At 37.4% G+C, this 70,451-nt stretch overlaps 7 protein-coding genes across 13 annotated transcripts in view; 6 read left to right on the top strand and 1 right to left on the bottom strand.

Moving 5' to 3' along the window:
- prkar2aa (protein kinase, cAMP-dependent, regulatory, type II, alpha A) overlaps positions 1–2,064 on the top strand; it is a 20,325-nt gene extending 18,261 nt beyond the window's left edge. The window contains exons 9-10 of the mRNA XM_084390422.1: positions 658–796; positions 898–2,064. Coding sequence (XP_084246548.1) covers positions 658–796; positions 898–1,022 — 264 coding nt within the window. The 3' untranslated portion in view covers positions 1,023–2,064. The remainder of the gene's footprint in view (positions 1–657; positions 797–897) is intronic.
- Positions 2,065–14,027: 11,963 nt separating this feature from the next.
- On the top strand, positions 14,028–18,028 carry naa80 (N-alpha-acetyltransferase 80, NatH catalytic subunit). The gene is made up of 2 exons (XM_084390171.1): positions 14,028–14,120; positions 16,796–18,028. Coding segments are annotated over exons 1-2 (951 nt in total). The 5' UTR covers positions 14,028–14,118; the 3' UTR covers positions 17,745–18,028.
- Positions 14,866–21,742, top strand: hyal3 (hyaluronidase 3). Its single transcript, XM_084390169.1, has 4 exons — positions 14,866–14,986; positions 18,840–19,774; positions 20,848–20,937; positions 21,126–21,742. Exons 1-4 carry the CDS (start codon positions 14,932–14,934, stop codon positions 21,384–21,386), a joined length of 1,341 nt encoding a protein of 446 aa, XP_084246295.1. The 5' UTR covers positions 14,866–14,931; the 3' UTR covers positions 21,387–21,742.
- A 583-nt stretch (positions 21,743–22,325) lies between these two features.
- On the bottom strand, positions 22,326–28,346 carry LOC311278977 (uncharacterized protein). Of its 2 annotated transcripts, XM_084390172.1 has the most exons (5): positions 27,300–28,346; positions 27,138–27,200; positions 24,892–25,035; positions 24,603–24,806; positions 22,326–23,061 (listed from the first exon to the last, which is right to left on the bottom strand). In XM_084390172.1, the coding sequence occupies exons 3-5, from the start codon at positions 25,022–25,024 to the stop codon at positions 22,910–22,912; spliced, it is 489 nt and encodes a 162-aa protein (XP_084246298.1). In that variant the 5' UTR covers positions 25,025–25,035; positions 27,138–27,200; positions 27,300–28,346; the 3' UTR covers positions 22,326–22,909. The 2 variants fall into 2 exon arrangements, with proteins under 2 accessions (XP_084246298.1, XP_084246299.1); XM_084390173.1 differs by having other exon boundaries at positions 24,892–25,032; positions 27,138–27,814.
- amt (aminomethyltransferase) lies at positions 27,927–34,166 on the top strand. Its single transcript, XM_084390170.1, has 9 exons — positions 27,927–28,064; positions 29,199–29,366; positions 29,593–29,673; positions 30,748–30,879; positions 31,084–31,162; positions 31,314–31,459; positions 31,962–32,142; positions 32,212–32,367; positions 33,226–34,166. Exons 1-9 carry the CDS (start codon positions 27,954–27,956, stop codon positions 33,402–33,404), a joined length of 1,233 nt encoding a protein of 410 aa, XP_084246296.1. The 5' UTR covers positions 27,927–27,953; the 3' UTR covers positions 33,405–34,166.
- A 512-nt stretch (positions 34,167–34,678) lies between these two features.
- ifrd2 (interferon-related developmental regulator 2) lies at positions 34,679–46,366 on the top strand. Of its 2 annotated transcripts, XM_084389568.1 has the most exons (13): positions 34,702–35,113; positions 36,495–36,554; positions 38,319–38,432; positions 38,524–38,605; positions 38,707–38,831; positions 39,629–39,786; positions 39,885–39,938; positions 40,031–40,209; positions 43,316–43,424; positions 43,500–43,634; positions 43,806–43,934; positions 45,128–45,220; positions 45,428–46,366. In XM_084389568.1, the coding sequence occupies exons 1-13, from the start codon at positions 35,065–35,067 to the stop codon at positions 45,506–45,508; spliced, it is 1,368 nt and encodes a 455-aa protein (XP_084245694.1). In that variant the 5' UTR covers positions 34,702–35,064; the 3' UTR covers positions 45,509–46,366. The 2 variants fall into 2 exon arrangements, with proteins under 2 accessions (XP_084245695.1, XP_084245694.1); XM_084389569.1 differs by lacking the exon at positions 36,495–36,554 and having other exon boundaries at positions 34,679–35,113.
- A 219-nt stretch (positions 46,367–46,585) lies between these two features.
- LOC311279119 (acylamino-acid-releasing enzyme) lies at positions 46,586–63,376 on the top strand. Of its 5 annotated transcripts, none has more exons than XR_014625524.1 (26): positions 46,586–46,661; positions 47,185–47,356; positions 47,516–47,835; positions 48,202–48,268; positions 49,164–49,576; positions 53,745–53,877; positions 53,983–54,109; positions 54,273–54,348; positions 54,424–54,499; positions 55,217–55,356; positions 55,485–55,619; positions 55,776–55,867; positions 56,606–56,643; positions 56,736–56,857; positions 57,576–57,636; positions 57,730–57,824; positions 58,024–58,093; positions 58,211–58,296; positions 58,405–58,543; positions 58,637–58,720; positions 59,673–59,753; positions 59,843–59,931; positions 60,500–60,643; positions 61,469–61,571; positions 61,951–62,057; positions 62,534–63,154. XR_014625524.1 is itself a non-coding variant. In XM_084390394.1 (26 exons), exons 1-26 carry the CDS (start codon positions 46,632–46,634, stop codon positions 62,634–62,636), a joined length of 3,153 nt encoding a protein of 1,050 aa, XP_084246520.1. In that variant the 5' UTR covers positions 46,586–46,631; the 3' UTR covers positions 62,637–63,155. The 5 variants fall into 5 exon arrangements, 3 of the variants coding, with proteins under 3 accessions (XP_084246520.1, XP_084246522.1, XP_084246521.1); XM_084390394.1 differs by having other exon boundaries at positions 60,450–60,643; positions 62,534–63,155; XM_084390396.1 differs by having other exon boundaries at positions 46,591–46,772; positions 60,450–60,643; positions 62,534–63,155.
- Positions 63,377–70,451: the final 7,075 nt, after the last annotated feature.

Genomic DNA, 70,451 nt, shown 5'->3' with positions numbered 1-70,451 from the left:
ATGCCGCTTCTGTGTCACCTCTGCACTGCAAGGATGGATTTTAATTTGATTTAATTTGACATTGGTACTGTGTTATTTTAATATAATTTAATTTGAATGTTAGAATTTGACATAAAAGGTGATGCATACCTCTAAATACGTTTAGAAACAATGTCCATATATAGGTGAAAATGCCCCTGGAAATAAATTTAAGGTGGCAAATATTGCCCCTTAATAAAAATGTTAATTTCGGTCACTACTGTGAACTGACCACTGCATAGAATATAAAAAATATGAATATCTTCGTGAGTCTGCTGTCAACAACAGGCCTAAACCAGCCAGGGTACCAGTACAAAAACACAATCAGTAAAATATCATCTAATTATTATCAACAAAACTTTGAAAATATCGAGACATATTTTTGTCAGTATTGCGCACCCCTAATGTACGGTATTAATTTTGATTTCTTCAGGTCTTAAAAAGCCTTAAATTTGACATTAAAAATTGTGCAGCTACCCTGCTTAGGTTTGGGGCGGGACTATTTGTTTGGCTAACCAATCATTTTTGCAGTTCTACTTGGTGATTTGTAGCAATGTAAAAACATTCTTTAATTTTCCCTCAGTAATGCCAACATTTCATTTTTAAATGTCTCTTTCTGTGTGTTTCTGTGTCTCCCAGACGAAAGCAGACCGACAGGATAACACCGAGGTCGAGATCGCTCGCTGCAGTAGAGGGCAGTATTTCGGAGAACTCGCTCTCGTCACTAATAAACCACGTGCTGCCTCAGCCTATGCTACAGGGGACGTCAAATTATTGGGTAAGTGTCTCTGTGGGCATCCGACTTGTATTTATGTATTGAAGTAAAATGTGTGCCAAGTGCTCATACAACATCACATGACTGATGTTTATGTATTTCAGTGATTGATGTACAAGCCTTCGAGCGCTTGCTGGGACCCTGCAAGGAGATCATGAAGAGGAATATCGCCCATTATGAGGAGCAGCTGGTGGCTCTGTTTGGATCCAGCGTGGACCTGAGGGACTGAGACAGACTGGCCGTGCCTTACACACACACACACACACTATACAACACAACACATAGGTTATACACTCGCAAAACATTTTGTAGGCACACATTCCTTTTTATGTGCACACACACATACTCCATCAAACACGCTCACACTTTCAAATCATACCTCACAAACACACACACACACGCCTGTTATTGCGTCAGCTGTTCAGTACGAAATAAAAGCATTACCAGCTCAACTGCTGTGACCCTGAACTAACCACAGCCTGGAGAGGACATATGCGCACACACACATACATTCACTTTCACCAAAAATTCCCAGCCAAGGACCCATTCTTTCTCATGGTCACTTGCAGTCACAACAAAGAAAAAAGAAAAAGAGACCAGATAAAAGAATCTATGTTTAAACAAGAAAAAAAGTTGATATCTTTCAATAAAAAAATGCAAAAAAGCGCAAAAATTGAACGTTTTAGAGCATTTTATGACAATGCAAAGCTTTGATAAACTTGTTTAAATATGACCTGTTTCCTTCCCTGCTGTTGGTGCATAAAAGTTTTTTGCTGGTGGTATCCACAGTGACTCGTTCTCCTTACTTAAACTCCACATTGTATTGATTATTGTATTACTATTATTATTATTATTACATATTTTTGTTGAAGGGTTGACTCGCTGTTACACCGCCCCCTAATTGGAGGATGCGAGGCCGAATCTAGTGCGAATTTTTTCCCTTTAGTCTTTCTGAATGAGTCGTCCTGAAAAATAAATAAAGCAGACATTTTGGTAACCTGCTGGGACTCTTATGTTGCGAATGGCTGTGTGTGCGTGCGTGTGTGTGTGTGTTGGACGATGTGGTCTGTAATTACAGGAACAGTGCCATTTAAATGTCAGGAATCAGTTTTGTTTGTAATCTTTTGATTGGAGACACCATACAAGTGTTTTGGAATGGAGTGTTATTTTTTCTTTAGGGCGTTAGCTGGCTATTGTTAGTTTATCACCTTTGAGGGTTGGCTAGTTTCAGCATTTACAGATTGTACTTTTAATAAACTTTCGATAAATCAGGGTGTCTACTTTTATTTGGGGATTTTTTTCTTTTTCATGGGAAGGGTGTTCTGAAAAACAATACCTTATGGGCTACATTAAATGAGTTGATGGAAATGTGCCTTTATTGATTATCATTTACTTTTCCCTACAATTACCTGAGAGTAAAATATTAAATTGTTACTTTATTGTTTTAAACTTTCTAATGGGTTCTATTGAGCAACTGAGCCATTTTGTCTCTTGTTTCTCACAGGTTACTTGTGACTTGAAACAGTCTGGTTGCGTCCTACTGTGAGAGATTAAAACACTCTTCTCAAGAGATACTTTCTGGCGTTTTCCTGCTCTTTTCTTAGCACAATTCACTCATCACGAAATGAAGGCTTGAAGTGAATGGCTGGTTATTTCAAGGACTTTGTCACAAGTCCATTCTTTCTGAATTTCTATATTATTTTTTGCTATATGTTCACGCTTAAAAATGATTTGGTAATTCTCCTGTACCATTTTGTGCAAAGAAATGCTCTGACAAGTCTTACCCAATTGGTTCCATTGTCTTCAGCATTAGTCTGAGAATGATTCACTGGGCTATGTAACACTTTTAACTGTCAAGAAATTACACCTATTTAAATGTTTTGGTTGAAAATACTCACCTTTTGATAAGAAAATCTTATTTTCCTGATTAATATTGACTGACTTGCTAGAACATTATATATACAAGGAAGTTGAAGGAACCCTAAAATGTCTTTAGGTAAAGAGAAATTGCTTAATTTTGTTTAGATTCAGATGGTGTTCTCACTCATTTATACTGTGTACTGTATATCACATGTCCCACAACAAGGCAACTGTTAACTTGCAGCGTTTATATCACTTTTGCAACAAATGTAGTCTAGAGCTGCGGGGTCCCTGTCACAAGGTTTGTCCTCCAGCACCGTGTGTCCTGCTGTTTGGTTTCTGTGGAATCCACAGACCTCGTCAGGGTAGGGAGCATATAGTTTTAAATAGTTAAATGGCACTTACACAACGGCCTGTATCAGTATTTGCTGAGAAAATCCCCTAAAAAAAATAAAATGTAAACATAAAAAAAATGCTTCAGAAGTCAAAATAGTATTTGTTTTACTGTCATTGATCATAAAGCCTGTCACTGTTCTTAAGTTCCATTTTGCAATCCGGTCTGACTCTAGAGGAGTATTATTCTTGTATTCTGCGTGTATGTTTTATGTAAGACTGGATGTTACATAACATCTTACTTTTTTCCCATCTTAGGCCTAACAACAACGTTTTGTATACATTGTATCTTAATTTTAATCAATTTTTCATCAACCAATTGCCTGGATTGTATAAATAAGAAGCAAATATAGCAGACAATATAATCATGGAGGCGCCCACGTGGTCACTTGCATTGCACGTTAACTGGAGCGCATCTCATCCTAACTTAACGAAACTCAGTGTATGCCTCACACAGACATGAGAAATACATCAAATAGCCTACACAAAGCTTGAAATGTATTTAAACGAAGTAATTCAAAACGAAAAGAAATAGGCTACTCTCTGATTATGTAATCCATTATGTGCATTTCTCTCTATAGGCGCGTTCACTACGAATATGGCGATCTTCAACTTCATCTTTGCAGCCTACATCTTGCTTGTTGCACGCACACATATTATGTCGAAATAAGGAGATATTATGTTGAAATAACATTATTATTAATAATAAGCCTTTTAGAATATTTGATTGAATGCTGAATGTTGCGCTTAGTCAATTTAATAAAATTAAAACTTTAATTGTGATCATTAAAAGAATTGAATAATAAATATTTAGTGGCCAAGTTTTGCTCATTTATTAATAGTATAGAGCTGGTAAGTCCCGCCCCTTCCGCTAACCCCGCTGGACCTCAAAGTTGAAAAACCGTCAATGCAAGTGAATGGGAGAAAATAATTATTTTCTGATCCCGTTTGAATTGTGCCATGAATTGAACATATGTTGTCTGTGAATTTTTTATATAACTTTTCGTGTAAAGAATGCTAGAATTTAGCGGGTAGAAGTTTGATACGGTTAGACTTTGTGTGAGAGCACTTTATGGACTACAACTCTCGACGCGTTTGAAACATCAACACCACTAGCACACGGACTAGCTCACGGATCCCGCTAAACATGGCTGTGTCTTTGGTGCACTTCACCGCCTTCTTTCAGGGAGAGGACAAAATCGTTGAAGTTGGTGAAAACCACGGGTAAGTCAACTTTATGGGGTGACGTCACATAGGCGACATGTAGTCTTTCTCGTTATGTCTTTTCCACAACTGCTAGCCGAAGAATCATACCATATACTGTCAAACTCGTAACATGAAAAGTTATATAAAAAATTCACAGACAACATATGTTCAATTAATGGCACAATTCAAAGGGGATCAGAAAATAATTATTTTCTCCCATTCACTTGCATTGACGGTTTTTCAACTTTGAGGTCCAGCGGGGTTTTACGGAAGGGGCGGGACTTACCAGCTCTATATACCTCTCTCTCTCTCTCTCTCTCTCTCTCTCTCTCTCTCTCTCTCTCTCTCTCTCTCTCTCTCTCTCTCTCTCTCTATATATATATATATATATATATATATATATATATATATATATATATATATATATATATATATATATTGCCTATAATTGCGCAGCACCCCGTCAATGATCTAGCACCCCATCAGCACATGCATTAAAAATTCTCTGGCACCGCCCCTGATCCACAGAATGTAACGACTGTAACCATCTATACAGCCATTAATGGCAATGCCGTAGGGTTTTAATTTATCATAGCTCTCCATATGCCAGAGTGCATTTGGGCCGCGCAAGTGTAGGCCTACTGGCGTCTTCGTCGAAATTCCACACCTTGAGGATCAACAAGTTTAATAATGCGTCTTATCCTGGGGAAACCACGAAACCTCTATGAATTTCATGTTGGACAAAAGCGAGTAGGCTACTGAAAAATTGGACAGATTTTTTCTTCTAAAAAGACCTAGCCGACCTAGACCTCCCAGCGGGCACCTTGATGTCAAAATTAGGTCAAGAAATAGGTCAAAAATGAAAGTCATATTGACGTCAAAGTGTTGATGTCAATTTGACGTCAAGAATTTGACCTCTGCTGATATCATTTTGCCAAACAAAAAGGTGAAACGCATGGCCGTACACTTATTACCAGCTTCACTTAAAACTAACCAGATTTACTTTATATAATTTCCATTTTTATGAAATCATTCAAATTTTGTATTTTAAAGTCACCATGATGGTGGTTAGCGTTTGCTTTAGTTGTGCTCTTGACCAGGGCCGGCTCTAGCCCTTTGGTTGCCCTAGGCAAGATTGAGTTTTTTCACTCATTTTGCTACAAAGAATGTTCACTGATGAACAAACAAAAATGCTCTAATAGTCACTCCAACACTTCAACAAGCAAATTATGACTTGAAGATCAACTGTAAATTAATTCTACAAAGAATGTTCAAGGATATTTACCAAATTGGATTAATTTAAGCAAATTATGACCATTAAACTAGTTTAACTATACCTTCTACAAACAAATGTGCTATTATGGATAATGTATGTACCACTACAAAATTTAAATATTTAAGTTCTTTTAGTTCTATCTCAAATAATAAAATATTAACAGTTGTTTCTGCCATTTCTATTCACCTTCAAAGTAACTAGCTAGCAAACTATAGCTTAGTGACAGCAATTAAACGTTCAATATTAGGTAATGTAGGCTACAATACTAAGTAAATTTATCTCATTGGACACCTTAATAGCTAAGATGAGAAGACTTACTCTATACTGAGCTTTATTTTTTATCTTCTTCCTTTCTCCGTTTTCGTCCCTGTGCACCAGAGGTTTAGACCGCTTCATTTTCGATCAACGCGCCAGCAGCCAGTAGCAGTTTTAACATTAAGTGACATGGCATCTGACGCACAGAAGCCAATGGCACATGTCACTATGCGCATTGGCACATCCGGTGGCACATCCGGTCTTCATTGGCATGTGCCAGTGGATAGTGGCATGTGTCACTGACATTGCGACACTGACACTGACATGACACCTGACTGACACCGAGTCGCGGAACATGTCACCGTGTTGCGACACCTCCAGTAGTGACTGACAGTAGCCTACTGACGTAATTGTGCCACAAAATCCTAAATAAATAGCCTAATTTTGTGATATTTAAAATATCAATTAAACGAATTAAAGTGCATTAATATTTTAATAAACGTGTTATTTGTGTCACGTCTGTATTTGATTGGTATGTGCCACTGAATGTTTTGTAATACCAGTGCTACTTTATGTTGTTTATCTCGCAAAGTCACAAACTGCCCATTCTAGGAAAGACACGAAATAAATCTATCATGGGTCACTACGAATAACGTATTAACAGTCGCGTCCGTTACTGTAAACCTTTATTTTTGCGTGATGCTGCACAGACGCACGCCAGTAGGTGTCAGAATAAGTGAGTGTAACACTGGCCAGCGCAAGATTCTCATCTTTTTTGATAATGGGATAATGTCCAATTTAACGCACCCTATGAGGTTGCCGAGAAACAGCGCCGCGAATTGTGCAGAAAATGCAATAGGCGGATTATTATACATTGTGTAAAGTGCCAAGTTTAGAAATTCATACAAAAATAATTCTACAGTAAAAACTGCTTAAAATTTGCATATCGTTAGAGTAGTAGCTCTACTATAATGGGACAGTGTCCAATTTAACGCACCCTCTGAGGCGGCTGAGAAACAGCGCCGCGAAATGGGCAGAAAATACATTAGGCGGCTCATTGTGCACTGTGTAAAGTTCCAAGTTTAACGCTTCATAAAAAAATAATTCCACAGTAAAAACTGCTTAAAATTTGGATTTCGTTAGAGTATAGCTCTACTATAATGGGATAATGTCCAATTTAACGCACCCTATGAGGTTGCCGAGAAACAGCGCCGCGAATTGTGCAGAAAATGCAATAGGCGGATTATTATACATTGTGTAAAGTGCCAAGTTTAAAAATTCATACAAAAATAATTCTACAGTAAAAACTGCTTAAAATTTGCATATCGTTAGAGTAGTAGCTCTACTATAATAGGACAGTGTCCAATTTAACGCACCCTCTGAGGCGGCCGAGAAACAGCGCCGCGAAATGGGCAGAAAATACATTAGGCGGCTCATTGTGCACTGTGTAAAGTTCCAAGTTTAACACTTCATAAAAAAATAATTCCACAGTAAAAACTGCTTAAAATTTGGATTCCGTTAGAGTGATAGCTCTACTATAATGGGATCATGTCCAATTTAACGCACCCTCTGAGGCGGCTGAGAACCAGCGCCGCGAAATGGGCAGAAAATACATTAGGTCGGCTCATTGTGCACTGTGTAAAGTTCCAAGTTTAACACTTCATAAAAAAATAATTCCACAGTAAAAACTGCTTAAAATGTGGATTCTGTTAGAGTAGTAGCTCTACTATAATGGGATAATGTCCAATGTAACGCACCCTCTGAGGCGGCCGAGAAACAGCGCCGCGAAATGGGCAGAAAATACATTAGGCGGCTCATTGTGCACTGTGTAAAGTTCCAAGTTTAACACTTCATAAAAAAATAATTCCACAGTAAAAACTGCTTAAAATTTGGATTCCGTTAGAGTGATAGCTCTACAATAATGGGATAATGTCCAATTTAACGCACCCTCTGAGGTTGCCGAGAAACAGCGCCGCGAATTGTGCAGAAAATGCAATAGGCGGATTGTACATTGTGTAATGTATCAAGTTCAAGAATTCATACAAAAATTATTCTACAGTAAAAACTGCTTAAAATTTGGATATCGTTAGAGTAGTAGCTCTACTATAATGGGATAATGTCCAATTTAACGCACCCTATGAGGTTGCCGAGAAACAGCGCCGCGAATTGTGCAGAAAATGCAATAGGCGGATTGTACATTGTGTAATGTATCAAGTTCAAGAATTCATACAAAAATAATTCTACAGTAAAAACTGCTTAAAATTTGGATTTCGTTAGAGTAGTAGCTCTACTATAATGCGATAATGTCCAATTTAACGCACCCTGTGAGGTTGCCGAGAAACAGCGCCGCGAATTGTGCAGAGAATAAAATAGGCGGATTGTACATTGTGTAATGTATCAAGTTCAAGAATTCATACAAAAATAATTCTACAGTAAAAACTGCTTAAAATTTGGATTTCGTTAGAGTAGTAGCTCTACTATAATGGGACAGTGTCCAATTTAACGCACCCTCTGAGGTGGCTGAGAAACAGCGCCGCGAAATGGGCAGAAAATACATTAGGCGGCTCATTGTGCACTGTGTAAAGTTAAAAGTTTAACGCTTCATAAAAAAATAATTCCACAGTAAAAACTGCTTAAAATTTGGATTCCGTTAGAGTGATAGCTCTACTATAATGGGATCATGTCCAATTTAACGCACCCTCTGAGGCGGCTGAGAACCAGCGCCGCGAAATGGGCAGAAAATACATTAGGCGGCTCATTGTCCACTGTGTAAAGTTCCAAGTTTAACACTTCATAAAAAAATAATTCCACAGTCAAAACTGCTTAAAATGTGGATTCTGTTAGAGTAGTAGCTCTACTATAATGGGATAATGTCCAATTTAACGCACCCTCTGAGGCGGCCGAGAAACAGCGCCGCGAAATGGGCAGAAAATACATTAGGCGGCTCATTGTGCACTGTGTAAAGTTCCAAGTTTAACACTTCATAAAAAAATAATTCCACAGTAAAAACTGCTTAAAATTTGGATTCCGTTAGAGTGATAGCTCTACAATAATGGGATAATGTCCAATTTAACGCACCCTCTGAGGCGGCTGAGAACCAGCGCCGCGAAATGGGCAGAAAATACATTAGGCGGCTCATTGTGCACTGTAAAGTTCCAAGTTTAACACTTCATAAAAAAATAATTCCACAGTAAAAACTGCTTAAAATGTGGATTCTGTTAGAGTAGTAGCTCTACTATAATGGGATAATGTCCAATTTAACGCACCCTCTGAGGCGGCCGAGAAACAGCGCCGCGAAATGGGCAGAAAATACATTAGGCGGCTCATTGTGCACTGTGTAAAGTTCCAAGTTTAACACTTCATAAAAAAATAATTCCACAGTAAAAACTGCTTAAAATTTGGATTCCGTTAGAGTGATAGCTCTACAATAATGGGATAATGTCCAATTTAACGCACCCTCTGAGGTTGCCGAGAAACAGCGCCGCGAATTGTGCAGAAAATGCAATAGGCGGATTGTACATTGTGTAATGTATCAAGTTCAAGAATTCATACAAAAATAATTCTACAGTAAAAACTGCTTAAAATGTGGATATCATTAGAGTAGTAGCTCTACTATAATGGGACAGTGTCCAATTTAACGCACCCTCTGAGGTGGCTGAGAAACCGCGCCGCGAAATGGGCAGAAAATACATTAGGCGGCTCATTGTGCACTGTGTAAAGTTCCAAGTTTAACGCTTCATAAAAAAATAATTCCACAGTAAAAACTGCTTAAAATTTGGATTTCGTTAGAGTAGTAGCTCTACTATAATGGGATAATGTCCAATTTAACGCACCCTCTGAGGTTGCCGAGAAACAGCGCCGCGAATTGTGCAGAAAATGCAATAGGCGGATTATTTTCCATTGTGAAATGTCAAGTTCAGAAATTCATACAAAAATAATACTACAATAAAAAATGCTTAAAATTTGGATTTCGTTAGAGTAGTAGCTCTACTAACTTCACAATGCTACAGTAAAAATTTCTAAATTTGTTTATGGTGACAGTCAAGCACAATGGGTATAAGGCCCCAGTGCAACTTTTAATGCACCCTCAAAGGTAGCTGAGATATAGATCCCCCCAATGGGCAATGGGTAATTTTGGCCTTTTTCATGGGTCCATAATTTCAAAATTCTACAGTGTAAATATCTGAAATTGTGCATGATTATATTCAAGCACAGATGCAGGATAAAGCATCAGTGAAACACCCCCAAATAGGCCAACAATGTGATAACTCTTCTGTATTGTCAGATTGGGTCCATAACTTTAAAATGTACAGTAACAATGCAATGGCTCTTTCAAGTCAATTAAATTTAATTCATATATACATTCATTTGTATAACACTTTTCACAATACATATTTCAAAGCAGCTTTACAGAAAATGCAGATTTCTGTTACAAAACCACAGTAGGATTTTATGAGATATCAGAAAGTACAGTTATAAGATAGAACAAATTAGTTTATTTACAAACGCATGCATTTTAAGCAAAATTAATGTGCAGTTTAAAGCAATGATAAAATGATAATTTATATATATATTTATCATATAATCAGTCTTCATAAGGGGCTGGATCCAAGCTGGAGCATAATCTCTGGTTACCTTGTGAAATTTTAATTTGTAACAATAAAAAAAATAAAAAATAAAAAGTATTCAATATATTTATTTTTAAATACATTCAAATTATGTTATTTGCAATAATTAAAGATTGATGTATAGGCCTCATTATATTTTTTACAGTCATTTTATGTTATTATTATTTGTTATTTACCTTTCAGAATAATGTATTATTATTTTCTGAAAATAGATAGGCCTACAATATAAACAGGGTCCCTAAAAAGTGTAAATAAGAGAAAAACCACATGGTCCCTATTGAGCTGATGACATGTACAATTATTAAAGAATACTGTAGCCTAATTATGTGCCTTTATATTTTTACAGTCCATTTTCGCTGATATATCAGTGTTATTTGCATTTAAAAAAAAAAAATTCTTTTCTTCTGAAAATAGACACAAAAGTAACACAATTCCGTTAAAAAACGCGAAAAAGAGAAAAACCGCACGGTCCCTAAGTTGAGCGTCAATAAGAAACCAGCAAACGCGGAAGTTCGCGTCATTTAAGGTGGAACGGATAGCGTCAATAAGAAGCTGCGAATAAGAAGCTGGATTCAGCCTCGTTTTTAAATATCACAAAATTAGGCTATTTATTTAGGATTTTGTGGCACAATTACGTCAGTAGGCTACTGTCAGTCACTACTGGAGGTGTCGCAACACGGTGACATGTTCCGCGACTCGGTGTCAGTCAGGTGTCATGTCAGTGTCAGTGTCGCGATGTCAGTGGCACATGCCAATAATGTCAGTGAGTGACACATGCCACTATCCACTGGCACATGCCAATGAAGACCGGATGTGCCACCGGATGTGCCAATGCGCATAGTGACATGTGCCATTGGCTTCTGTGCGTCAGATGCCATGTCACTTAATGTTAATACCGCCTCTCCCAGCAGCTGAGCACTTCCCTAACGTAACGTAACGCAACCCTCCCGCCCCCCGCCAATCCAGAAATGGTCGACAAAAATCATAAATTCAATCTAATAAGTAATTAAACGTGTGGTTGAGGGGCGCCCTTTGATCATGTTTAATAAACATGTTTTATTTCGCGTTTCGTTCTAATTTTATGATTAATATGGGAAGTAGATAGGGCGACACTAGAGTGCGTGCGCGCCCCCAACACATTTGTCGCCCTAGGCAACCGCCTAGTTCGCCTATAGCAATCGCCGGCCCTGCTCTTGACCCTTCACTCTTTAATATAAAAGTTCTTTGGCTGCTATACTTGTTATGGGCAAAATAGTCATGAGAAGATAAGGTCAGGGGATGTTGGCTGTTTGATGATGACGACAATACCATCATGTAAATGCTTGATTCCCTAATCGTGTTCCGTGTCAAATGTTTTGATTATATAGAATTTATGGTTTTTATGCCATATTACAATAGAATCTATTTAATTTTACAGCATTAGATCAATTTTGTTTATCGAAGACTATAATGGATTTTAAAAACATTTAGTGCATTAAACATTTTCCTATACATTATTACTTAACCATCAAGAATCAGTGTATGACTCTCAACAATGGTGACAATCAATGAAATGCTTCATGCCGCAGTGCATGCTGGGTACCACCAATCAAAACTCACCAAAATCTTCCAGCATGCATTGCGGCTTTAATAAATTATGCACCTGGAGTTGATCTGATTATCTGGATATTTTGTTTGATTGTCACCATTGTTGAGATTCATACGCTATTTATTGATGTCTGTGTGCGTCTAAGTAATGCCATAGATGACAGGGTTTTGTGCACTAAATAGTTTTTAAAAACCAAGTACATTATTTGATAAACAAAACTGCTAGACATGCTGTAGAATCAAATGACTTCTGTTATGAATAAAACAGTTGTGAAACCGCAAGTCCTATATAATCAGACCATAAGACACTAAATAAGATCAGGGCTTCAGGCATTTACATGATGATATCATCGTCATCATCATCATCAATAAATAGCCAACATCACCTGATCTCATTTTCTCATGGCTTTTTTAGCTATACATTAGAGCTTTACAAACACACAATTAAAGCAGCCAGAGAAAATTTTATATTAAGAAGTCAAGGGTCAAGAGCACAACTAAAGCAAATGCTAACCACCATCATGGTGACTTTAAAATGCAAAATATGATTTCATTAAACCGGAAATTAAATAAAGTAAATCTGGTTAGTGTAAGTGAAGCTGGTAATAACGGCCATGCGTTTCACCTTTTTGTTTGGCAAAATGACTTATTATCAAACTCTTGACAGAGGTCAAACTCTTGACATCAAATTGACATCAACACTTTGACGTCAATATGACTTTCATTTTTGACCTATTTCGTGACCTAATTTTGACATCAATTTAATGTCATATGATGTTAAATTGACATCAAATGCCCACTGGGCTAAGAATGTTCTATTCTTTGTTACTGAAAGAAAGTAAAAAATATAGCTTGACTAAGTGATCCAACTCTGCCATGTCCTCTATCAGGCTATGCAAGGAACACTGATCGAATATTATGCATTATTCTCTACATTTCATTTCGACTTTTATTCTCGAAACACAGACTTTATTCTCGAAATTTAATGAGTTTATTCTCACGATGATTTCGACTTTTTTCTCGAAATTTAACGAGTTTTTTTCTCGAAACACAACGACTTTATTCTCGAAATTTAATGAGTTTATTCTCAAGATTGTGTTTCGAGTTTTTTTTCCTCGACATTTAACGAGTTTTTTCTCGAAACACAACTAGGCCTACTTTATTCTCGATATAATGAGTTTATTCTCAAGATTGTATTTCGACTTTTTTTCTCGAAATTTAACGAGTTTTTTTTTCTCGAAACACAACGACTTTATTCTCGAAATTTAATGAGTTTTTATTCTCAAGATTGTATTTCGAGTTTTTTTTCTCAACATTTAACGAGTTTTTTCTCGAAACACAACTAGGCCTACTTTATTCTCGATATTTAATGAGTTTATTCTCAAGATTGTATTTCGACTTTTTTTCTCGAAATTTAACGAGTTTAATCTCGCATTATAATGACTTTAATCTCGAGATGTTTTTTTTTTATTATTATTATTGCTTGGCCCTAATCCTCTTCCGTATTTTACAATTTTATTGCATAATTTTTAGGTAATTTATGTTCTTCATTATTTGGAAGAAGAACTCATGTTGTAAATAAGGTTTATAGCCGGGATTAACAAGCATTATGTGATCGGACAGGGTCGGGTGGGAGCTATAAAGCTCATTTAATTAGAGAGAATAACCACCCCGTCCAAAGGAGCGCAAACATGGAGTTTCCTACTAAGATACGCGTCATTTATCCCGCGAGAAGAACAGCTACATCATCTGCGGAGCCTCTACGTAGCCTACTCGTCGAAGAGAAAGTCGTTTAGAAGCTCTTCTAAAAGCTCATGGCGCCATTTCTGTCATAAAAATAAGCATTTTTCAGGTAGCCCAGTAATTTATAAATAAAGAGTGAAAAATTATTTCAGTATTTATTTTTGCATAATAGTAGGCTAGGCTACATATTACATTGTAACACTTTTGGAACACATATTGTAATTTTCAAGGTTATGTTGGCCTACTCATGTAGTGTAAGAGCTGGAGAGCTGGTCCAGTAGGTGGCAGTAAATCCACTCGTACTGTTTCATCTAACTCCACTAGAAGAAGAGGAAGATTTCTAAAGACAGCTGATGTGACACGATAAAGTTTTCAGCATGTAGGTATCACAGATTAGAACTTATATAAACTAAATTCAAAATAAATTGCATGTGTCTCTCACAAAGCAGTCGAACGGGAATCGTAACCGCTGTGTTTGTTTATCTGTTCACTTCTCTGACTTAAATCTGTCGTGTTGTGCTCTTGACTGTTCCGGCATGCTGTTAATGTTGTTTTAAAGAAGGAGCTTTTAGCAATTAATTTTATAAACGTAATAGGATAGCACATAAGCTCTTGTCATATTTAAAAATGTTAAATCAAACTCCCCTCAATTCTTGTCAGAGAGTCGCATTGCTTTTGACGATGAATGACTCCCACGTTGGAGATTAGGCTACAGGTAAATTTGGGACACCTATTTTTGCCATTGAGATGACCGAATTTTTTTCTCCAATTATCCTGAATACACCTCTATTTGAGAGAGAGGAACAAATAGATCAAGGTTCAGCTTAAAACCAGAGCTCAATTGATTTGAAAGTAAACCAGACAAAAATGGACATGAAATTCCATGGACATGTTAAATTACTTTAGATAGCTTTACTGCGTCTCTCACCATATTAGGGCCTGCAAACATTTATAGCACAACCCTTTCAAAAACCCACACACTTCCCATCAGCATTTCACACTTGGCAATGGTAAAGTTAAAATAGCTGTTGAAAGCTGTTTCCTTTCACTACTGATCTAGAACCAGTCTCTCCACACTAAAAGCACAGTAATTAATACCAGCTAAACTGACTCCAGGCCAGTGTTAAAGGAAGCTTACAGAGAAATGGATCGCTTAAGCCTCTTGTTTCCTGATTTTAACACTCGGTTGCATGAGAGACAGTTTTGAAACATTAACTGGCAGTTCTGTCTCTCTGAGCACCGCAGGTGAGGCTGGTTATTTTATTCTCAAACTTTTCTGTGTTCTCGTTTTGGTAGATTTGTGTTTTTTTATTTGGAGTGAAAATGGATTATAATTTATGTTGACATGCTGAATCTGAGGTTGCATCTTTTTTGTTAGTCCATTGATGGTTCTATCCTTGATTTTAGCAAAGAAACTATTACTATCATTCATTTACATTTTACATATACGTGTATGCATTTAGCAGTTGCTTTTATCCAAAGCGACTTACAAAAGAGGAACAAAAGCAATGAGTCAAAGAGACAGCAATATTCGTAATATGCAATGCCAGGCTTATTAGAAAACTAGATTAGAAAGCAAGCAAGAGAAGATGAGAAATGCATGTTATTTTTATACGTGTGGTCCTGTTCATAATTAAAATGTCCTAACTAGTGATGAATCATATTGGCCGATTATCAGACGACAACCTTGTCCCCTTGGTCAACACACCGTGCTTCCATTTGTGAACTAATCTATCTAAAATAGAAGTTTGTTTCATTTCAGCTGTTTTTTTTGTGCTTATCATGGAACATGAACATGATTGGTCATGAACTGCTATATTAGGCCTATATATCAGAATTATATCGACCACTGCCCACCCTGCTCTTTAGGTGCATTGAAAACATCATAATAGATGGTTAAGATATAAAGGGATAGTTCACCCAGAAATACAAATTCTGTCATTTACTCGCTCGTATGTTGTTCTTTCTCCTGTGGAAAAAAATATATTTTGAAAAATGTTTCAGAGTTTTTTCCCCCATGCAAAAAACAGGTTTGGAATAATTTGAAGGTGAATAATTGATGGCAGAATATTCCCTTTAAAAGGAAAAATCTGTAATTTACTCACTCTCATTTTTGGGTGATTCATTAACTTCCATTCATACATTCATACGAAGAAGTTTGTACCGAAGTTATTGAATTTGCTGAACTCTGACCAGCAAATTTGCATAGCTCAGAGACATACTTAAAATGTGTCTAAACTGAACTTGAACACAAATGTCAAAGCTAAAAAAAAATTATATCTGTCTACAGTTGTATTATTTTTCTAGACTATTAACATTAGCGTGAAGTCCATGCGGTGTAACAGGCATCACACATTCAGACTAACCCAATAGTCACACATCAAGACCACAGCTTCTTCTGCTATTGTAACTTCAGCAGAGAAAATGTGCTATGAGAAAAAAACTACTCAGGAAAGGTTGTTGCCATTGTTTCTGCTTGTGTTTATTGCTTCAGTGCTGAGAATTGCAATGGTTTTATTAATCTAGCATTTGTCTGCATGTGAAAATGACACGTGGAAGTGATGTGATAAACTGTTGAGCGCTGAAAACAACTGACTACTGTTGCAACAAGTTAAAGAAATAACTGTAGAAAATAAGTGATTTTCAAGAAATCAAGTGGATACTCCTCTGTTCTGCACACTGCATGGCTCATAACTGAGGAACATTTTTTTAATGTTTGGGTGTTAAATCTATGTCTGGAAATTTATGTCATTTACTCACTCTCACGTGATTCCAAACCTGTATTGAAGTTTCTTCTGTGGAACACAAAAGAAGATATTTTGAACTGAAAGCTGACTTTTTCTGTACAATGAAAGTCAATGGGGTCCAAACCAACATGTTTGAATTCAAAATATAGTCTTTCCACAGAAGAAAAAAGTAATCTAGGTTTGAAACAACACGGGGTTAGTAGTAAATTAACTTAAAAAAAAAGAAGAAAGCTTTAAACTCCTGGGCTGTTCAAAAGCGACACTCTCTGACCCCAGTGTTGACCCCGTGTCCTTGGCGTGTGTGCAGGTGCGATGGCGACGTGAGCTGCGCAGTAGTTCGAACCGAACCTCTTCATGAGCGCTGGGACTTAGTGGAGGCGTGTGCTGAATTACTCAATGCCCAATGGCAACGCAGCATGGGGGCGCGAATTCACTCGCTCCGCCAGTCGAGCCACAGCTATCCTGTGTGTCTCCTGCTGCTGAAGGGGGAGAGGCGGAGTCAAGACGAGAAGCTAATAGGCCACGCCCGCTTGTCCCGTGTCCTGGGGAGCCGTAGTTTGTTTGTGGAGTCGGTGGTGGTGTGCGACATGCTGCGAGGGAAGGGGTACGGCCGTATCCTGATGGAGGCTGTTGAACGGTATGCCAAAGGACGGGGCTGCACCCGATTGTGCCTAACCACCCATGATAAACAACACTTCTACGCCCATCTGGGGTTTGTGCTGTCCAAACCTGTCCAAAGTGTCGGGACGCTGGCCGCCTTCATGCCTATGGAGGTGTTGCACAAGTTCTGTAGAAGCACAGAGAACGAGGAGGAAGAGAGGAAGTGTGATGTTAAGTTGTTTAACAATCCTGCACCATCTACACTTTCTGTTTTACCACCTCCTCCTCCACCACCACCACCTCCTCCTCTACTCTCCTGTCCTCCTCCCCCTATTTCTGCTCCTCCACCTCCTCCACCACCCCCACCTCCTCCTCTACTCTCCTGTCCTCCTCCCCCTATTTCTGCTCCTCCACCTCCTCCACCACCACCACCTCCTCATCCTCTACTCTCCTGTCCTCCTCCCCCTATTTCTGCTCCTCCACCACCACCACCTCCTCCTTCTCTACTCTCCTGTCCTCCTCCCCCTATTTCTGTTCCTCCACCTCCTCCGTCTTGTCCTCCGTCATCCTGGGTTCCAGTAAGTCAGACTTTGGAGCAAACGCCATACACAGACAACAGAGGGTTGCCCATCTTCTGGATGCACAAGAACATCTGAAACTCCTTCAGTCTGTAATTATTCAGGGATACACAAAAACAGTGTTTACAGGTTCAAGGGAGATCCTTCTTTGAACTATTGACTAGAAATACTGTGACAATCTGAATGTGCCTTAATCAGAGTTTACTTTGTTTTAACTGTTATTTATTTTGTTTTTATATTTTAAAAATGATTGAAAGGTAAATTTTTTATCACAGCCCTCTTAAAGGAAATGTATTTGCTGAGATTTTGTTGCTTTCAAATGGTTATTTAAAGAATAAAAATAAAAACATTCTATAACTTCACATTTTGTGCTTGTCATTTAATAGGATCACGTTTAAGGATGGGTTGTTGATGCGTAATGTTTCTATGGGCATTTCCTTTTTATCAACATTGGGATTTTATGTTAAAATTCACACGACTGTTCAAAAGTTTGGGGTCAGGAAGATATTTAAATGTTTCTGAATGAAGTCTCCATGCTCGCTGCTCACTCCAGAATACAGTAAAACTGTAATATCGTGAAATATCATTACAATTTAAAATGACTATTTTTCTATTTGTTTTCTATTTGAATTTTTTTTTTTGATTTAGATAACCTTTATTGTCATTATAATGTATAACGAAATTAGGAAGTGCTTCCCTTTGTGCCGGATTATACAACAACACAAACAATGTTACATACGACACAAATATTAAACATACAGTATAATACAAAAATAATACGTTTTAAATATATCAGTAATAAGAAATATATTGCACTAAACCTGTGAATTGCAAAAGAAAGAATGAAAAAAGAAAAATAGCACCCTGAGACTGTATATGTATGTATGTAGCAGAGAGGGATCAGTGTATATTAGATACATTTATAAATATATTTTAAAATGGAATGATATTTTATGTTTCAAACTCAGATTGTGATTGAGAAGCTAGAATTTTGTAGTGCATCTGTACAGTACAAACCTTCCATGTAATATCTCATGAGCTCTCATTTCTTAATGATGTAGTTTATTTCTTTAACTAAGTACACAATTTGAATAGTTCCAGACTCATTTCTAGATTATTTGCTGTAAGGTATGTCACTTATAATGAATGACACTAATTGTGTGTATTTCATAGGCATGCATTTGAGATCTTCTATTCATCCCATCCTCACCTTAGCCCTGTCAGCCATTTTGTTTCCCAGCAACCCTGTTCAGAATATGGTTCAGGGGGCGGGGTCTGTCATCGGGAGGCGTGGCTTTTCAGTGATCTGGAATATGCCTACAGCTCGATGTCAGCGTCGGTACGGAGTCTCCCTGCCGCTGCGCCAGTACAACATTATACATAACTCACAGCAGAGATTTCAGGGTCAGAATATGAGCATATTTTATCAGCGCCGTCTGGGCCTCTACCCCTACATCAACCGTCAGGGGTCAAAAGTCAATGGTGGCCTGCCTCAACAAGGATTCCTAAAGGCTCATCTCTCATTGGCTGAGGCGCAGATCATTGAAGTGCTGGGACGGATGTTCAGCGGATTAGCTGTGCTAGATTGGGAGGCGTGGCAGCCCATATGGATGTGGAACTTCGGGGCCAGAATTGCATATCGGAAATTTTCGAAAAAGCTGGTTAGGTGGAAACATCCAGATATGTCAGAGGAGGAAGTGAAATCCAAGGCGAAGGCTGAGTTTGAATTAGCGGCAAGAGCGTTTATGGAAAAGACTCTGCGCCTTGGTGTTCGCCTCTGCCCAGAGGGATTATGGGGGTTTTATGGGTTTCCCGGTTGCTATAACAATCATGGCCAAGGACAAAGCGGCTACACGGGGCAGTGTCACAATGGCACACAGATTTTGAATGATAGACTGGCGTTTCTATGGCAACATTCCACCGCCCTGTATCCCAGCATTTATCTGTGGCGTAAGCTGGCAGGACATACACATGCTCAACTAATGGTGAGACATCGTGTACTTGAGGCCCTCCGAGTGGCATCCCAGCATTCACTTGGCACTGAAGCACTTCCTGTTTTTCCCTACAACAGAGTGGCGTTCTCACACACTTTGACGTTCCTGAATCAGGTACCTACACAAGAACACCCTGACCATTTCCACATAGTGTTTCGCATTCTCCGAGCTCCAGTCTTATCATGCATTAGTGGGCTCTTCACCTCCACCCAGAATAGACACTGAAAGAGGAGGGGGTTTAGTTCCGAGCTTTTGCACAGTAATAGTGATTCACTTCATCCTCATCTTCAAGTGGATGGTTCTCCTTTAGCCCAGATCCAAGCTCAAGTATGTGAATTCTTGGCCAATAAATTGTAAGCGCATAACAATGCATTACTCTACAAACTTGGCATGCATTTCTGTTACTGTAACTAACCTCCGTACTCAAGGGGGCGATAGATTCAATCAAAGGTAATCTTTAAAAAACATTATTTTAATGTATTTTTTAGAAAATTTCAAAATTAATATCCATGTAAAATGATTAATTTGAGCGTTTAGTGTTCTTTTATTTATACCAAATATTAAAGCATTTTTATATAAGACATTTATAGGTTATTGAGAATATGAACATAATTCAGAAACAGACACATTTGTGAATCCCTATAGTTCTGACCACTGTTATTGCAGTATTATTTATTATGGCTATTTTTATTAATATTTACAATTAGCTTTTATTTTATTTAAATTTCTACTTAATTTTAGTTTACATTCTACATTTAATTATTATTTTACATTTCTAAATAGTTTTAATTAATTTTTATTTCAGGGTTTACTGTACTAGTTTTTTCATCTAATATTTACATTTTATTTCATCTTATTTTAATTAACTTTTTTTGTTTGTTTCCTTTATTTCAGTTTATCATTTTAGTAGGCCTACTTAACTCTTAACATATTTCAGTTATTTGCAAAGCAAACATATCTCATTTTCATTTGGTTTAAGTTTTTAATTTAATTATATTAATATTTTATTGTATTTTAGCTTTATTTCATAAACAACATTTCAACAACACTTGCTCTGACCCATTCTAAAGCATTAACATTCCACATACTTTCGTTTCAAGCTTGGAGTGTCTTAATTTAGGCTGATCTGACTTTAAAAACTATATTATTGTGTGAAACTTTATCATAATATGTGTGTATCTTTTCAGACGGATTTGGAGCACACACTAGGTGAGAGTGCTGCTTTAGGTGCCGCTGGAGTTGTGTTATGGGGCGAGCTGAGTTTCGCCAAGTCCAAGGTTAGCAGGTTAACCTGTGTGTGAAAGTTTATGGTCTGGATTTACCACTGTGTGATAACCTAATGAAAAAAGTTCTGTCATATACAAACTGAAAATGTATAATATTCTATATTAGACTTAGCACATGCCTCATCATTAGTCATTGCTGGAGCTGTTATGATATATAATAAGTCTCTGTCTTTTTCCAGCGGCAGTGCGCCCTCTTGCGTGATTACCTAGGCTCAGTATTAGGAGAGTATGTCACCGCCCTGCAGGCCAGTGTGAGGAACTGCAGCGAAAGAATGTGTAACTCCCAGGGACGCTGTGCTCGTCAGGACCCTCACTCGGGTTACATGATCCCTCTACATGGTACCCATGAAGCTCTTCCTCTCAGCGACATGAGGTCAAAGTTCAAGTGTGTGTGTTATGAAGGATGGAGCGGAGAACAATGTGATCAAAATAATTTCTAAGAATGTGCAATCATTTCTGCAATGTGACATTTATGAGTTAAACAGGATATTCAATAAAAAAAAATAAAAAAATGTTGAGTGGGACCATCAGGAATTGGTTGGATGGTGAAAAATGGTTGTTATTTACCAGAATGGAGTCAGATTTGAATCTTTGCTAAACAGTGCCTAAATAGCTATTTAGCTGTTTATTAACATTATCCAATTGAGTGCAACAGTTCTGGAAGTTTTTTTTCCCATTATTTTTTTTACTGTAGGCACTTACAAGACTGTGTACTTAACAGCTTTATAATAAGAAGAACTACAATCTCATTGCAAATTATATTATTGAAATAAAAATAAATATTATGGCACTAGAATGTTTTTTTGCCCTGATTTGCTTGTTTCGATTCTCTGATTAGTGGAGATTTAATCGCAGAATCATGCATGTAGTTGTTCACCAGAAATCATGCTGTTAAAAATAAACCGCTGTTATAAAAAAATATATATTAGAAATAATGTGGAATGGCGGCTTCAACAAAAACATACCAAACTGTAAAAAAAAAAAAAAAGTGATCAGTAAGTCATGACAACAATGTTTTTACATTACTTTAACTTATAAAATAAGTTATAAAATTCAAATAATTTTTAAGCCAGTTTAATGTAATTTAAGTTGAAATGACTTATACATCTAAGTTGATTGCACTTAAAAATTTAAGGCAGCAATTTTTTTCCTTTTTTTACACAGAGCACATTAACAAACTCATAGCTCACAGTAGGCCTGTCTTTAAAGTTTTATAAGTTATCATTCTCTTATGGGGAAAACAAATGGGGTTTTTACTTCTGGAGCCTGACTGTTGTACTCTAACCCCATGGCCTGAGTGACATAAGCAGAGAAAGAAAGTCATTTTAAAAGCAGAAATAAATGATAAACAAAAAGACCAGGGACATAATTAATAGTAAAGTCAATTTTGATTTCATGTCAACTTTAAAGTGCTTCAAAAACTCAACAAAATGTAAGATCCATGTCATGTAGAATTTTTTTTTTAAACTCTTTAATTCTTTTAAAATTCTTTTTTTCTCATAAATAGACCATCATGGTCTATATAATTATTTACAGTCATTGTGCTCTCAAAAGCACCCACAAAAGCTCACCGTAGTGAATGTTCTTGCTCATTCAAAACATTATTGATCAAGCATGATTTATGTCACAATCTAATATGTTTGTTTACAGTGATATCACCTAATTAAAATATATTTGACATATTCTTTCCAAATTTCCTAGTGTGGTTTTGTATTATTTTCTGTAGTGAAACTAATGTAGCAAGTTGCCAACACGTGTACAAAACAATACTGGTAAAAAACAACGACACTTAAATCACTACATTGTCTGTTCACACTCCACAAACAGGGTAAGTGAATGTTTTTGAGCAAGATAATTGACTAATGGATTCCACACCAGAGTAACAGAAGACAGAGAAACACACATTGACGTAAAGTTCTGGATCATTAGCAGACTCATAAACAGTGCTCTTCCCTCAGCGTTGTCACATTGCAGAAGTGTTTCTGCTGTCGAGTGATATGTTCTTATGGTCTCTGCTCTGCTGCAGCTGTTGTAAGAGTTGGGAGATTTCTTCAGCTGTTTCCTGTTTCTGTTTCACCATCTCAAGAAGTGTGTGGAGAGCACTGCTCTGCAGGACTTGAGGGTTAGTAAAAGAAAACAGATGTTAATTGGTGAAATAACAATTTAGCAGGCCATCTAAATTAATGTTCCGGGTTCAATGTATTCAAAAAGCTCTGTCCACAGCATCCGTAGAATGAGGATTAGCACAGAAAGTAATTTTGAAAATTTAAAGGGCAAGTTCACCCAAAAATGAAAATTACCCCATGCGTAATTTACTCACCCTCAAGCCATCCTTAGATGTATATGACATTCTTCTTTCAGATGAATACAATGTCCTGGCTCTTCCAAGCTTTATAATGGCAATGAATAGTTGTTTCTGTTTTGAAGTCCATCAAAGTGCATCCATCCATGATAAAAGTGCTCCACGCATCTCTGGGGGGTTAATAAAGGCCTACTGAAGTGAAGCGATGCGTTCGTGTAAGAAAAATATCCATATTTAAAACTTTATCGACTAAAATAACTAGCTTCCGGCAGACGACCACATGCATACTACACAAGTCGACGTGCGCCACAAGAGTAACTCGTGACGCATGTATGACGTAGGATGTAGGAGTAGCGTAAGCTTTGATGCCTCTCGCGGTTCAAACAAACAGGGCTGGGCAACAAACTCAAACTCCTCCGACATTTCTCTTTAAAACTTGTCATTTTAGACTTCTAATTCGTGACTGGTGTTTTGTTTTGCTCTATCCTCTGCGCTTCAGCGTTCGTCATGCATCAGACCAAGGGTTACTCTTCCACCGTAAATCGATGCGTATGGCCATCTGCCGGAAGCTAGTTTAGTCGATATTTAGTAAATATGGATATTTTTCATACAAGAATGCATCGCTTCACTTCAGAAGGCTTTTATTAACCCCCCTGAGCTGTGTGGAGCACTTTTATCATGGATGGATGCACTTTGATGGACTTATAAAAATATATAGCCGATCACTGCCATTATAAAGTGTGGAAGAGCCAGGACATTTTTTTATATATCCGATTGTATTCGTCTGAAAGAAGAATGTCATGTACATCTAGGATGGCTTGAGGGTGAGTAAGTCATGGGGTAATTTTCATTTTTGGGTGAATTAACCCTTTAACAACAAGAAACTTTGTGTCGCTCCAAAAAATGTTGTGTTCCTCCAAGAAACTTTGCATTAGTTCGCAAACCTTTGCGTTCCTTCGCAAAACTTATGAACTCAAAGTTTATCGGGGGAACGCAAACATTTTGCGAGTGAATGCAATGTTCCTCGGGGGAATGCAAAACATTAGAGAGAGAACGCAAAAGCACTGACATCATTTTTTCTACCATCATATTTTTTTCCCCATCACCATGTCCCTTTAGCAGCTCAACAAAGTTTCTCGGGAGAACGCAAAAGCATTGAAATATAATTTTTCCTCCTATTTCATGTATTTTTTTTCCATCATTGTGTCCCCTTAGGGACTCTGTATAAGTCAACATTGTTCCACAAAAGCTGTAAATGGAGCTTATTTTGAAGCCAAAACTTTTCTTTTCTTTTTTTTTTTTACATTTTAGCCTTAAAACACATTAATTAGCTTAAACAAACAGATATTCTCACCTAAAAAACTGAAGATAAGAATGAGAATGAGGAGGAACGCAATGATGGCTGCACATGCTAAGAAATAGTGTCGTCTAGTGGAAGTGCAAACGTCATTCAGTCGGCTCATACAGGCTGGTTGACCAGTTTGATAGACAACTGCCCGATCTTGCATCTGGAGGTTCCCGTTGGAGGAAGGAGGTGGTGGACGGGGTGGCTGAACACCTGCCAGTGAGAGGTAGGTTTGAGTTGTATCGAAACCAACAAGGATTTTAAAGTCATACATACAGTCTCTTACACGATGAAATACCTTTGCTGTGCTGTTCAGAGTGTGTGCGGTGCAGGTCATTGATGGAATCGACCGAATGGAGCTCAATCTCTGTCAGGTCTCGCTCGCTGACACGAACAAATGCAGGAGGAGGAGAAGAAGTGGACTTCATCATCACTCCCACTACTGAGAAAGAGACAGAATGCAAACCTGATTTAAATATTCAAAAACATGAATTAAAAAAATATATATTCGGTCATCATTTACCCTGCCATTCCAAACCTTCATGACTTGCTTTCCTCCATTAAATATCGCCCGCAAATACATTTAATGGGGACTGGCTACAGACACAGTAGCACCATAGGTTTATATAGCTTTGTCATAGGCCTATGTGAACTTCATCATGTGAGAAATTGAAGTGTTCCAGTAAGCTGATAACAGTAATAGGAATTTCATGGGATAGAGCAAGGAAAACAGTCTTCAGATTTTCTCCTTTTGTGTTTCCATTAAAGGGATAGTTCACCCAAAAATTAGAGATGCACCGATTGATCGGCTGTTGACCGGAATTGGCCGATTTTCACGTGATCGGCCGTGACCGGCGACCGGCCGGTCAGTCTGACAAATGCCGATTTTATGCCGGTCAAATGCACTCGGGCGCCGCATTAACATCGCGCAAAATCAGCATCACACGTGCAGACGGAACACACATGTAGGAAATCTCGTGAATTACGTCCGTTCAGACCGCAAACGCGTATTTTTTTTCGCCATGCATGTTAATCAATGAGTGCATTCACAATGGGAGCAGGAGCAGCGCGTGAGCGTCAAGCAGGAGCGTCGCGAGCAGTGAAGCGCGTGTTTCGCCGCCGAGTCTATTTCTGCTCACGCTCAATTAAAGGGAAAGCACACTTTTGATGGACAAAATAGCCTAAATAGGGTTTCACAAAAAAAGAATTTGCGTGTTTTAACAAGAACTGGAGTAGGCTATGTCAGAAAAGGAAATGAAGACTAATATTTGTATAAAATGTACCCATTTAAACTTGTTTTATTATTCAGTTTATACAAATGATTGCAATAGGCCTGTGAGTGTGTGCTTTGAGAAATATCTTTATACTGCAAGGCTATATTTATTTAATTTTTTATTTATATATTATTTTATTGCCATTCCCTGTTTTCATAAAGATGTTTAGTTTGCTAAATACATATATCTAAAAATTATTGGATATTGAATGTGAAAAGGAAATGGTTCTTCCATAACACTGCACTTGTGTGTGAATTACCCACACCTGGAGTAATTTCTATAGTTCTATTTTATAGCGTTTATCTGTTCAAAAAAATATGTACTATGCAAATTGTAAAATGTTCTATTACAGAGAAGATATAAAATAAATATTTGTGTGTGCTGTAAAGTGGTTAGAAAAAATGAAATCGGAATCGGCTAAAATCGGTATCGGCAGGTCAAACTTAATGAAAAATTGGAAATCGGAATCGGCCCAGAAAATTGTAATCGGTGCATCTCTACCAAAAATGTTATACTCACCCTCAAGTTGTTCCAAAACTGTATGCGTTTCTTTCTTCTGATAAACACAAAAGAAGATTTTTTTTGAAGAATATTGGTAACCAGACAGTTGATGGTAGCCATGACTTCCATGGTATATTTTCCTACTATGGAAGTGGCTATGGCTATACCGTCAACTGCCTGGTTACCAACATTCGTCAATATATCTTATTTTGTCTTCAACAGAAGAAAGAAACACATACAGGCTTGGAACAACATGAGAGTGAATAAATGATGCCAGTATTGTAATGTTTGGGTGAACTATTCTTCCTAACAAATAAAGAGCAGGAGACATTTAGATGTGTTAATAACTCCAACCCCATGATGAATGAACACAAAATTAACTGTAATGCCATATAGTTTTACAGTTAAGTGCAGCTTTATTGATGTTAAATATGCCGCATTAACCTATGTGATGCAATAGTGCTGTTTCTTTTTAACAGCCTTATTTATCTCAAACATTTTGCCAACTTTGATGCATGACTAAAATCCTGTGTTACTTGTGTTGTACGTTTTCAAAGCCTGGAAACAGCAGTGAAATGCTCCTATTGAACAAACAGGGACATTTGTTTGTTTGATACTGTTCACACTGCCACTCAAAATCTCTAGTCTTTTCAACCCATATAGCCTACACCTCAGATAAAGACAGTAAACATATAGACAGTCTCTATATATACAAATTTCTCGATGCCTGTGCGTGTGTAAACCATAGACTGTAAAAAATAAAACTTACCCTCAGACTGGCTTCATCAAACGCCAGTGGACGCCTGTTGCGTGGTTGCGTTGTGGACAAACACTAAAGAAAAGAAAGGTAGAGAATGCCGCTGTGATTTGGATGGTCTTCTTCTCATACGGTCTGAACGTTCTGTGCCCGTCTCGACCGCCTGGCACCTACCCCTAAACACAGCTCAAAATCCCCAGACCAAAAATAGCTACAGTCTCATGGACGAGAAGAGAGGTTATTTATAGATTTGGGGCCAAATAATCATTCAGTAGCCTAACATGCAGACTGTGTACATTTTGTGATCCAGGCATTAAAACTTTGACATTATAGCGTTAGAGAGAGTTTTATATGCAGCTTAGGAATTCTTATATCCACTATATATTCTTCAATTAGTATCGGGGTAGAATAAAAACTACAACATATATAGGCTAAATGATTGTGTTTCACAAACTAGCGAATTGGTTTGCTATAGCTAGCAGAACGAGTTAAGATTCACATCGAGCGTCACAGATTCATAGATAAAATAATTGTATGTTGCCATATGTTTGTTTGTTTATAAGAGCCACCTCTTTGTCACCTCTAATATTATATTTCTTATGTTATGCGCCATATTCTTATGAGCTGTGGGAATTTCTCAACCGCACGTGCACATCAGGTATTCTAGCCTACATTTCCCAGGATTCTCTGAATGTATACGGCACGCTCCTTGTTTTGCAGTGAAAGCAGAATTACGAGAGTGATTCGAGTTCAAACGAGCTGACAGTGAGGTCGTGTTGCCTGCGCTGGGCTTTTGAAGAACTGGTGTGAAACTAAACAAAACACAACATGCTTGCTCGGGCTTTAGCAAACGGACTCTGTAACCGACTTTCAAGGGAAACCACGCGGACTGTCGGGTTGGGGGGAAAGGGGCGGCAGGACAGACAAGCTTCCACAGAGGTATGCACGGTACTTGGATCGTCAAAATCATCTGTTAACTACTTAAAATAAACCAAAGTCTTTGCAAAACCGTGAAAAAAGACTAAAGATGTATAATGGGGAAGTTTGCATGGGGCATTTCATTTCAGTGTAATTCTTATTTTGAATCTATTGCTTTAGTTTAGTCGTTCATGCGCGAGGAACACGCATCTGCTGCCAGTGTCCGCTCGAGCTGCTGCGCTAATTAAGAGCACGAGAGCGTCCATCCGTTCAGGGTCCTCGCGGCTTTCACTCTGAATCACTGAAACACACTGATGCACCCTTATTCAAATAGGGTCCCTGCGGAGTGTTCACTGCTCTCTCACTCACTCTCTCTGCTCTCTTTGTAGAAGTTCACTTCAGTTGGCAATATTTTATTTCGTACGGAACACCCTGTAACGTCATCAAACGCAGACAATGAGTAGCGCAGTTTGAGTTTTTTTTTGTATGACAGATATACATGAACTGTTTAAAGTAAAAAAAACCCAAAAAATTATATATTAGGTCATGCTCTGCTCTGCTATTCTTTCTGCCTTTGCTAGGTCATTTCCAATGATCCCATGGCGTGACAGATTAATTAAACCACATATTAGTATCTCTGTATACCCTTTAGTATCTCAAATAATATGATCTTATGAAAAGTACATGTACTAATTGCAATGATTAATATTAAAATATTTTAACTGGTAATAGTGTCCCGGGACACTGAATTCTCTTGAACTTCTTAACAGTGTGTGACACCTAAAGTAATAAAGATAAAGTCTCAAACACACACTCTCTCGGTAGATCAGATATAGTGTCCTAGTCTCGTTCAGACTTGTTAGTTGACTTTGGACTGGTTTCGTAAACTGTAAATAGCTAATGTGGCCTAATGTGTGGTGAGTGGCTGGACACATAGGCAGGAGCCAGTCCTTGAGGTCAAAGGTCACAGTACCACACCATAAGCTGATTTAGTATCACGCACATGATCTTATTCATTGTGGAATTTATTTATTAAACCCATGCTGGACAACATATAAGATTCCGTGGAAATTAAAGGTTGTTATTATTATTAAATAAATATTAACTGTCTTTATCCCACATGATTTATTTGTGCTGCTTTTTCTCTGTATCTAGGTGGCACCCAAGAAGACCCCGCTATATGATTTCCACAGGGCTCAGGGTGGTAAGATGGTGGAGTTTGCGGGATGGAGTATGCCTGTGCAATACAAAGACAGTCACATTAACTCACACATGCACACACGCCAGCACTGCTCCATCTTCGATGTCAGTCACATGCTGCAGGTCAGTGTGTAGACATTCAAAGTACTGCCTTTGTTGGTGTATGTAGGAATTTTTTTAAATTTTTTTTTTTTACCCAATGCTGATTTTAATAGAGTAAAAAATTGTGTGATATGAAAATACCATCAGTTTAAAGTGCCAATATTCCTGACAATATTGGATATTTTGTATTATGAGGTAGTAGTGTGAAGTGCGTCTGAATGTGTCTGATTTGTTGCTTTCTCCTCAGACTAAAGTCTATGGTAGAGACAGAGTGAAGTTTATAGAGTCTTTGATTGTTGGAGACATTGCTGAACTAAAAGACAACCAGGTATGATGCACACACAGAGTGGTAATAACCGCAAATTTAGTCACCATGGAATCAAAATGGATAATCCTTGTTTTTTTATGGAATATTATTGCAGTATATTATAAATGAATTATCTGTGCACATCATTATTTTTTCAGATGAACGTGCCATTGAAATCTTTAATCAAAATAACTTCCCCTCCTCCTCCTTCTTTCTGTGGGTCTCAAAAAGGTCTTAAAAAGTCTTAATTTTCCCTTACACAAATTAAGGCCTTAAAAAGGTCTAAAATCAGAACAGAAAGACTTAATGAAAAAAGTTATGGCATTACATTTTGCATGCATTGCAAAGAAATGTAATATCTTCATCAGTATTTTTGTCCTGTTTTCCAATACAAATATCTAAACATCTTATATACTTAAGATGCAAATGTAAAATGAAGAACAAAATGAAGTGCATTATGCTTTATTATAAAAACTTCCCTTTGAATTAAGTTGATTTTTCTAATTAAGTTTTAAGAATTAAGTTTTTGTTTTAAGCGTAAACTCACTTCATTTTGATCAGTTTCACAGAAAACAAGACTTTTTGTATCTCCAGTAATTGCATCTTAATTTAAGAATCTTTAGTCAATTGTACTGGAAAACAAGACAAAAACACTGTGGAAGAACATCACTTTTTTTTTTGCAGTGTGATCAGAAGATGTCCGTATTATGTCCGTATTCTAGTAGTTGAGAGCAGAGGTATTCAAGCTACTTTTTTTGTAAAATGAATTGAAAAGTAATGGATATCTGTTGGAAGTTGTATTTTCAAACTGAAAATATATGTATTCTCTCTAGACATCAACATATTGACGTATTGTATTCCCTTCAATATATTCCTTACTTCCTTATTTCCTACTTATCACTCACATGACATTGCATCAATAGCAAACCACAACCATGCAATCAATTCCCAACGGTCAAGTCAAGTCAAGTTCTGCCCTACATGTTCGAGAATCCGTTTCATTTAGATATACATCTTAATTGAGAAGAAAAGACGCCAGCTTTAAATAATAAAAAAATTGCTTAGTCATCCAAAAAATATATATTTTCTCCCTAGGGCACTCTCTCCCTCTTCACAAACACTAAAGGAGGAATCATGGATGATCTGATTGTGACCAAGACAGATCAGGAGTACCTGTATGTTGTCTCCAATGCTGGCTGTGCAGACAAAGACTCTGCTCATATGCAGGCCAGTAAAAGTTCATCATTTGATTGTGATTGGTTGATCATGGCATTTAAATATTTGTAATAATGACTGTGAAAAAATAATGAAATACTATTGTGTATGAATCTGATTCTTTAATGTAGTAATGTAGTTTAATGTTTATTTATGAGTAGTTATGTTTATTTGTGCGCATGTGTTTTTTGCTCGAAAGTTTGTGTTTGTTTGTAGGCCAGACTGCAGGAGTTTAAATCAGCAGGTTATGATGTAGATTTGGAGTTCATGGAAGAAAGTCTCATTGCTCTGCAGGGTAAGTTGTGGGTCTGTGATATACCTGCATGGTAATACTGTCCACATTCCTGCTTTATTCCTTTAGAATACATTGGTGTGTGTGTGTTTTAAATATATTATGTACATTTTCTGGCATTTGATTGATTGTATATTTATTCATGTGTACTCAGGCCCATCAATGGCCCAGGTTTTGCAGAAAGGTGTGGGTGATGACCTCAGGAAGCTGACCTTTATGACCAGTGTTTTGACCACAGTGTTTGGCATCCAGGGCTGCAGGGTCACACGCTGCGGATATACAGGGGAGGATGGAGTTGAGGTGTGTGTGATCTCCATCTGATTGTATGACAACTATCCTGATATTATTTACTATTAAGATTTATATATCACTGTTTCCACAAAAATATTAAGCAGCACAACTGTTTTCAACATTGATAATAATAAGAAATGTTACTTGAGCACCAAATCAGAATTTTCTACTCTTTTCTGGAGGATTGTGTTTTCTGAAGGATCATAGAAACAGTTCTTTTAAATTGTAATAACATTTTACAATATAACTGTTTTACTGTATTTTTGACCAAAGAAATGCAATCTTGGTGAGAGAGATACTTTTTTTTTTTTCAGAAACATGACTATTATAAGTAATTAGAGGCTCAAATCTCATATTTTGTTTTTCCAATATAGGAACTATTAGATCTGATAAAAAATATTATCTAATATAAATAAGTAGCTAGTTTTAAACACTTTTTGGCAGGGTTTGGTTTATCTTTGTTGCTTGCATGTAAAGTTTAATTTCTTGTCTGTTCACATGATTTATTCAGATATCAGTACCACCTGGAGACGTTGTCTCGCTGACTGAAAAGCTGTTAGCCAATAGTGAGGTGAAACTCGCTGGTCTCGGTGCCAGAGATAGTCTCAGGCTGGAGGCAGGACTTTGTCTCTATGGCAATGACATTGATGAGACCACCACACCTGTGGAAGCAAGTCTTGTCTGGACTATAGGTGCGTCAAGACTTTTATTTTCAGACTCATGAAAGTGTATTGGGTGTTAATCTATTGGTTTGTGTTAAGGTAAGCGCCGTCGACAGGAACTAGATTTCCCTGGTGCTGACATTATTGTTCCACAAATAAAGGCAAAGACTCAGAGAAAGAGAGTGGGACTGATCTCCACTGGACCACCTGTCAGACAACACACACCCATCCTGTCAACCGATGGGAGGGTTATAGGTAACAAATGCATTTGTGTTTAAAGTGCCACCACTATTATGCTTTTTCAGATATTACCTTTCATGCATTGTGTAATTTAGATGTTTGTGAATGTAAAAGGTCTGCAAAGTTTCAAAGATCAAAGTGCACGATAGTTATTGTCTCCCAAAAGAAAGAACTGATTCTGAATTGCCTGAAACAAGTTTAGAATTTAGTCATACTTTCTGCATGAAACTACGTAGGTTTGTAACAAATTTGCATAGTGCCAGGTCTTCATTAGCTGCCCGCAAACAATGTCTAATTCGACCCGCCATCATGCACTGTAGTTGTAGCTGAGGCTTGGAAGAGTTTGGTTCATGTTGTCGACATGTTGAGAAGATGCTCTTTTCTGTACTGCGAGAGTAAATTCACTTTGCACACACTTCCAAAGGATGAGGACTCGGGCTTGAATTAATATAGTATAGATGACACCATTATTACTGCGTTTGTATCACTATGTAAGTGCTGAATTCTGATATAGTAATGTTTTGTTTTTGTTTTTCGGCATTGGCTGTAAATGGTAGACCAATCATAACAGACTGGGCCATCATACCAATCAAAGCAGAGTAGGCTCACGGAAAGGAGGGGTTTAAAGAGACCGAATCCTTTATCAAACCGTTTCAGACACTGTGAGAAAAGAGGTGATGCTGCAATGTATATTATGAGAAAATGAAAGTGTTTTTTGACCTTTGCATGTAAACCTATTGTAGCAGACCTAAATTAGGAACCTTTAAAATAGCATAATGGGGTACTTTAAAAGAATACTTCAAAATCATTATTTACTCACCCTCATGTCTTTCCAAACCCATATGATGTTATTTCCCGCCCACTTTATTTTAGGTGAGGTCACCAGTGGATGCCCCTCCCCCTGCCTCAAGCAAAACGTTGCCATGGGCTATGTGGAAGCTGGCTTCAGTAAAGTGGGCACATCAATCCAGGTGGAAGTGAGGAAAAAAGCAGTGCCAGCAGTGGTCAGCAAGATGCCGTTCGTGCCCACCAAGTACTACATGGGCCAGTAGACCTACTGATCATAAACCCGTCTGCGTTTAAGAGAGGGTCTGTCGTAGATCTGTCTGGAAGTATTTAGCACTGGATTACCACTGGAATGGAAACCAACATTAGAGATTATGTAAAGCCTGAGACACACATCAACATTGAGCATTCCATGATGCAAACACTAATGCAAACTTTAAACACACAATTTACTTTTGTGCTATTTTAAGTAAATTGGATTCCAGAACATTTTGTAATAATTGCACAACATTATGGCCACTTCACTAGGAATTCAAATCAAATGGACTTTCTGGGTGTGGGATAGGACCACTTGCTGTTAGTGTGTGTGTCTAACATAGAGCACTTAAAATGTAAGAGAGTGGGAAGGTGATTTTTTTTTCTTTTTTAAAGAGAACTCTGTAAGATTCATTTAAAAAGTTTTCTACACATCTGGTTCATTTTATGCCAGTGTACTTCTTTAGTGTCATAGTTCTATGATAGACAGTAAGATTATTAATAATATTAGTCTGAATGAGATATATACTGTAATATTAGAAAAGTGCCTAATTTATCAGGTATAGTTTATTATGCTGTAGTAATAATTAATGTCATCATCTTTTAACTTCAGACCACATCACTGTGAAACCTTTATGTCTGAAAGAACATTTGTTTCTTTTTGGGATGTGATTAAATAATAAAATTTTATTTTATATAATTTTATAAACCTTTACCTGATTGGTAATATAGTAATACAGTGATAATACTGTTTGTACTGTGGGCTGTGATTTAAAATAAAATATATAAAAAATATAATAATATAATATAATATATTAGATTTGAGTTATTTGCAGACAATGACTTTGACTATTATAAAGTAACTGGGTGTAAAGTATGTAACGTTTTACGATGAGTAATTTTAGTTGGTTAGTAAGTAAATTAATAAACAGAAAAAAGTGGGTATTGATATTGTGAATAATTAACTTGTTAAAGAGTGAATGAATTTTAATGGCCGATGTTGTACACCGGTGACGTGTACCACCGTCTCATTCTATGAGAATTACTAGCGACATAAAACCATAAATGTCAGGGTATACTGACAGTTCTAAATAGCGTCCTTATTGTTTTCAAGCAGAAAAAGTTTATAAAGCTGTAACTTTTCAGCAGACTGTGCAAATCCAAACATTTCTAAATGGCTGATCATTATGGGAAATGTAGTTCTCAATTTTACCTCTGTCACAGAATTAAGTCAGTCGGAATTCCTACAGCGAACTACATTACCCATAATGCCCAGCTGCTGTGTGCTCCGTAGAGGAGGAGCGTGCCGGGTGTGCGAGCGTTACCGAAGGGAAGATGGTGGAATCTGAAGCAGCAACGTGCACGATACTCCGTCCCAAACATTTCCAAAAACATTTACCATCACAACCTGGTATTAGATATCGGTTACCCGGGGACAATCATAGATAATATATACTAAAACTAAGATAGAATTATTAGTATTATTTTGATTTGGGTGCGAGGCGCATCTTACATTGTGGTGCCTGAAACGTGGGGCCAAACTGCACAGATCACAGTATTTTGATACTCTGGACAGGATTTCTCGGCTGGGATTGTTTATATACAGATTACTGTGTACTGTGTGTTGTTCTCTATAATCTGTGTCATTTGGTGTTTGGAGCGGCTGTCAGTATGCCACGAAGCAAAAAGGGGAAACGCGGTGGGAACAGTTCGAGTAAGGGTGAGTTTATCTGTAACACTTTCTCCTGTCATAGGCAATATAAACACAATCACACGGCAAAATATCTCTAAGCAATATAATATTTATATATATTTTTTAATATCTTTAAAACATCATTGTACACTTGCATAAACTGTAAAGAGTCGTCTTCAATCTCTCTTGAATTAGCAGCTATTGTTCCTACACCATTGTTTTTTTGTTTGTTTTTAAATTGTGAACTCACTAAATTGTGATTTATGTTAAAACAAGAAAATAATGTAACATTTTAAAATAGGGTAAGATGTACTAGCCATGCTTGGTTTGGTGACATTGACCAGCTGGAAACTTATTTTTCTCTCTCTTTCCTTTCCGATTTTAAGCCAAACTATTGAAATAATGATGCATATTCATTTACATTTTCAGGCATTACGTTACGTTCCCCACATAGCTTTGATTTAGTCTTGCTGATGTGGCTGTAACCATTTCAGCACCTTTTACAGCTGAGCTTCATTTCAAGAACCAGCCTACTAAAAACTTGAATTAGGCCTATAAATAAACTAAATACAATTATTAAATGATAATCTAAATGTTTAACTATGACTGTTTGGAAAACTGTGTTTGCCCTTTATCTCAGCAGTAAGGATATAAGCAGAGTGATTGACTGTCAGGGTTATTCAGTCTGCAGCATGACAGGTGAAGCTCATGCCGGCTCGGGTATATTTAGCCCAAGTGTTAAGGAGCCACGAAAACCGGGCCTTCCAGGACCACTCACGCGAGGTGTATTACAGAAATGTTTGATTAAACATTGAACCGATCGTCTCGAACGACAGTTTTCTGTTAAGTTCACGCGCAGAGCAGCGTCACGTGCAGCGTCAGCACGACTCGTGCGTGTGTACCGCCTGCATTTTTCTCGTCACCCGGTAAATGCAGGCATGACAAAAACGGGTCTTACTCGTGACAGAATTCACTGCGGCGAATGCTGAGGGGTTTTGTTTGAAGGTTGTCAAATCACTTGATTAAATTTCTGTGTGACTGTAATCAAAACAGGTTAAACAAACAAATCTACGATGGTTTGCTGGTCTTCGCTGGTTTCAGGCGGATTTTACAGCTGCTTTAAGATTGTTGTTTGTAGATAGCTGGTGGAAAAAGTGAATTCCCATCCTAATCAGCTGAAAAATGAACCAAAACCATGACCAGATTGGGAGACAAGCACACCATTAGAGGTGCTTTTCAGCATGGCTGTAAATTTGAAAGATTAGGGAAGTCATTTGAGGCTACTGCAATAGTTACTTTTCTGTGTTGGCTGGCTTTGTCCTACAGTTAAAGTTGAAATGTCAAACTGATCTCAGATAAGATCTGTGAGTATTTTAATCTGTCTCTTCCTCCTGTTCACTGTGAGCAGGCTCACTTCGACAGGAAGTGCTTCAGCTGCAGTTGTCAAAAACTGTCCTGTCACGTCCAGGTAGCGTGACCTGATCTTGATTGTGACCTCATGCCTCTCACCCCATTAATGTTTGAGCAGCATGTCAGTGTCCATTCATTTGTATTTGTTTACATCTTCTCTCATTTCTCTAATGTCTTTCATGACTTGAGAACCGACATTCCCCACAAGCATATATCACTTCTGCTTCCTTGTGAAAGCATACCTATAGATCAGTGTTTCCCAACATTTTTTGGTCTATTGTACAGCCACATCAGTAAAGGTCAACTACTTTTTTATTGGTACCAAGCCAGAAATGTGTTCCTTTATCTCCTATTTTACTGGAAATCATTTATCTGGTTCAGGGGCTATTTTCTCACCAATTAGCTTCTTCTGTAATAAGCTAATATTTCATGCGATTCGACTGTTCTTCCAATCATAAAGAAACTGGGATGATTACCAAAAGTAGTCATTTGCACTTTTTCAGTGTGTACCAAAGGACCCCCAGGGCTACACAGCTCCACTACGTGATGAAGCTTCTGGAAAGTTCTGGAACTCAAGTCAAAATATTTGGACTAACTGTTTCTATCCACATTTTGATTTTGCAAAGTCTGAGACTGTTGTGGATTGTCTCAGATATGTTTTCCACCAATTCCCAACCATTCTGGACTGCTCCTCCACATGGCATCCATCCATCCTGAATTGCACTGCTGCTTCCCATCTCATTCCTGCTGATCTGATGTCTTGTTATGCTGATGCATGTATTAGTACAGCAGTTAGTATGCACTACCATTTCAAAGTCTATTCTGCTGTCACATTGATATTGATGAGAGATTTCTTTTACTGTGGCCAGACTAGAGACATAAGAGAGTCTTCATTAAAAAAAACATTAGGAAAATCTTACCGACCCCAAACTTTTGAACAGTATTATGTACATTAAGCAGACCAGCTTACAAATGAGGAATAGTTTCACTAAAATCCTCCCAAGGAAATCAGACTTGTCTAGATAAATCATGATTAAATCAATCTAACTATATCATTTTAGACAATATCTAGTGAAGTAGTATAAAAGGCAGATAAATAATAGTTTCAATATTGAATCTTTTCAAGAGTATGAACTGTATGGACCAGAGATTAGCCTGATTCAGTAGATTCTTGATGCAGAGTGGATCAGTGAAGAGACAGTGATTGCTTTAGTCTCCGAGGACTGGATTATTGATGCATGGTTTTCTTCACTCCATTTTAGGTCATTTTTAATCATGACATTGACACTTCCATGTTATGTACTAAAGGTCTGCTGCTGGTATCTCTGGGAAAAATAGTTAGGCCATTGTGTGTGACTTATATGTGTGTTTGAGAGATGCCACATTGAACTTTGGCCTCAGTCAGAGCTCTGTTTCTTGGATGTGGTTTAGGGTTGCTGAGGAGTGTATATGTGAGTGAAAAAGGTGGGTTTTTCTATTGGTTTCCTATATAGTCAGACTGTTCACACTTTGTCAAAAGTTCAATTCAAAGTCAATGGTACACTAGATTATTAAAACAAAAGGGCACGGATTGGTTTTGCGATCCTACATGCGTGTTTGTTTTATCTGAGCACTGAAGTGAATCATTGTACATAGGGTTGGGTACATGAACTTTGTGGACAGTTGAAACTTGAAACATGCATGATCACTCTGACTGACCCATCTAGGCCTATTCCCCTAACCTATGATCATTCCCTTCTGTGTTCCCGCTTTTATTTATTTAAACCACTAAACTAATGTTCAATGTGTATCTCTTTCTTATTCTTGTCTCTCTCTGTTTCAGGGAGGAATGGGGTGAGAGGCGAGTCTGGTGTGAGTGATGATGATTTAGCGTCTGATGTTCTCAGTCACTGCAGCAGCGCCAGTGAGAGCGCATCTGTTGTAGAAGAGGGCACAGGTACATGCACAATTACAGTTGCATAAATGCACAAACTTTATCGCAAATATGTATTGTCCCTAGCACATCCACACACTGACTCTCTGTGCAGGTGAGGCGGTAGATGAACAAACTGCTCAGGAAGAAACGGAAGACAAACTGAAGCAATGCATCGACAATCTGATGGACAAAAGGTATCAATACGCTAAAATACAACACATCTGCAATCACACAGTTACTGAAAAGCATGTAAGCTCTGCAGCTGTTTCACTCTGTTGTTTTATATGTTTCTCAGTGCCAAGACCCGTCTGGCTGGATTAGAAAGTCTGCGCTTGGCGTTTTCCTCCAGAGTCCTGTACGAATTCCTGTTAGAGAGACGTTTCACCATTAGTGACTGTCTGGAGAGGAGCTTGAGGAAAGGTTGGAATTAGGACTGATTTTCTTTCTTTTTTTTTTTTTTTTTTTTGATTTTATATATGTTTGTTAATGTATGTTTCATTAGATCAAAACTCATTGACTTTCATTGTTTTTAATTATTCATTTTATTGTTACATAAATACTTGTTTATCTTTTGTGAATTAATAAAACGTGATTGTAAGAATTTAAGTACAAGCACTGTAACTGTACATTATTTTTATGTATTTGTCCTGTTGACAGTGCTGCTTGTACTTATTCACCAAAAATAAACTATTTATATAATTAAAAACATAATTAAAAATAATCATTAAGATAGGCAAAAAACAACAAAACATGCGTTTTGATCTCTTTGATAAAACAAGAAAGATAAACCATTCTTCTTGCTCTTACACTCTAAAGATATCAGAAAGTTATAACCACTGTAATTTTAATATATACAAAGGGCCAAAAATCTAAATCGATTGAGGACAGTGTGCCAAAAGTATACCGTGTTACATTTTTTATATACTTTTTATTATTATTATTATTATTAATAATAATAATAATAACCCCCCCCCCCCCCCCCCCCCAACACTCACACACCCTATAGCGGGCCAAATCAAAGGCCATCACTGGCCAACTTTGGTCCGCAGTCCCTGGTTTAATCTCTGCTGTAGAAGCTTTTGTTGTACTGATGCCTGCAATGTGTGATTATTTATGTGGAGAGAAATCCCAAGCTGCACATGGACATGTATCTGTTGTTTCTCCTACTTGGAAAATGAACTGGGTTGACTTACTGAGTAAAGTCTCATTCCCTCTAGGTGGAGGAGAGGAGCAGGCGGCTGCTGCAACAGTGGGCGCTCTCTTGTGTGGGCAGCTCGGGGGTGGAGTCGAAGGTGAGGAGGGCTTTAAGATGCTCCGCCCCATCCTCAGCTCCATCCTGATCGACAGCTGTGCCAGCCTTTCAGCGCGACAGAGTGTGAGTGATGCCTCTAAATATGTCCATAAACTCTTATTAGATCTATTACATTGACTTTTAAAATGTGATTGTTTAACTATATATCTATCTTTTGTCAGTGCGCTCGAGCTCTAGGTATTTGCTGCTATGTGTCTGCCTCAGACGATCCAGAGGTACGGTCAGATCTTGTAAAAAGCATATTAATATTTATAGATTTGCATCTTTGTGGAAGTGTCATCTGTCTTTTTCCACCTGTGTTTTTCAGGACCTGATAAAATCTCTTGGACATTTGGAGAGCGTGTTTGTGGCTGCATATCCCCTGGGTGATGGCACTCTGCCCTCTGTCAAAGCTGGGACCCCTGCGCTCCACAGCGCCGCCCTACAGGCTTGGGCTCTGCTCTGCACCCTCTGCCCTGCATCACGCATCGACACCATTCTAAACCAGTGAGTTTGACATGCAAGACATACAATCTGTGTACAAACTCTACAAACTTAATACCGGGGGCAAAAATATCATATGATATGATTTTTTTTCAGGACAATCACTATTCATGATTTTATCATGATTTTTTCATTTTGGTTTTACTATTTTGCTAGTGACTGAGCAGAACATCCGACTAATTTCCCTGTTTTAAAAATATTGTCTTACAAGGTAACAAAATATAAAACCATTTAGGCCAAAGTAGGGGTGGGCGAAGATTAAAATCTATTTTCATTATTTTATCTTTGTTATTAAAAACAAGAACAAAGATGCACATTACAAATACAATATAATATACAAATGAAATAAACAGTGCTTTTTTTCACAGTAGGTGTATTTAACAGTAGGATACAAGAAATTGAATAAACAAATGTAAAAATAAAACGCTACATAGACTTCACTGTATAAATTACATAAACAGTGATTCTTATTAAAGCTACTGAAGTTATTTTGTAAAGTTGTTTTTTTTTTGTTTTTTTGTTTTTTATTATTTTAGTCTATTGTTGTTTGATTAACATTAATGACAAGCGGCAGCAGATTTATTAAGGCCCGATTTATTAATTTATTAAATAAACAAGAAAAGATTTCCACATGAAAGAAGGCGGAGCCTCCGTGCACACCTACCTATTATGTAATTGCCACTGCCCAATGATAGTATAAAGGTGTTTACCAGCTGTAGCGGACTTTTCCAGAAAGTTTGCTTTGGCAAGCTGTTTCGAACTACCAACATGAACTCCAAAAGAAGTTCGCTTTGGCCTGATTTTGTTCGAAATGACGTCACAGTAGTTTGTTCTTCGATTTCGCTTGAAGTACATCGGGTCCTTTAGGCTGCTGTCACTTTAAGATACACAATATTTAAGATACACTGTAATATATAGACATGCATCCCAACTATTTGTTCACTAAAGACATAATGGCTGTTTATGTAAACCTTGTGCGTATTTGACAGTTTAAGCGCAATAAGATGCGAAAGATAACTTAGTTTAGTACTCACATGCTGTTTGACAGGCTTTTAGTGTGTGCGCACTTCGGATGTAAAAAGCGCATGTCAGAACAGTGTGTGAATAAAAAATTTCACCAGCAAGGCAATGCAAATAAAAAACTTTTTTGATTGTGAATAACTGCAACGTCACGTGAGAGTAAGCCTACCTCTTTCTTAACGCTTCCGAAAAGAGTAGTGTGCTCTGATTGGCCAGCTGACCCAGTGCATTGTGATTGGCCGAACACCTCGAACGCTTTTCAGAAGTGTTACACCAACAAATGTTAAGCTTCAGCTTCCAAAGCAATTATAAAGACGGTTAATGTCGTCAGTTTTACCATATCGGTTTGAGGCCGAGTCGGATTCTGTAAATGCAGGTGACCAAGCCAATCGATCGTAACTTGACAAACGCCGCCAGTTTGAAAGCTTTGAAAGAGAACAGAGGATACTATGTTTGTAAACATAAATCTATCTCTGCACTTTTGATAGTAAGAGTATGTGTTACTCTACACTCCCTCTGTTGCTCTGGCTGAAAGGATAATAGTAATTGTGAGACGGGATAGTGTTTTTTTACAAAGCCACAATCCAAAGCAGGTCTAAAATCTAAGCTGAAGTAATATTAAACGCGTTATGATAATGTATCTGTAGAAGAACTGGAAGACAGGGCAACTCTCTGAGAAAACAAAGGAAATTAACATTTGAACTCTCTCTTGTGAAGTTAGCATCTCCATTTGAGACGCAAGTCTCACCTCAGAATACATCTCTTTCCCTCTTCCCCCACTCCTTCTCTTTCATGCTGAGATCACCAAAATTCACCCAAAAATCTATATGGTTTAATGTGAAAAATTATCATACAGTATTATACATGTTTGGTATCATTTGAAATGTCTCAGTGCGACTGGTACAAATGTCTCTTTCCCAAAGAATTAAACCAAAAGATAATCAGTTCTTAAGAGTTTAGAGATAACTTGCACACAGAGTAGGGTGTGTCTTCCAGGCAAATAGCATTCTGCTCCCAAAAGCTGTAAACTCTAAATGCAAATTCCCATTGTTAGCAAATGTTATAAAGAAATGCAACAAGAGGCTCTGGGTGATTTGTAACTCAAATTAGCCTGTGATTCGGAGTGTATGCCGGCATTCCGCATCATGTATTTTATAATATCAGGTTGCATCTTCTCTCTTTATTCCAGAGCATTTGATGTTTTGTATTTATTATCTTTACACTGATTATGAAATTGACATGATAGATTTACCTTACATAATAAATTGTTACATTTGATTTTATTCCGAATTACTCTGAAATAATTTTCTCAAGTAGATTTAGTGAAGTCTTATGTTTCTGCAAATCTGCGTTCAGGGTTAAGTACGTACTAGATCCCAGTTCAGATAGAGCGTGAGGCACATCTGATGGGATTCTAGATTCCTGACTAACTGCTTGACTTTAAGTTATTATGCAGTCGCAAATAGGGGACTAGTTAAAAATACTATTAAGGTAATAGCAAGCGTTAAAGCAGCATTATCTTAATGTACTAGTCATAACCTCTGGTTATTGTATGGGCTTTAACTAAGTTATATGGGTGACTGTAGGGGGCTGCATGGGTACTTTTTAACAATAGCAAGCGTGACTGGCGAGTTTGTGATCGTGAGATCCGCGTATAAATACGGCCGGCGCGAGACTCTCGGTGCGACATAGATTCCTAATGAACGAGTAAAATATAAATTAAAGAGTTAAACAGAACAATCAAATGTATTGCTAAACTATTATATAATTGACCAATAACCAATTGGCAATCTAACATAAATTCAAGATTGTGATAAAATGGAGTCAGATATAAAATGGAGTCGGATAAATGCTCAAAAGTGAATTAAATTACTTTGCCACGCGGAAAGACAGTAACACGCAGACACCTTCACCCATTCTATCGGATGCCGACATTGGGCCGAATCGGCCGATCTAGACGGGCTTAAATATCCAATGTTTATGTAATGCTTTATCTGGGTGTTGTCACATGGCTTTTTATTCACCCAGATAAGAGTACAGATAGTCCAATTTGTCTGTAATATAATCTTTCTCTTTGTCCGTATTTCAGCCACTTGCCACGTCTGCATGCGTGTTTAGAAAGCAGTGAGGTGAACTTCAGGATTGCTGTGGGAGAGACCATCGCTCTGCTGTATGAACTGGGCCGTGACATTGATCAGGTGTGTATTGTGTAGTGTTGAATAGGTTTGAGTGTCAGGATGATGGCAGCGTACATAATGTGTGTTGTGCCTCAGGAGTTCGAGTATGAGGACTGCGATGCATTGTGTGACAGTCTAAAGAGTCTAGCGACTGATGGAAACAAACATCGTGCTAAAAACGACCGCAGGAAACAGCGCTCAATCTTCAGAGAGGTGCTGCACTACATTGAGGTGAAACTGATGTTTTTTTTATTTTTAAATAACGTCAGTTAATTACATTCAGATATTTTATAGCTACATTGCATACTGTGCTAATTATCCGGGTTGATCCAGGACTGTCATAGATGATTATGGTTTAAAAATGTACATACACCAGACCAATCATACCCTTCCATTTTTTAGAATGAAGATTTCACAGAGGAGAAGATCCAGTTTGGGATTGAGGCCATCTACATTGATGGCTGGATGCGCCGCAGGATTTATGATGCCTTTAAGGAGGTGCTCGAGTCTGGAGTCAGACATCACCTACAAGTGAGGAGGAACAATTGCAACTCACTGTTGGCATACTTTTTTTTTTTTTTTTTTTTTTTTATAAATGCATTTGGCAGATGCTTTTATCCAAAGCGACTTACATTGCATTTCAAGTTACACATTTACATTCTTATCAGTTCTTGCTTTCCCTGGGAATCGAACCCATGACCTTGGCGTTGCAAGCGCCAACACCTTTACTGTTTGAGCTACAGGAAAGGCATACATAACACTATGTAGTACTGGAGAAAAATCTAGATTTTATTCCAATTCATATTTATTTAAATGATCTTAAATGGTTTCTTAAAATCCAAGTTTGATCTTTTAATCTATACACACAAAAAACATGAGAAAATCATTGTTTTATAGTGCTCTCTTACAGCAGTTCTTAACAGTTTTGACTCTAATGTCCCCCATTGTCTAGAATAATATTTGAAGGCCCCTGCAAAATAATTAAAATAATAATTAAAATTGGCAAGTTTAAGAATTCCAGAAAAGCAGAGATCCCCCTCTTTTTAACGATTGATTTTACATGACTTTTCCAGTTGTTTGTGTTTCACTGGACAAGGATTCTTAGGATTTAACATTTTAGAGCTTGGCTTAACTTACAAAATGTGAATTCTTTATAAAATACATATGGCTTTTTAAGATTTTATTAATTTACCTTTCATTTCCATACACAGTGTTGGGTGTAATTTACATTACTAAGTAATTAATTACATGTTAAAATGTATTTTGATGTAACATGATCCCCTAAAATGTTTTGGTCATTTCAAGAATAATTTATTCAATTTTCAATTTTTTATTTGAATAAATTAAAACAGCCGTTTCATGGCAATTCTTGTACGGTTCACCTGGTCGAGGTTTATAAGGGATTTAGAAAGTAATTAGTATATACAATACTTTTTAGAGGGAGTAATTAGTACAGTAATCTAATTAAGTAATCTAATTCATTGTTAATTCATTAGTTTTTTAGAGTAACTTGCCCAACACTGAGATGCATACATTGTGTATGTATGTATGTGTATATATATCTTATTTTAATGCTTGTTTTGTCTTGATTTAAAATTAATTTAAGTCATCTTGAGGCCCCCTTTAAAGTTTGCTGAGCTTCCGTAGTGTGCCCCAGGGCCTGTGGTAGAGGACCACTGATATAAAGTGTATATTATAAAGAATTTTTGTATCTGTTTGTATAGTTTAATCCTTTGCTGAGGGATATTTTTGGACTTGGACCTCCTCTCATCCTGGATGCATCTGTTAAAGCCAGCAGGATCTCCCGCACAGAGAGGGTAATCTCTCGTCTTTTCATTTATTAATGTAATAAATCACACATACTGTGACACTTGACATCATAAAAAGTCTTAGTTTGCAGTCAGATTGAGCTAATTTTGGGAACTGTCTGTCAAGACAATTCATGCAAATAAAAGCAGCACCCTTTATTTTAAATTACATTTTTTTATGCATATTCATGTAACTTTTGGCTTGTCTCCTCACAGCATCTGTTTAACTCTGCTGCGTTCAAAGCTCGGACTAAATTGAGGAACAAAGTGAGGGACAAACGTGCCGATGTGATGTGAGGATGAAGGCGACAAAGAGAGAGAAACACTACATCCTTAAAATCCCCTCGGCTCACTTGAATTATAGTTTGACATACTGCCAAGCCAGACACTTGACAAAATGTGCGTGCGACTGACTGCCTGTGTGCGAGTGCGAAAGGCCGGGTGTGTGTATGCGGTGTTGTTTTTATTTAACATCACAATGTGTGATTGCTAGGAATCCTGCAATTAAACAAAACATGAACTATTGTATCTTTGTAACAACATTTTGTGAGGCTGTATTAAGCTTTTCTGTTAACCTGTTTTACCACCTCAAGAGTTTTTGGGAAAAAAAATATTTTTATCATAAACACTTTTCACAAACTTTTTACAGTTCTGCAACAAAGAAAGAGGCCAAGAAAAATGAATTCTTTGTAGTTTTTCTGTATGCATTTTATAAACGGACTATGCTGATGCACCTATGATCTCATGATGCAAACAATTGAAAATACATCTTGGACTGCAGGTTTCCTGAGTTAGTGTAGACCGTTTTGTTAAACCTTTCTCACTGCCACTAAATCATCTGTATTACATCATACTCATCTGCTGAAAAAGTGTGATTTTTATTGGCTCCAAGTGTGACAGTAAATTAATATTCTTATCCCCAAGCTTATTTTTGCCTATATAGATCATGCTTCCAACAGTTGGTTGAATTTATTTCTAAATATAAAGCTACCTTTTCATGACTTTTTTTTAAGTGAAAGTACTGTATGCAACAGCCAGACTTTTGAAGAGAAATAAATTATGTAATTATCCTTCACAGAGTGGGAAGTATTTTTGACAGACAAATGTATTTGTTGTAGTAAGACATGGCTTTCATTAAACAAAAATACAGTAAAATTGCATCTCACTTAATTTCCTGGGTCTCCGATTACAAATGTATATCATTAAAATGTGCTTGACAGTCCAATTATATTATATATATATATATATATATATATATATATATATATAATTTGAGTGTGGTGGTTTTAAATAGTTTGGGGTGCGATGGTTCGGCACTCTTGTTTTGTAGCTCTTTATTTTGAAAAGATATTTACGGCGTCTCCGCTCATGGGAATCTCGCGAGATTTTAGATCAAACAAATCGGGCTCTTTTGACTAAAATGTTCAGCCATACAAGTCAACATGCAGAGGTAAATTATAAAGTTTCTGCATACTTAACTGTAAGGTCAGATCTATCATCTCACATTGTGTCATAAACGAATAAGCAAACGTACCAAAATACAGAGTTTAAAACGCTACAGGTGAGTAACAGTTTCATGCAGCGTCAGGAAGCGACCAACTGCAGACATGCTAATCGGCCCCTGGCTGGAGAAGTCCGTCAAAGGATCAGCTGTTATTATTTCAGAGAGTTTTTGTAATGGATTCATCGTCACGCCTAATACAGATACCAAGATACATTTAAACGTATTATTTTTGTGGCCTGTCAACATTTTGACATTAATTCTGCTTTAAATTACATTGTTAGATTTAAAAATTGAAATTCCCTTTCTTTTTTTATTTATAAAAATACAGATTCAGATTGATTTAGTGCAAGCAAACATATTTGCCATGGATTATTTATCTTTTTTAAATAAGGTTTTCATGTAGGCTACAAAGCCCATTATCAGGAGACACATTTAGGTGATGTTTTGTTCTTACATTTTCATTTCATAGCTACACAAAACTATTTTGCGAGGAGAGGAGCAGCCAACTCTGCAGAGATGTGAAGACTGTTGTTCCTTGTACCACTGCCCTTTCTGTGTGCCTGAGATGTTCAAACCCACCATCAAAAGCAAATGTTTGAAACATTTACAGGGTCACAGAAGAAGAGCAATACGACACAAAGGCTAGTACTAAAAAATATGTGTGAGAAATTACATGCATATTGAATATTGGTTACCTGAAAGTGTGTCAGGTAGTGAAGTCACAAGAATAAATTATTATTCTTTGTCTTACCATAATGGGTCTATAATAGAGGACCCCTTTCCTTTTTATTCCCTTCCAGAATTCTTCATTTTCAAATGTCATTTAAAGTGCCGAACTGGTCCACACTTTCACTGTGTCAGCTGCACATCCACTTTTATGAGGAAGGATGGTTTTCTAAAACACCTGGCAATGTGTGACAACAAAAAACCCAAGATAACAGTTGTGGAGTTGAAATCAGAGAAGAATTCACCTGCACCAGATCTTCATCTAACTGCATCTGAGTCTGGCAGCACTGCGGAGATGCCTGTCAGTGATGGACACAAGAGCCGAATCTCTGAGGATGCTCAGAAAATCAGACGAAGAAAAGCAAACTTTGAACAATACTTGTTCCCTAAAATGGTACGTTTCTTTTACTTTTGTTTAGTCACCATATTCACATATTAGCATTTTTGTTACACGGAGACGGTAACTGTATCGTTTTAAGAACTTGCAACTAGAAACCCGTTTTCAAAAGTTCGCTTTTTCAGGCCCCCAAAACTCTGTTGTCGTGTAAACGAATGGCCAAAATGCATAAAAGTTTTCCATTTTTAGTTGAAAACGTTGTCGTGTAAATGGTCCCTAAGACTAATGCACTGAAAATATTCATTTAGATGAATCATCATAAATAGATAGCAGAAAAATCATGGGCTTTGTTGTGTCAAAATTTATGAAGCTGTGGAATTTTATATAAACATACTAAACACTTTTCGTCCTGTGCGTTTGCAGGCTGTAAGTGAGGACACATCGGGCCCGGGGCCCACTGATTCAGAGATGGCAGACCAAGGGTCCACAGGTGATGAGTCTCATCAAACAGAAAACATTCTGCAGAATACAATGTGCTGGTCTTGACCTCCCATTTCCAGTGTGACAAAGGAACGAAGTGATATCAGGCACAGTTTTAAACATATTTGTTATTTGATCATAGTGCCAAAATAAAGACACAAAGCATTAAAAATGCTAAATAAGTAAGGCAAGGCTCCACTTGCTGAATTAAACAAGATGATAAGGGCATATGACAACAATATAGGACTGAAACATTTATCTTGCATGCTGTTTAACATACATTTTTAAAAACTATTCAGCGAACACTGCAGTATGTGATACAATGTGGAATGATAGTAGTCAGGAGTAAAAGCAGTGCAGTGCCATTCCTAGCTTCCTACTTCCGCTCAATTTCAGTTCGCTTCTGTACTCAGTCTGAGATAGCGACCTATCTCCCAGTTTTCCAATCAACGAACAGAGGGCGGGCTGAGAGCCGTGACGTAGACGCTGATTGTACCGTGGATGCGTAGATTTACTTCACATAATCTGCAAAAGTCGTTCACAGCCATGTTCACTCCGGTATTTCGCTTGATGGTTTTGTTTTCGCATCATACATGTGTTTACAGTGGAAGTTCGATGCGGCTGAGCCTGCGCATAACACACGTCATAACCAAATGTTACGGGTAACCAATGATTTTAAACTTCAGACAAGCGATTATGAAGGCACAAAAAGTTAAGAATAAAAAAATGTGCACGGAATAAATACTGCAATGTTCCATAAATTGACCATTTTGATTGCATGGTGATCTTTGTCAGTGTGGCTAGCCAAAAAACAAAATTATGAAATCCAGTGTGTAATGTATGAGTCTCATATATTAACATGCTCTGATCAGAGACCTTCATATTTTTACTCTCTTTAATCTCAGGTGAAGGCAGGATTATGGAGGAGCAAGTGAGAACAGATGAGCCATCTAAATCCCCAGTGGATGAAGGAGATCCTTTAGTGCTAAATCTCTCTGTAGTGGATCACAATGGCCCAGAAACCACTGTCTCAAATTCTGCTGCCAATCCTCATCCTTTAGAGGCTGATCTCGCCATAAAGACTTTGGTAAATGAGATGTTCACTGGGCACACACCTGTGGAAAGCACCATCCCACAAAGATCCAAATCCGACGCACAAGATCTGTGTCCTTTCTGCGGTTTAATGCTGCACAGGAAGAATCTGCAGGTGCATTTAAGAAGGAAGCACCCAGATCAGGTTTTAAACCAGGAGAAACCTGCCTCTGCTCAGGTGAAAAACCCAAAACAGCAGAGACTCCCTTTGCGAAAACAACAGAAGGTGAGAGGAGAAATTCATCCTTTGCAATTGCCATTGTGCTTCTTTTTTTCTTTCTTTTTTTACTCTTTAGAGCAGAGTTTCCCAAACTGGGGTTTATGAATTCCTTGGGGATTTGTGATGAAAAGCTAATAATTAATGGTCAATTCAAATAAATAATTTAAAAATAAAAAAACACTTACTTAAAGTAAATATTTGATTTGTTTAACTGCATGTCATGTGACCGTTTACTGACATCAGAGAACTGTGAATATGCACAGGCCTAAGGGGTTCTTCTGAACAAAAAAGTTGGGGAATCCCTGCTTTAGAGTAAAGGGACAGGTCACCTAATTATTCTCCCTCATTTTTGTCAAAATTTCTCCTTTTGTGTTTTCCAAATGAAAGTTATACAAGTTTTCAATGACATAACAGTGATAACAGATTTTCATTTCTGGGTGAACTATCCTACAGTGGCCCAGTAGTGCACAACACAACGAAATGTTAACACAACGAACCACCACAACACAACAGAAATGCTCCCACGTGCGTGCGTATATTTTTATGAACAATATTTTTGTTATGGGACAACTATACAAAACAACTATGGACCAGTACATAGGAGGGTCTGTCTGCATCCTGCAAGACAACGCCAGATACGTCCATTACTAGAAACACCTACTATCACCCATGCAAGTTATACAGTAGGTGGCGGTAATACTCCTAAGGAGTGAACGGCCATTAAACATGAAGAAGACGAAGAAGAAACGCCTACTAGCAACAACAACATTCCCACGGCCGCTCCAACGATAGACGCGCGAATTCTATGTCGTCAAGATGGTTCAATGTCGAGATGAGAAAGTAAGTATGAGTTGTTGTTCATACAGTGATATGGCATGTGGAATTTTAGTTTAACTAACGTTATGTGTGTGAACTGCAGCACAAATAGGTTGGGAAATGAACGGATGTTTTAAATGTCAACTATGTCTCCCTTCAATTTAAGTGTGTTTGACATGGTATAACTGTAAATAGTCTTCAGTTTCCTTTTTTCCCCGGTTTGTGTCCAGAGTCAGACGTGTCTTAATACCTATGTTCATTAGTATTGACACCCTATCTTCACACATACACGTTTTGTAAATTAAATGTTTGTATTTTTGGTTGTGACAATTATAAGTAATGTGGACTATTAAGGAGTTCCAGTAAATATTTTATTTACTTCTAGTTTCATGTTACCATTCTGAATGAGGGAAGTTCTCCGGGACCTATTTCACTTGCTGAAAATGAGTACAAATGCCTGTTTTGTAAAAAGACTGGAGAGTATCCTGCTCTGGTGGCACATGTACAGACCCACGAGAGGTCTGTTGTCAAGCATGGAGGTATGTTTTAGAGTAATGCTGTGAAATGTTATAAAAACAGACAAAATCATGTTGTCTCTCTGAAATGATTGTCAGCATGTAAAATTATGCATATGCATTCATAAAAGTATTTTGTGATATATTTCTCTCTTTTTTTTTTTACAGGGTATAAAATATATAAATGCCACCTGGGATGTATAGATAGTGGACACTATCACTGCTGCTACTGCCGTCAAAGTATAATTCGAAAAAACTTATTTATTAACCATGTGCAGAAGTGTGCATCAACCAAAGTCCACATTCCATCTACAGAACCTTCTAGAGAATGTTTAGAAACCTGTGCTTTAAAACCAATTAACTTTCCATCGTCCCACAGCATCTCAACAGTATCTGCCACATGTGATCCTATCCCCAAACCTTTAACCACTCCAGGTTTACCTCGAGCTTTGACTTCTCCACCAGTCGCAAGCACCTCTGGACCTTCCATTATATCTGCGCCATGCATGGTTGACCACAGTGCCTCAGAAACAGAAAAAATTTCCGGCACTCCACCTACACCAAGTTCCTTGACAGACTCGAAGACTGCTGTTTTACATCCTACAATTGTAATGCCCTCAGACATTCAAAATATTGTGTCTGCCAACCCAACTGAGTGCATCTCCTCCAGTAACAAAAAAATACCTAAGTGTAGGCCAAAGCGAACTATGTGCTGCTTTTGCAACAAGATTTTAAACAAAAAAAACATCAAAACTCACATTCAAAGACGTCATTCTTTGTCTACTCCAGATGTCAATATAAATCACCATCATCCGTCAACGTGCATTGACCGCACAAATGGAATTTCCGCTGTTGGAGGAACAGTCACTGGACCAGTAAGACCTGTACATGCTCAGAAATATACAAGGGGTCATCTCCATAAAGGGGCCTGTAAATTTGAAAAGGGCTGACGAGCATTGAGTTTTTACATAGGAGTGGATTAATGGGCCTATCCAGTGCATCTATCTTTGGTCATTAGTTTACGGTCTTAATCTCTACTGTACAGTCTTATTTCTACTGAAGATGAGACACCTCTCAATAAGGAAGGTCTTTCAGAGGTTATCAGAAATAAGTGGATTTCTGATCATTCGTCTAGCAAAAAAAACACAAAACCCCCCCCACATTTGGCACTGCCCATGTTAAAAAAATAGTAATCTATGTCCACACAAGTCCATTGCAATATGGCACTTGAACCAAACAAATCCTGAGCTTTTGAAAGAAAGTTCAGGCAATGATGTTGCATTTGACTCCTTTGCAGATATATCTTGTGAATGATAATAGTAGTAATGACAAAATGTGTCTATCCACCCAATGGAAAAGCACTGAGTGCAATGGTCTATTAGTTATTATTAATATTATTATTTAGAAAGCAAAAAAGATTCCAGCTATTCTGCTAAACAGACACACACAATTTTGAACAGTTTTTTACCTTACCAAATGTTTTTATGGACCCTTGAACTCTTCACATATTGAGTCAGCCAAGTCATTTCACGACACTGTTTCTTGGCCATATAAAGGATGCATTAAAGTTAAAATTTGGACTTCATAATAGAGGTAATGGTCTAACAAATTCCAAATTTCAAACAGCTTTTAACCAATCTTTTAATATTACACTAAATTTGTATATACCTATAAATTACTTGGCTATTTCAAATGCAATAAATGCATTTGAAGGGTTTATTTAAAAAAAAAAAAAAGTCAGTACACTATTTTTTAATTAAAAAAATTTAATTAGGATTTTGTTAGACCATTACCTCTAATATGAAGCCCTATGGCAAAGAAATGAGCGGGAGCATTTTTGTTGTGTTTTGGCTTGTTTCTGCGATTTCTGGTTTGATTCTGCATTAACTTATTTGTATATCTGAAATTCCTATTCATCTGGACCCACGGGGTCATAATATAATTTCAGATTAAAGATAAATAGCAACGTTGAAGTTTATGCAGCTTAAAAGAAAGGACAATGTCATAAAAAGGCATAGTTTGCGTGATTTTACATGCAGTAAAACCCAACACTTTGCTCGTAATACTATGGGTTATATTATTATTCTTAAACACAAGCAGTTCTTAAACACTGGCGCAGTCAAAATAAAGAGCATGGTGTCAAAAGTGTGATGAATAAACCGAACCACCCCTCATAGCCGCATAATGGATGCGTCCGCAGAGAAAGCCCTTTGACCGCTGCTGAAACATCGGCTCTCTTCGACACTCCAGCGACTTTCCCCGATCTCACTCTTCTGTCATGACAGTCCACTTTCACTCGACCGGCGCGGATCATTGTTGTTGACATGCGTGGCGGAGGAGTGTCTGTTGTTGTTTTAGCCAGATTTCGTTTACGCCTTTCTGGCCCATATCTATTGTAAGGTGCGAACGGAACCGGTGCTACTTTTTAACGTTATAGTAACGTCTATTTTATGAACATGTTTTATTATTGACAGAATAAACATTTTAATGAGCTTATCGGAAGCGTATCGTTATCATAGCGTTATACAGGTCAGTGAGATTTAAAAATAAAAAGTTATTTCATGGAGCAAGAAATAGTGCCTAAATGTGGGACCAGTAGCTGATTAAAAATTAGTTGCGTTACATGTAACACATTTTCAGTTTTGAATTCTGCTGTGCACTAGTATGTGACATATTATGTACTTAAGTGTATATACTGTATATAGTCAGTGGGCTCCAAAGTATTAAAAAAAATGGGTTATTAACAGAGGATGTTCCCACAAGTAAGGCTGGTTCGGGTTTGTTTACTCATGTTGTTTTCGGTTTATGTTGTTAACTGGTAATTATTATGTTTGTGGTTTCAGGTTGCAATGGAGAGCATGATCAGAGATGTGTTCAGACACTGTATCAGGTTTCCTGTGCCCATTTCGGCCTCTGTGGTCACTGAAGAGCTGGTGGACACTGCCACTGACAAGCGGTGCATTACTGTATTGGCCCGTGAGTTTAGTGGAGAGTTCTGTTGTGTAGTTTTATGGTGTATTTGCATAGTTTAGTGATATGAACACTTTATGGTGCTAGCTTTTCAACACTCTTTCTCTGTAGGATGGAGTCAGTGTGATTTGGAGAGAGGGGTGAAACTGCATTTCTCTCAAAGATGGACTCTACTGTGTAAACATGACACAATAGAGCACGTTCTGCCATCTGGAACAAGCTCACACATAGAAAAAGAGTAAGATATGTAAGATGTATATATGTGTGTGTGTATATATATATATATATATATATATATATATATTATGCAGATATTCATGTATCCTCAAGAAGTAAAAAGAAAGATAGTTTTGACTACAAGTAGACAGCACGCCCGTCATCAAAATTCATCTCTCACTCAGGTTGCTCAGCTGCCAGTCTCCTTCTGGGACTCTTCAAGCTGTCATCCGAGAGGAAGCAGAACATCAGTACCTGGAGGTAATGGCTGATATGTTTGAAATTTACATTTGAATGTGAGGAAAATATATACATTTTTGTTGTTTTTCTTGGTAGGTTTGGGGCCAAAATGGTCTGGAGAAAAGCTTGGACCTCATAGCTCTGAATAAGCATGGAAAAGTGTACGAAGATGGTAAGAAACACTTTTTGCTGTCCGTGTTACACACCAAGAGTCTCGAATCACTGGCCCGTGGGTCGAATATGCCTAATTGTGAACAAATGACTCTTGAGCTCGTTCTTTGGAGTGAATCAGGTGAATCATGTCTAAAATGAGGCTTTAAATCTAAAAACTGACTCACTCACTGGACCATAAGCCATTTTCAGTCATGTCTCAATTGGGATGAACCGAGAACCTTTATATGAGGTGCACTTCGTTTGTGAGAGTTATATCAGTCTACAACTGGCAAAACTTCTCTCTTTTGGGTTTTGTGACTGAATGGAATCTGGCCTATGGTACAATGATGTATAACTATTCGTTGATGTCTTGCTCTGGAGGCAGTCATATGCAAATGTATTTGCCAGTATGACATCACAGGTCACCCAATATCAGAACGAGCTGTTTTTGGAGCTTGATTAAATAAATGCTTTGTTTATAATGAGGAGGATGTTTTAAGCTATGAAACTTGCAGGATGTTTTAATAGTTCAAAGATCTTAGATGTCACAAGATTTCTCATGATTCTTTTAAAAATAGACATGTATATTGAGTGGTTCTGTAAATTGGATATGAATGATTCATTTTAGTAACCAGTAGGGAGCCTCTATTGATTTTTATGTACTCTGTCTGGAGCCCTGATCAGTGTGTAAGGATATTGGTCTGATTGTGTGTACTCTTTCTTTGTGCATCATTAGCTCAGTTTGCATGTTTGGCCTGGTCACCATGTGAGAAGAAGTTGCTGTATGTGGCTGAGAAGAAGAGGGTGGAGCCCTCAGCTCAATCATCATTTGCATCAGCCAGTGAGGATGGAGGGCTAGTGTTGCTTGAGGAACAGGTGAGATGTCTGTCTATCAAATCATCTCAACTGAGCTTATCCCGCATGTAGCTTTGTGCATTAACTGTTGTAACTAGATGTTAGAAGAAATGAATTTGAGGTTTTAAAAGGCTTGTGACATTTCTCAGGATAAGAACGTGTATATTGAAGACTGGGGTGAGGGGCTGGTGGGTAAAAGCTGTCCAGTCTTGTGTGTAGCTGATCTCCTTAAAGCTGCAGTCATTGTGTATGCTGGCATCCCTCCTAATATATCACCAGGACAGGTGAGACGGATAGATCTCACTATTCTTATTTACCCAATTTATAATCGTTATGTTATGCCATATTGACTTTAAATGGTAGATGTTATATCAGTAATCTCAAATTCAAGTGCTTTAAATAATAATTGAATTATTAAATACTCCTCCTTCTCTCTCAAGGCGCTGTGGGGGCCTAATGGAAGGGGTGTGGTGTTTGTGGGCCAATGGAATGAGCCATTCAGACTGGGACTGAAGTTCTGCTCCAATCGTAGGTGAGAGGTAGCCTGGCAAGCCAGACTTACATCAAGATGTTAGGTCTGGCAACTCACCATTGGCACGGCTCAATCCGAGGGGCGGGATAAACGGTTGTCTTTCAAAATCCCTCTGCACGCAATAGGATAGCGCTACAACCAATCAGAGCAACAAAGAAGGCTAATTGGTATATTAAACTTTTGCCGTATCCAGTCGGCAAAACTCCGCACACATCTTCCTTTTTTAAAAATGACTTAAGTGCCATTCTTTGCTCTTTTCTAAAGAAAAGCTTAACTCCAAGTCCTCCAGAGTCGCGGCCAAAACCGATTCGAAAGACCGCTGTTCGCCAGCAGCAGCAGCCATTCTTTGTTTTCAAGTAGCAGGGAACCGTCGCAACTCTGTCGTCATTATGTTAAGCCCACCCCACCTACTCTATACACAATGTGATTGGCCTGACCTGAGTTTGGTTTTTGCAGCTCGAAAGTCAACGGAGAGTTGCTAGACCACACTGGCTGCAAAATAAATTTTGCTGCCGCTAGGGTGCGTCTAGATTTCTAGGCTAGGTGAGAGGCGGAGTTAGAGAAAGCTTCAATCCCTTTAACAGCTAGTACTTTTTCTTAGAAATATTGATTCACTTATATTTCCATCCTCAAGTGCTACTATTTAATAAGATGTTTATCTCAGTTGGCTGACTTTGTGCCAAGATTTTAAAATACTATAATGTTTTAAAATGTTGCTGATTTTCTTTTTTTTTCCAGATCAGCTCTCTTCTACTTGAATATGAAAGGGAACTGTGGTGAGATTTTTATGTTATTTTTTCATAAAGGAGGGATTGTATGTATGCACTTTTATAACCTTTTTGTTCAATTTGACCTTTGACCTGGTCAGAGTGCTTGTCATCTGACAGCATGTCTGTGTCGAGCCCTCGGATGAGTCCAGACTCGTGTTGGATCGTCTACTTACAGGGCCAGGTCTTTGGACCACATCATCAGTGCCTGAGCATGATGTTGGTAAGAATGCAAATAATTGATTAACATATAATGTAATAATATTTCACTTAGGAATGTTTAGATGAAATGCCAAACTGGAGTATTTTGTTTAATATTTATTATACTATATACTCAACTGGTCAAAAGTTAGGGGCCAGTAAGAATTATTTTACTTCTTTTTTTTTTTTTAAGAAATGAAGACCTTTACACAGCAAGAATGCATTAAATTGATTAAAAGGGTCATTAAATGCTGCTCTATAAACGTTATTCTCATCAGAGAATCCTGAAAAAAAGTGCATCATGATTTCCAAAAAACCAGCAGAATGTTTTCAACATTGATAATAATATGAAATGTTACTTGAGCACCAAATCAGGATATTAGAATGATTTCTGAAATTAGAATGATGTGTCACTGAAGACTAATGACTGCTAAAAATTCAGCTTTGCTATCAAAGGAATATATTTCCATATTTTAAAATAGAAAACAATTCTTTTAAATTGTAACAGTATTTCACATTATTACCTATATTAGTTTTTTATTACTCTATATTCACTTTGATAAAATAAATACAAAATTGGTGAGCATAAGAGACGTTTCAAAAATCTTACCAGCCCCAAGCTTTTGAACCATAAAAAGCTCACACAAACTATGTGTGTGTATAAATTTAATATTATATTATACATATTATATTTATTATTATATTTATTAAACTATTTTCTGTGTCTTTGTCCATTTTAGTATGATATGAAGAACAGAAGCACTTCGGTTTTGGTAGATGTGGTCAGGAGAGCAGAAAAGGGTACTTGGATAAAAACACATGCACACATTGAAGAGTGAGGTCAAGTCAGTTTAATTTGTGTAGCACTTTTCACAAAGTTTTCTTTCCTCACAGGTCAGTTTGCTGGTATATACGAGTCGTTGCCATCTCAATGCTGGTCTGCAGACAGTGAGAGAATCTTCTTCAGCAGTGCCTGTGAAAACAATAAGGTTAACAAATACATAAATGTACAGGACAAAAAATACAGGTGCTTTACCAAAATAATAAAAAAGTGCAAACAAATGTTGGCACACTTTTAAATAGCTTGCATAGAAACCTGTGTGTGTCCCATGTCTCCACTATGTGGATTCTGAATTTCTAATTCCTAGTGTTAAGATTTTGTGATTTTTGCACCATCTGTTCTTTTAGGCAGTTTTCTCAGTCAACAGAACCACAGGAAGAGTCACACAAGTGTGCGGACTGGATGTGCTAAGACTAGGTAGTGTGAATATGGAGTGATGTCATGACTGCTTTGACTTCAGGCTGTTTGTTCTCTTTACTATCAGTGTCATTGCATTTGTGACTTTAATTAATTCTGTATTTTTGTGTTTGGTAGATGATTTCGGGAGTGTGCAGCTGTTGACAATACAAAAAGACCTGATGGTGATGAGCTGCTCGTCTCCAAATCAGCCACCCTGCCTGGTACAACCACACACACACACACACACACACACACGTGCACACACTTTACTAAAATAGTCATCTGTCACTGAGGATACTGCATGACATAGCTTTGTGTGTTTTCTGTAGAGAGTTGGCTTCCTCTCAACAGTTGATCAGGCTGAGGATTTGCAACTTTGTAATCTGGGTGGCGCAGATGTGTATGAGGAATTTTATTGGCAGCCCATGTTGATCACACCCCCTTCTCAAGAGGAGAACCATCAGTTCTGTGAGTAACATGGATCAATCATCAGATAGACCAGCCGCTACTAGCAATACTTCTTTGTGATTTTTCTCGTTCCTCCTCTCTGCCTTTATATAGCTGGACTGAATTTCGGAGCAATTTTGTTGAAGCCTTACAGTCCTCAAGAGAGAAGGAAAACTCCTCTAGTGGTGAATATACATGGTAAGGCTGGTACTTTTTTTTTTTTTATTATTCAAATGACCGTTTCTTCAAATGTCTAAGAGATGTTGCCACAGTTCTTCTGGATTTAGTCTGTCTCAGTTTTTTCTGTTTCTTGATGTAATCGATGATGGTGAGATCAGATCATATCGGCTGTTGTCAGACTCCTTGTGCATACAAAAATCTCACTGGATTATTACAATTGATGACAAAAGAAATATTGGATATGTAAACTGATATTTCCTACTAACACACTACAGTAAAAGATATAAATAACTGGCTTAAAACCATTTTTTGGGTGAAAATACTAATGTGCCTATTTTGTGCTTTGTTTGGAATACATAAATGAAAATGTAAATTGGACTTCAAAGTTTAGCGTTCATATAAACATAACTTTCAGAATCTGAAATTGGATTGAACTAATTCGGATTGATGAAAATTACTGCATGTAAACATACCTAAGATCCGTTTCCACCGAAATTACCCGGAACATTTTGTCCCAGGAACTTTTTTTCCCCCAGACCTGTTGCTGTCTGCGTTTCCACCGCATTCTAAAACTACCGTGAAGATTAGGCAAATAGTTCGGGGACGTGGAATTCATCCTCTGAATTTAAGCTTAATAAAGCCTGAACCCTGTCGTCGGTCCATCGGTTGTATTTTTTAAACTCCATTGTAATTTGAATAGCAAACAACTGTTAACACACGCACTGCAACAGATGGTGGTTAAAATAAAATGCTGCGTGAACTCAACCAATCAGCATGTTCAGCGCCCAAGTCCCACCACTGAAAGTTCCTGAACTTTGAAAAAGTACTACCCTTAAGAGCAGGGACTTTCGGAGTGGGAAATATTTACCCGGAACTTCATTTAGACCCTGGTTCCACCCCAAAGTCCCTAGTTCCTGGGGAAAGTTCCTGCGGTGGAAACGCAGCTCTAGTAAAGTATTTCTCTGTGCAGGTGGTCCTCATTCTCATTTCGCTGCTGACTGGAATGCCACAGCTGCTGCTTTAACCAAACTGGGCTTTGCTGTTCTTATGGGTGACTGTTCATATGTCATTCTTGTTTCTGTCAAAATATAAAAAATCGAAAATGAGCACTGACGTATTTTAACATTTTTTGTGTTAAAGTGAACTACAGGGGCTCCACTGGTTTCGGTCAAGATGGTATAGAGTCTCTGCTTGGAAATGTTGGCAGTCAGGACGTCAAAGATGTTCAGGTGTGTATATGCACAAATGTGACCCTGGACCACCAAAACCAGTCACATGGGCCACTTTTTTGGAAATTGAGCTTTATACATCATCTAAAAGCTGAATAAATAAGCTTTCCATTGATGCATGGTTTGTTTGGATATAACATATTTGACCGAGATAAAACTGTTTGAACATCTGGAATCTGAGAGTGCAAAAAATCGAAACATTGAGAAAATCACCTTTAAAGTTGTCCTTTTATGTTCGCGACTGTGCTGCATTCACTCACAAAAATAAATGTTTTATATATTAACGGTAGGAAATTTACAAAATATCTTCATGGAACATGATCTTTACTTAATATTCTAGCGATTTTTGGCATAAAAGAAAAATCTATAATTTTGACCCATACAATGTATTGTTGGCTTTTGCCACAAATATACCTGTGCTACTTATGACTGGTTTTGTGATCCAGGGTCACAAATAACATGTGCCTGTTAAAAAAAAAAAGTATTGCATTAGCTTGTTTGTCATTCTTTGTGTCCAGAGGGCAGTGTTGTGCGCTTTGCATAATGAGACTACTCTCGACCCTGATAGAGTGGCAGTGATGGGTGGCTCTCATGGTGGATTCCTGGCCTGCCACCTGGTCGGTCAGTATCCAGATTTCTACAGAGCATGTGCAGCACGAAACCCCGTCATCAATGCTGCCACGCTGCTCGGGACCAGTGATATCATAGACTGGTAATGTATCATGTTTACATTCGTTATTACTATGAAAATGGGCTGTGAAAATGTCTGAAAAACTACATTTGAATTTTATACTTAAATATTACTAATATTGAAATTTAAAAGGCATAATTTCACTTTTGGCTTGTCTCCTGAGGCCACAAGGGGGTGTAATGAGCTAAATATTAACTCTCCACATTATATTGGTTATTCAAAGCAATAAATTAAATTAACCTTTATAAATCAAATGTAATTTTGTAAATTGATTTAACAATTATGATTAAAACAGCATCATGTATATGTAACCCTTCCGGTTCTACTCGACCCGCTCTGAGCGGGATTCAAACCGGCATGAGAGGCGGGCGTGCTAACAAGGACGTCAGTCTCAGCCAGGGTAGTGAGGTTTACTTGCACAGCGCTTACTAGCTGGCCTCTGTTTACATATATGCATAGTTTAATACAAAGAATCAAAGCACTAATCACAGAGAGTGCTTTTTTCCTTAAAATGGAATAGAAAAAATCCCCACAAAGTCTCGAGACATGTTTTTTGAAAGATTAACTTATAAACCTCAACATTCCATTAAAATAAAGTAAATTTTGATTTGGGTCTTTAAAAGCATAGAATCAGTTTCTCTTCAAATCCAGGAAAAACACAGTTAAGCCTAATTTATTCCAGCACTAGAAGGAACCTCTGTGTATAATGCAGTAATGTAGTATTGCCTTAGTATTCTGAAATTATACTGTTAAATCTGTTGGATATTGATCAATATACTGCATTTCAGTTTTTACAGTGGTCGAAGGTAACTCTAATGGTGTTGTGTGCTTGAACTGTCCCTACAGGAGATATACCTCTGTTGGGCTTCAGTATGCTTTTGACCAGTTGCCCACATCACAGTCTCTCACTTCCATGCTGGAGAAGTCACCTATAATACACGCTGCACAGGTATACACTGACACACGCATGCATTCCTAAACTATCTAAATAGAGATTTTGCACAGACTTCTATTGGTTTTATGTACAGCTAGTTATGAATACTGAACCCTAAAACTTTCTGCGTGTTTACAGTCTATTTTTATTTTATACCTTTTTTTTATTATTATTATTATTATTTTTTTTTACAAATGAGGATAACCCTAAAAGGAGGTTTTTGGATTATTTCTTAGGTTTAGCACATTTCTGAGTACAAATTTGTCATCAAACTATGCACACTCACACACAGACAGGAAAAGTGATTAATTTTGGATAGAGAATTCCTTGTGTAGCATAATAAGCTTAATATGTAAATATTAAACCTTAATGTGGTCTGTGTATGTGTGTTTAGATCCGAGCTCCTGTTTTGTTAATGCTGGGTGGGAGAGACAGGAGAGTATCGCCTCACCAAGGTCTGGAGCTCTACAGAGCACTCAAGAGCAGGAATACACCTGTCAGGTACACACACACAAACAAACACCATCATTTAATATACAAACACACTGAATACTCATATTATTTGTCACTAATAGAGATAGACCAGGCTGATTTAAACAGCCAGTATTTGGCCATTAACATATTTTATTGTTTTGTCAAAATAGTTTATTCCTGTGATGGCAAAGCAAAATTTTCAGCATCATTACTCCAGTCTTCAGTGTCACATGATCCTTCAGAAACATTCTATGTTGATTTGGTGCTCAAGAAAGATTTTTTGTTATCAATGTTAATACTTTTTTCAGGATTTTTTGATGAATAGAAACATTTATTTGAAATAGAAATCTTTTGTAACATTTATAAATGTCTTTGCTGTCACTCTAAATCATTCTAAACGTAATAAAAGTATTTATTTATTTATTTAAAAAAAATCTCACTGACCCTTCAGCCTGCTCTTTCTTTATCACACACTCTCTCTCTTCTCTTTGTCTGTTTCTCAGGTTGTTGTGGTACAGTGATGAGGGTCACTCGCTGTCTAAAGTCAACACTCAGTCTGACTGCTTCCTCAACATCGCTCTGTGGTTTAAAGAACATTTAAACTGACACTTCTCAGAAGCTTTTTTTATTTCTGTCTGCACATTATTGTGACATTCTTGCCAAAACTGTTAACGTCTATGAATGCTGCACTGAAACTAAATGTACATGCAATGGAGGTCCTTGTCCATTAGGGGGCAGACCTGTCTATGTTAAATCAGCACTGCTAAAATAAGGGGTCAAATGCCAAAGCATGGAGTCTATAAGTTAAGAAATCTGAGCTCATGCACTGAGTTACTCAACTATTCTTTTTAGAATCAATTTCTAAACATCCAGACTCTTGTGAGATGTTTGCTCTTCATTCTGTTTTTAATGGAGAGTAACATGGCAATATATTTAGATCAAATCTGTTTGACTTTAAATACATAGACATGGTGATTGTTTGTAGATTTAAATTAGTTTGAATATTAAAAATAGTACATTTCGGACAGGAAGTACAAGAGAAAAACAAAAATCTATTTTCTAGTTTCAGAAATGTATCTGCAGAGATTCAAACATTCCATGTTTATAAACATGATACAAGAGAGAAATGTGTGTCATTTATTTTGGACAATGTACATGCACTTCATTCAGGTGTGCATGCTGGCTTTGGTGGCTGCCGTAACAGCTCACATATCTAAGACTCTTGTGTCTATTTCATTTACAGCCGCTTAAGAAAGATCCTTCCTTCAAAGATTTCTTTGTTTCATAGTTTTAGCAACATTCTTGTCCTTTGAACACTTAATCCTTAAATCCCCTTTGACAGATTCATTCAGCTCTTGTGTTTCTGCCGTGAACTCTGTTTTTAATGCTTTTTAAATTATTATTATTGGGTATTTTGGTTTGCCGTTTGTGGTATGTTGAGCACCAGCCAGGTTTATGTTACAGTGTTTTAAAAGGCCACTTGTAGCATGAGGATTTTCAATATGCTGGCAGTCTCAGGGGGAAGATTGCTTTATAACCTGTTAAGATTGCTTTGCTAATGACCCACAGAGAGACAGAAGTAGAACACAACAGGTCATCTGAGACCACTGCCACTGTGTGTGTGTGTGTGTAAGAGAGAAAGAGAAAGAAAGGTCTGTATTATTATTCACCCTTTGATCGGGTTTGGTGTAGGTGTCTGGGTCTTGGCAGGTCAAATATCATTAGGTCTTTTCTCTCTGTCTCAGTCTGCCTAGCTGCTGGAAGACATATAAGGAAGATTAAAGAGCAAGGCAGAATTTGAGAATAAACACAAACACCAAAAAAGCAGAAAATCATTGCCAGGGGGTGAAAAGCAGATGAGAAGCAGATTAGAGGAAGTAAGGAGAAAAATCTGAGTAGTTTTAAGGTCACACCGAGTAGAGGGAGACAGGGCTAAAAATGAGCCACTGCTTTGTTGGTACTTTCATGAGCTCTGCGTAAAGAAAACACAAAAAGTAGCTTTATCTGATGGCTCATGCATTTTTTCCCGAGAATCCTGGGAGTTGGGTCAGATCCAGTAGGCCTGGGGTATGTTGAATCAACAACCATAAATATAATGTAGACAGAATCAGTGATTTTGCACTGAATCGATCTAAGTTGTCAAAATACTATAGCATAAATTAAATCCTTAAATCAGATTTTGTTATACTTTGGTTCATGTTGCCTCAGTTGCTTTTGGTCATTACTAGTGATCTTAAGGTAGATCCCCGTTTTTCAAACTGATAAATGGGTATGGTAATATTGGCTGTTCTATTTTATTTTCGTCTGTTAAAAAGAAAAAGGATATAAATCAAACTGGCACAACTTACCCCACTTATTGGCTCATCTTACCCCAGGCCTGAAGTTGTTCAAAACTAGTGATCACTGTCCATCCCAAAAGAAAAGGGTGCCCACCCATTAGAGATCAAATAAAATTGGCTTTTTGTCATAGTTTTTACATATTTCTTTTATGGATTATTGGCTGTTATCTATATGTGTTTGCAATGTGCTGTCTATCATATGTAGACAAGTTTCTAGGTCATTTCTGGTGCCAAGAGATACATTTTTCTGATATCTTAAATTTTAAACAAGTCATTTCAAAGCAGTTGTTTTAGTACTATTTATATACTTTTATTATAGTATTTATTAATATTTTGAATATTTTATATTAAAAGGTTATTTTCATTTTATTTTTGTTATTTTTAAGTATTTCTTTATAGCTTTAATTCTTTATTTCAGTTAGTTGCTTATGCAACATTTCTAACTTTTTAGTTTTTTCATATTTTATTTTATTATTAATCATTTATTTTATTTTAAAACTGATTTTTAATAGTTTGTTTAACTGTTTAAAAGTTTTTGAAAAAGACCCATCGTACTGCAGTGTAACTAAATTCCCTGCAGTCTCTCATGAATTCCTCCGTGCTCTGATCACAGACTAATAATGTGGAAAATTGAGCAAAAGGGTAAAAATACTATAAAAGAGTCCAATCCATAGAAAATAATGGTGAGTGCGAGACAGAACTGACCAGTCATACCCATTAAGGAAAGAATATGCTGCTTGTGTGTGGTTATCAGTGTGTTTAGACAGAAGGTTCGGGATGGGATTAGAGTGAGTAGAGGAGATTAAACAAGAGCATTTCCACCTGCTTGTGATTTAGTGTTGGATAGGAAATGTGATACTGCTTAGTGTGAGGGATGTGAATGATATGTTATGTGAGTTTGTGCAAGCCTGAAAACATTACTACACTCTCATAGGACATGAAGAGTGTGTTTGTGTTTATGTGTTCAGGGGTCCTGAGGCTAATAGATTTTTGGGGTAATTAGCATGCTGCTGAAAGCCATTAATTCCTTCCCTTTCCTCCCCCATGCTTCCATTCGTGGGCCGGTCCGCAGTGCTCTGCTCAGTTGTCACTGTAATGGATGAGTCCATTAGCTGCCCCTGGCAGGGGAGGTGATCGGTCAGAGAGTAAACTGGGTAAAAAGGGCAAAACTGTCACCAAACAACTTAAGCTTATAGCATCACCACTTTACTTGATGAAATGTGTTTAACACGCTCTCTTGTGCTTTGCTTTTCTCCCTCCATCCTTCAGATAAACACACATGCCCACACCTTCATATTACAGAGGCTCTCCTCAGCCTTCCTATGTCGTCTTCTCATTCCATCGCTCGCTCCCTCCCTTCCGCCGGTTTGCCGTGTAACTCTGTCGTTTCTTGGGAGTGTTGGAGCTGGAGAATATTTGGTCCCTTATGAAGAACTGACATTTCCTGTCAGCGTTTGAGTGTTATGACTGGGCATTAGGGTGAGACAGGGTGCTGAAACAGTGTGTGAGTTCTGCAAGCAATAACAAATTCAGCAATTCACCAAATTGAAATTCACAAGTGAGCAAATAAAAAATCTTAAACAGAATCTTATGGAATCTTACACAAAAGTTTACACAGTTGTTTGCACATGTGCAGATGTTAAGTTATATGATTTTGTGCATGCTCACTCAACTGGACTATGTTCAGAATGGAATACTAGCATACTACACAATATGCACTGAATCCATATTATTAAAAAATAGTATATAGTACGGATTAGACAAAAATAAAAGTATTCAGACATTATGCAATTAAGTACAGTAGTATGCAAATTTGTTTCTTCATGATCTTTTTGTTGGTCCAATTACATGTTTCCATCTATCTATTTTTTTCGTTTTCACATTTTCGGTAAATAAAAAAATTTTTGCATAAAAAAACGCTGGATGAAAACACCAAGATGCACATAAATTCAAAAAGTGCCTATGCATTTTTTATGCATATTAACTATGATGGAAACGCATGTAACGGATAAATCCCTCGTTGAGGAACAAAAAACTGCCTCGTTAGATTCTGATTGGATAACTGGGCTAACCAATGGATGGACCAATTCCATTGCACAGCATCTCAAATGTTGGTTTGGTCATTCTGAAATGCCTGAGCCAAAGTTTGTCATCAAAATGGTTTGGTATAATGACCTTCAAAAAGACCGCCTCTGAACTGATGATAACATGACATTTATTGCATTTTGTCTGCATGCTCTTGAGGTGCAATTAATTCATGATATACGGAAAAATAGACAGTGACTTCCCCGAGTGCAGCAACTTCCATTTTACTGATATTTTGTGCCAAACACGTGATGGAAACTGTGCTATATCTGCAAATGTTTCATGCGATATTCCAATTTCAAAGTAAAGTTTGCTGTTTATAACAGTGGACCCAATCTAGAAAATAAATGCAATTATTATTATTTCCATATTTAATCAAATTTTGTGTTTAAAACAAGTAGTCAACCAAACTTTAGTGGAATTATTGTCAGCATTTACAATATTGCCAAAGTGTATACGTCTGTCATGATACAGTATTCTGTATGCAGTTTATATAAGTTAAATAGTGTATATCTATTCTAGGAAACATGGAGGAAATTCATATATAATCATTTGGTCATTAAGACTTAATCACGTTCACTCACATACACACTTGATTGCTCCAAAATCACCCACACACTGCCTGATCCTAGACTATAAAACCTGCCTTGATGTACTGTGTACTGTGTAATTATAATTACATTAATAGCTGGTCTTCGTTGTTGTTAGTTTTAATTAAGTCATTAGATCACTTTTTTTCTGCCCTTGTCTTCTTCAGACTCTTACCATGAGCCCCTGCCGTTAAAGCGCTTATTGTAGTGGGATGTTTTTCCCTCCCGTATCTTTTTGATCCCAGAGGATGCGCTTATCCAATACTAGATGTTTTTGGCTCTACATGACAGAGTTTCTCTACATTTTTACACAGCCTGAAGGTAGGATATGTCTCTCTATGTGCGTTTAGTTATTAAGTGCATGCTCAAGGGAGATGGAGGAATTCAGCAACTCTATAGTTTAGGGTTCAAACCGAAGATTTTGGTTGCCAGCCCAGATTTCTTATCATCGCCCTGGCACCAATCCTGTCATATGTCTATTATATTGTGTTGTTTTGGAGATAAATATTTTGTCTGCAGCAAAGACCGATTTGAGACCGTATTTAGCAAACTCCGTGAATAAAGCATAATTTGGGTTTTTTTTCTGATTCTTAGAGATTATTTCCAAATGTTCCATGATATGATGGTATCAAATGGCAACACCAATAGCACTCAAGACATTGTAGTGAATGATACCATATTCATGTACCATTGTATTTACTTACTTCCTAATCAAACCATGGTGGCACTTTTTGGTACCTTCTGTTTGTGACAAAGTGAATCCATCTTTTTTTTTTTAGCTCTTACCACCCATAACATTTTATGGGTCATTTTGTACAAATTAGTTCTCTGCGTATATTTAAAGACATTTAAAGTTCAAGACCATTTGCTCATTTTTAAATGTTTTAGGCTGATAAACAGTACTAATGAGTACAAACGTAATCTCCCTGATTCCGACCGCAGTAGCAAACAGAGACGGACCTGCTGTAATATTTTCCACATGTTCCTGATCACAGACCTGCAGGAGTTACACCATAATCCTAATTTAAATCCTAATAAAGCTGTTCTATGTACTTTAGCCATGCATGTAATATGTATCCCAGCTTCTTGTTATATTCACTGCGGGTGAGTGTATATATTTACTGAAAGTTAAAAACTAGTACCTGAAGAATTGCAGTTGTAAAACATCTAAACCAAGATTAGATTCAGCATGTTGTCCTATATATACTAGTTATATATATATATATATATATATATATATATATATATATATATATATATATATATACATGCATACACACGCTAACTTTTTTTGCAGCAACTGAGAGAAAAAACTACGCTTCTCGATATACTGAAGAAAACCGCATGGACTCGCATGTTTACTTAAAATTGATATTATCATTATTTAAAATATGATGTATTATGTATCACAGTCTTTCATGCATGAACAAAGTGTACATGCTGCATATTCCAAACATGTTTCCCAGTAAAATTACCCAGACTTCACTGCTGCTCTCTCTCTCTGCTGGACAGCTTTGTGATAAAGTAAGTTGGGGAGTTTTGGGCTGAGTTTTGTGATTGGTTGTTCTAACAGTTTTCAGTAGCAGCTATGTTGTTTTTGCAGGAGGAGTATAAATATCAGTGTTGGAATGTTTTTGACAATTCAGAAGAGAGCTCAGAAAGTACTGTGTCAGGATTCTCAGAGGGTTTCAAAGTTGTTTTTTCTCTAAATGCTATCGGTCAGTGTCAGACTGCACATGTGCTGTATGTTTCTATAGCCTGATTCTACAAACCTCATCAAGTGAACACACTTCATCAACGGTTAAGAGGTCCTTCACTGAATTCAGTATATACTATCCCCAGCCTTTCTCTCGCATCCACTTCATCCCTTCTCATCCACCAGTTTTTCTATACTGAACAACAGATTACTTTTCCCTCTCAACTCCTCCATCACTCCTATTGGATTGGATCAGCTCTTCTCACCCTATAGTGCTGCTTTCCTCTGATCAGTGAGGGTCCCGCACTCACTCACTCTTTCTCTGATGAGGTGTTGTGTCATTAGACTTCTGTTTCCCAGGAGACCGGAATCTTGGAGTGGGTTCTGGAATGTTACTATCTGAATAGAATCTTTATAATCCCAAGTCTTCCTCTCCTGAGAATATCATGTATTAGCCTAAATAATGCATGCAGTTTTCGTTTGAGTTGGAAATTGGAAAATTGGAAGATTTCATGTAGAGTATGTAATTGTTAAATGGTGTTCTGCTTGTAGTGAAGCATGATATGCTACCATATCGTTTATTTGTAGAAATTGATATCAGACATTATTGGGTATTTATGCTTATTTGTGCAACTTTTATTGTAAAAACAAATATTGCATCACAATAAGTGTAATTGTGATTGTCAAAACATTTGGTAACTAAATAGAATTTTATGAAGTTTAGTGACAATATGTTACAATGTTTACATTGTAGCCTACAATGACTGGTAGGATACAGTTTTTATTATTGCTTGACAAAAATTTCACGATTTCAATTCCATTCTTGTGATTTGATTCCGATTTTGATTCAATATTGACTAATTTGGATACATGTTTATTTTAAATTTTATTTAAAAAAATAATCTCACCTAATGCTGTAAACATAGAGTGCCCAATCTGCTGGTATTATTAAAGGTTAAAAATAACAAATTAAATTAAATTAAATATAATGCAGTTTTTGTTATAACAATTATTTAATGACATAAGTAAAAAATATAATAAATATGTAATATAGTGCTCAGCAAAATCTCCTCTCTAGCTATTTTTAGCGCAATTTTCCACCGGACAAAATTGCGATTGTTAACTCATGATTTCTGTTCTGTCTGTGCGCACCAATCTTGCACTTCTATCTACTCCTCAACCAGACCACCTAGAGACTTCGGGTTTTCGGCATTATGTTAAGGAAGGTCTAATCTCGGGAACGCACAAAAAAAATCCAGGAAAAGATTTTGGATTTCCTGGAAACTCCAGAAAAAAATCCGTTTTTTGCAAATTTCTCGGCAACCATAATAGCTATCGAGTTGAAACAAATTGCAATCGATAGCTTCTAAAATTTACAATAATATTAGAAAAAAAGATTTGATCAAAAATCTTTCCTTTATGCTTAAAAAATTTAATTTTGAGTGTTGTGATCCCATGACGTGAGAAAATTGCGCTAAAACACTCACTGAATTTTTATTACTTGTTTCTATTCAGTTAACATGCTATGGTCATTAAATGGCTTTTCTGAGGTAAATGTAACGTTATGTGACAATTGTTCTCCTGCGTGGTTGAAAAACACAAATTGGTCGATATTATGTATACTTTCGGTAAGTTGTAGCCTACTGCATCTTTAAATAAAAAAGTAACAGATGATCGGTTCACGTACACTTGAACTGAGGCGCTCAGCGAT

The sequence above is a fragment of the Rutilus rutilus genome (genome assembly GCF_951802725.1).
Source record: "Rutilus rutilus genome assembly, chromosome: 19".
Classification (NCBI taxonomy): domain Eukaryota; kingdom Metazoa; phylum Chordata; class Actinopteri; order Cypriniformes; family Leuciscidae; genus Rutilus; species Rutilus rutilus.
This window is presented reverse-complemented; position numbering and strand designations above follow the sequence as displayed.

Bases quoted from the DNA above. Each gene is read 5' to 3' on its own strand.
- amt (XM_084390170.1), top strand. From the start codon at position 27,954: ATGCTTGCTCGGGCTTTAGCAAACGGACTCTGTAACCGACTTTCAAGG. The intron at 30,880-31,083 runs GCCAGTAAAAGT...GTTTGTTTGTAG, and splicing joins AAGACTCTGCTCATATGCAG to GCCAGACTGCAGGAGTTTAA. The intron at 32,143-32,211 runs GTGCGTCAAGAC...GTTTGTGTTAAG, and splicing joins AAGTCTTGTCTGGACTATAG to GTAAGCGCCGTCGACAGGAA.
- LOC311278977 (XM_084390172.1), bottom strand. From the start codon at position 25,024: ATGATGAAGTCCACTTCTTCTCCTCCTCCTGCATTTGTTCGTGTCAGC. The intron at 24,807-24,891 runs GTATTTCATCGT...TCTCACTGGCAG, and splicing joins CTCTGAACAGCACAGCAAAG to GTGTTCAGCCACCCCGTCCA. The intron at 23,062-24,602 runs GTGAGAATATCT...CTAACCCTCAAG, and splicing joins TCTTATCTTCAGTTTTTTAG to TCCTGCAGAGCAGTGCTCTC.
- LOC311279119 (XM_084390394.1), top strand. From the start codon at position 46,632: ATGTTCAGCCATACAAGTCAACATGCAGAG. The intron at 55,357-55,484 runs GTGAGATGTCTG...GACATTTCTCAG, and splicing joins TAGTGTTGCTTGAGGAACAG to GATAAGAACGTGTATATTGA. The intron at 58,094-58,210 runs GTAGTGTGAATA...TGTGTTTGGTAG, and splicing joins ACTGGATGTGCTAAGACTAG to ATGATTTCGGGAGTGTGCAG.
- ifrd2 (XM_084389568.1), top strand. From the start codon at position 35,065: ATGCCACGAAGCAAAAAGGGGAAACGCGGTGGGAACAGTTCGAGTAAG. The intron at 35,114-36,494 runs GTGAGTTTATCT...CACTGTGAGCAG, and splicing joins TGGGAACAGTTCGAGTAAGG to GCTCACTTCGACAGGAAGTG. The intron at 43,935-45,127 runs GTGAGGAGGAAC...CTGTTTGTATAG, and splicing joins GAGTCAGACATCACCTACAA to TTTAATCCTTTGCTGAGGGA.
- hyal3 (XM_084390169.1), top strand. From the start codon at position 14,932: ATGAGAGACAGTTTTGAAACATTAACTGGCAGTTCTGTCTCTCTGAGC. The intron at 14,987-18,839 runs GTGAGGCTGGTT...TGTATTTCATAG, and splicing joins TGTCTCTCTGAGCACCGCAG to GCATGCATTTGAGATCTTCT. The intron at 19,775-20,847 runs GTACCTACACAA...GTATCTTTTCAG, and splicing joins CTTTGACGTTCCTGAATCAG to ACGGATTTGGAGCACACACT.